At 35.1% G+C, this 72,089-nt stretch overlaps 1 protein-coding gene across 1 annotated transcript; it reads right to left on the bottom strand.

Moving 5' to 3' along the window:
* Nucleotides 1–13,493: 13,493 nt before the first annotated feature.
* GNAT3 (G protein subunit alpha transducin 3) lies at nucleotides 13,494–62,631 on the bottom strand. Its single transcript, XM_024557535.3, has 8 exons — nucleotides 62,377–62,631; nucleotides 47,694–47,736; nucleotides 41,549–41,690; nucleotides 32,561–32,718; nucleotides 28,269–28,397; nucleotides 18,900–19,029; nucleotides 18,567–18,720; nucleotides 13,494–15,651 (listed from the first exon to the last, which is right to left on the bottom strand). The coding sequence occupies exons 1-8, from the start codon at nucleotides 62,492–62,494 to the stop codon at nucleotides 15,461–15,463; spliced, it is 1,065 nt and encodes a 354-aa protein (XP_024413303.2). The 5' UTR covers nucleotides 62,495–62,631; the 3' UTR covers nucleotides 13,494–15,460.
* Between the last annotated feature and the right edge of the window lie 9,458 nt (nucleotides 62,632–72,089).

Raw genomic sequence — 72,089 nt, 5'->3', positions numbered from 1 at the left:
TTAGCATTAAGTTATTTTTAAATTGTTGTTGAGCTAATAGTTGATAACAATTCTTGACATAATTTTTGTCTTTACATTTTACTCTTTGAATACGACCAGAAAATTTTATTTTGATTTTTCTTTGTGTATTAGTTGCTACGGTGGTCAGTGATGTGGGCTGTAAAAGAATTCACAAAGAGAAGAAAGTGTAGAGAGTAAAGTTTTTATTCATTCTCCTAGAGAGGAGAGGGGCATAGTGTGGAGAGATACACCAGCATTGAAGGGTAGGGGCTTTGAGCTCTTATTTAATTATAGTTGGATTAAAAAAGAGTGGGGAGTGGTGTTGTGAAGCCCCTGGGCTGCTGAGGGTGTTGTTAACAGGAGGCTGCAATTTTTTCCAATATTATCTTCTGCCTGTGGCTGTAGGGAGTGCTCAGTCACTTTTTATTCTTGTGCTCCAATAATTTCCAGTCCGGGGGACAAGCTCAGAAGAGTAAAATGACAGTCACGTTTAACAAGGTCACAGGCCTGCTCCGCAAATGACACCACAAAGCGAATGGCTCTGGTTTTGTCCTTTCATTCCCTCTGGTTTAAAATGGCTTTAATTTTAATGACCAGGCCCAGTTTGGGTTTTGGTGAGTAGGGACAAAAGTCCCTTCTTTCGTAGCTACTTCAGGTGGGCTAGGGGTGTAGAGCTGACCCTGTCTGTGGGTCAGGGTATGGGTCATTAAGGAAAAGAAGGTGGAATTGGACAGACTGAAAAGCGAGAGCTGTGGCCAGAGGCCATTTGTGGAGGGAATCTTCCAGAGCCTGGATGCTCTGGTGAATGAAGGATATGAGATATCTGAGGAGACTTGAGGCCTAAAAACAAGAATAAAAAAAAAAAAATACTGCTATAGGTCCTAGGAAGTGAGTTAGCCAGAACAAGCAGGACCAAATATTGGCCTTAAAATCTCAAAAAGGAAGCGGTGGAGTAGTAGGAAAATTCTGCATGGCGGCCACTGAATCAGTAATTCTCAATAATTCCAAGTCAAAGAATGAAAGAAATAAATGAAATATTAGCTTGGAAGAAAACTAGAGAAATTAGGATTCAGTTTGTGGGTGACAATTGGACATTGTGATTTCCATTGAAACACAATTTCTCTCCCTAAAATCATCCTGATTTTATCAAAGAGACTGCATTAAGTCCAGTTTCAATTTGGCCTGATTATTTGCATGAACTCAACAAGAATAGCAATGAATTACATAGGCTCTTTCAAGTCTGCTTTGCTGGAATTTTCACAAGGAACCTTCAGTCAGTTTGAGCTTAGTCAGCCCTTCAGGGTGCAGAAGCCAAACCACACAGTTACCATTTGGCTTTGCCTATAATACCTATAGGCTTGTGTGGATTTCTCAAGTTACTGAGGTCCCCAAAGTGTCTTGAGGTTCCTTTCTTGCCATCTTTCAGGAAAGCAACCTTTGCCCCTTATCTGGGAAGACCACCATGGACCATGTGACAAAGCAAGGTACCAGGCCATTTCTCCAAGGGGCTTTTATTGACTTCAAAAGTCAATCTTCAATGTCTCTGGTTATATTTTGTTTGCTTTTTTCTTTTGTTGATTAGGTTCCAGTTAAAGGTGAGATCATATGGTATTTGTCCCTTGCTGCCTGGCTTTGAAGTTAAGAACAATCTAACAATAGCCAGAAAGGTGTGGGGAGGGGACAGTGGGGAGAGGGGTTTACAGGAGCTACTATAAAGGACAAATGGACAAAATCAAGGGGGAGGGTGGAAGCAGGGGAGGGAGGTGGATTCAGCTGGGGTGGGGTGGAGGGATGGGGAGAAAATGCAGACAACTGTAATTGAATAACAATAAAATTTAAAAAAAATAATTAATTAATTTTAAAAAAGTCAATCTTAATTCCTTAAGGCTTTCTGGTGACATCCGGCGTACAGACATGACTTTTGATTATAACATTGCAGACAAAAACTTGGTTAATAAAACCACATTTGGAAACTGGTGCTATTATAAAGAGAATAGATTCTTACTGGGTTTATGCAAACAAATGTATTGCCATGAAAACTCATTAAGAGCTGCGGAATTCTCACTGCCTAAGAGGGATTAGGTAGTGAGAAAACTATAAATGTTTCAATATTGCTTATGAGGGTATAATTTACAAATTGTTCTAGAGAAAAAAGTTTCCTTGTATCTGAAAAACAAAAACATTTAAAATTAACAATATTTTGAAGAAAGTCATAAGAATAACAATTAGTTATCTCTTTTAGTCCCATATAACTAATTTTGTCTGTCTTGATTATTTCCCAGTATTTCCAGGAATCCAGTTATTCTTTAAGGTTCTATAAATCTTCATTTACTTTAAAGATATGACCTACTTAGATCCCTGTAATTGAGAGTAAGTCAGAGTCTTTTTTATGAATCTATTCAAAGATACATTTGCAAATGCATTAGAATAAAACAGTGACTGTTTTAAATGACAACATTTCAAATGACATGGTTGTAGATTTGATTAAAATGCAATTGATAAAGGACTTTGCTTCTTTGTAAGACTTATTTCAAGATAACAATGTCTTGATAAGTAATAATTACTATGAAATGACATAAAAGAATAATATAAAACCCATTTTTTTAGATTTAACACACAATCTTAATATGTAAAAACCAAACAGCATGCAAGGTTTTAAAATTCTGTGCAGGGCTTATTGTGAGTGAGCATTGGACACAATTCATAAGTTCCCAATGTGTACGTTACAAACACCCAGAATACCCTGGCTTGATGGCCCCACAGGGAAGCATAGCTCTTGGCTTGTCTGGTGTCATTGACAGGGCACCTGTTTCCCCTGAGAGCTTCCTGTTTGAACTTGATTATGAATCTTGGCAAGTTCTTCCCTGGGGCAGGTTGAATTTCCAGGAAATCTATTTTGATAAAAATATGTGCATACAGATAAAATAGTTATTATTTGTATGCATATACTTTTATTATTTTTTTGACAAAGCTTCCCATGTAATTTCAAGCATATTAAAGAAGCCTAATTAGTTCAAAAACTCTTATAAGGCGAGAGAATAAATTCTTGGGGTATTCCTGTGGCCCACTGGAATAACTCAAAGTCATTTCTCAGTTTTTAGAATTTAAACTTTGGGAGAGTTGTCAAATATACTCAACCAAAATATTACAATATAAGCATTTTGTAAAACACTTTTTTTTGGTAATAACCATAAAAGGCATTAATTAAACTCAAAATTGGGTTTAATATAAAATATTTTGTTTAGAACATAGGATTCTGCTTAATTTATATAAGTATTTAATATTTTTAGGCCAGGGATGTCAAACTCATTTTCACCAGGGGCCATATCAGCCTTGCAGTTGCCTTCAAAGGGCCGAATGTAACTTTAGGACTGTATAAGTGTAACTACTCCTTAACTAGGGGCAAGGAGCTCGGCACTGCCACCGGGTAGAAACAAGGTGGAAGGCCAGATTCGGCCTGTGGGCCTTGTGTTTGCCGCCTGTGCTTTAGACCAATAAAATATTACACTCTAGTTATGCCATCTGGAGACAGAAAAGGCACCTCAAGTAACATACAGACAAATACATATCGTGTAAAGACCACACACATGAAGCCTGAACACATAAAGACCATACACAGAATTTGAATTAGTAATTCTTGTAGAGAAAGTATAAGATTTCTTTTATTTGCTTTTGACAACTTTTAGGAAGACGAGAAAGAGGATGGAAGGTCTTAAATACCAAGCATGAAGGCCTGTCGAGACTCTCACTAAAAGCTTTAAGGACTGTTAATGAGCAGTGGAAATAAAGTCCAATAAATAGACTCCAAGGATTCTAGCAGCAGAGAAGAGCTTGGGGGGCAGGGGGAGGAAGTTCTTAAATACCAAGCAAGAAAGCCCACTCGAGAGAGCCGCACTGGCAAAGAGGGAAAGCGTGTTTGAGACAGAAGGCCCATTGGATCCATGGATGTGTTTACCCTGTCCCCTGAGGGTGGCCTTACCAGTGACCAGAGCACCAAACAAAAGAGAAGGAATGGGCCCCTTCGAACATCAGAGGTGATCGGTTCGGTTCCTGACTCACTGGACCCCGTGTCCCAGGTGTCACCTAGGGACGGTCATATAGGGTGACTCCATGTCCAGATGGCAGCTTTACCCTCTATCTTAGCATTGACGAAACACATCTTGATGAAGGATTTATTCCATAGCTGACAGATAGGTTTTCCCACATTGAGGAGAGCAAGAGAAATAGTAATGAAAACAATTCCAGGTACCACTAAAGTCGTCAAAGAATGTCACCAGAGAGAGATTAGGTGGAGGAAGGGGTACTGGAGCCTGAAGTTTCTTTCTTTGCAAATTTAAAACTTTCACAACCTTCACAAAACTTTCACAAACGTTCTTAGCCCTTTAGAAATAACCATTTTCAGGATAAATCACTTTCAAACCTTGTCCTTCAAAATTGCATCTCCATGCTTTATTATTAAAACCACTTCTATTATTAAAACCACACAAGGTCTTCCCAACTTAATTTGAACTTAACGTTTGGAAACCTCAGTTTCAAATAATGACCAAAATGTAGGCATTCCCTAGATTGACTTATGAACACATGTCATGGCCTTTAGAAACCTAGGTTCCTCTATTGGCAAACACACTCTCACCTTCAAGAACCACACCTCCAATAAAGCACAAGACGTTTATCTATAACTCCAAATCCACTCCACAGCCTCTTTGAACTAAAGAGCCAAAAGCAGGTCTAGAAATCTATGTTTCAGTATTTCATGTTATTTTTAAAATACGTAGACATTCAATAGCTTTTATTAGAATTTACCAGTTTAGAAAGGAATAGCTGAAATAAATTAAATTGATTTGCTCAGATGTAGTGAAGATTTTCCCCCTTTGGATAAGAATTATCTCCTCAAAATTTGTATTTTAAAAGATGGCCTAGAAAGAGTTCTTGAAGAACAGGTATTTGCATTTCAACAATGTAGGGAAAGAAAAGCAAGCCTCTCCTAGAAGCATATTGGTTTCATCAGGTGAAGGAGGTGGCAAAGTGGCTTGAGTTTAAAATGCCCCTTTTTCTCTGCATTGAGAGCCAGGCCCAATTCTGCCATGATGTAGCCCCTCCCAGGTCTCCAGGAGGAGAATATAGAGTGTTTTACAGTCTGGGAGGGGGGTGAGATTTTTCTTCCTCTCTGTACAGTGGAGCCAAGCCTAACTCCAAACTGGAGTTGATTGCAAAACTTGAGTTCCGCCGACAAGGAAGAGTGTCACCCCCCTGCTGGGTATACTGATTACAAGAGCGTGGCTTTAAGGGATGAGAGTGCACCTCAGCTGGAAAACAAGTACAGCCCTTACTCTGCAGCAAGACAAACAAGAGTGGGGGGAGGGGTGCTAGAGTGAGGCAGATTTGAATGAAGAGGCCTAGTTAGGAGAAAGAGGCTGGAATCCCTGCTGCAAGTTAAAATGTCTCCTCCTCCAGGAACTGAACCTAAGGAGAGGATCCAGACAGTGACAGTAAAGGTCAAGTTGGCGGAGATAGTATTGTAGTTAAGAGATCTGTCCATGGGCCAGACCTCCTGGTCACCCAGTTTGTTTTGAGACCAGGCTGTGTTGCAATAGAAAATCAAGTGCCTGGGCTTGAGGTCGGCAAGCCCCAGAGCTTTCAGGTGGCATCCCAATGGGGAGTCCTTGGGTGGGGTTGATTGAGAATTGCCCGTGGTAGTAGGGAAGGGTATCTCAGCGATGAGAACAAAAGTTCTCGCCCCATGTTGTGTGGTCCTGCACACTCCCTGATCTGAATCCACTTCTTTTCCTTTTCAGTCTCCTTTGCAGTCTTTCCCCTTTGTTAACTAACTGTTCTAGTTCTTCAAAGCTGTATCCCAAGATCTCTCTCTTTTTTTTACTACTCTATATCCTTAGACAATCTCATATGCACTACAGTTTCTATTACTATCTATTTATTGATGATTTCTCTGACCTCTGGCCCAGAATTTCCACTTACCTACTCAACTGTACTGGGATATTGCCAAGGCACCTCAAATTCATAATATTCAAAACTATTCTCTTGTACTTCCTCTTTATTCCTCAAACCTGGCCTGGACCTTTTTTACCACTCCTTGCCTCGGTAAATCACCACCATCCCTGAAATTTTCTCCTCCTGCCCACTAACTCCTACCACATCTGGTAGTGATGAATTAATCACCAAGGTCTGTTGCTTGGCCCCCAGATACATTCTGTCTGTCTGCTGTTTTTCTCTCTGTTGTCCCAGTTCAGGTTATTCTGATCTCCTTTTGGAATATTTTGAAGCTGCCCACTCATCTGTACAAATTTAGTCTTCTTCCTTCAGTCATTTTTCCACACTACAGCCAAAGTAACCTTTTCAAATTGCAGATCTTATCAAGCCATCCCTTTTCTGAATACTTGTTTTTAAAATAAAGACAGAAATGAATGATCTTAAGAGGCCCTTAAGAGAGAAATCAGCTCTTTTTGACCTTAACTCACTCTATTCTTCTTCCTCCTAGAGCACCACAGTCTTTTATGTGCACCGAGGTTTCTCTTACCCCAGGACTTTTGCACATGCACTTTCTGTGACCTGGAATAGTTCTCTTTCCCTTCATCTCATTACCGCATCCTCATCCTCAGCTCAAGTTTATTTACTCAGAAAAAAACTTCTCTGCCTCTCTGACTAAATCACAGTATCCACGGCATGTGCTAATGGAATCATATTCATTGCTTTCATAACACATACCAGATTTAAACTTATAAATTTGTGTAATGACTTTCTCCTTTCTAGACTATAAATTCCAAGAAGGTAGAACTGGGTTTATTTTTGCTTACTATTGTGGACACCTAATTTGACGCAATGCCTATTTTGTAATTGGCGAATATATATTCACTAAGTGAATGAATAAGTGAATGATTAAAAACATTACCTTTCTTATATATTCCCCTTGAGATACATAGCTTATCTCCCTAACTAGAACAGTGTGTTTTGAAAGTAAGATATGAGCTTATAGATTCACATTCCCCTCAAATGTGTAAGTTGGCATTTAGTAAGTGCATTATTAAAACTTAAAATAAAAAAATGAAAATTGAACAATTCAAATTTGTGTTTTGTATTTGGTATTTTAATAAATGTTTCCCCTATTGTCTACCATAAGAATCACAAATTCTTGGGTGTTCTTCAAAGCAACAGAATCAGAGTAGGAATGCATTTACCTGCACTTTTAAATAATTGTCCTTGGTGTTAGCAAGGCAATTTTGAGAAACATCAATGTAATATAGTTAATATATTTATATTTATAATAGACATAATGATAAGGAAAAACCAACTGTATCATTATGCATATCTTCAGGAAATATGTTTATCTTTCTATTCTTCTACCTTCCTTTCTTCCATCTATGTTTATATTGATAAGATTCAAAATCAAGTTTATTTACAATAGACTTACAAACTTTGCTTTCTTTTTCCTGATTCACAAAGTAGGTTTTAAATTTCATCTGAAAATTTTTTGCTAAGGGCAAAAATATGTTGTCCTCCTGCATAATAAAGAAGTTATTACTTATATCTTCAGGTTGGAGGTACATTGGTTAAGATCTGATGCTGATAGTAAGGTGTACCTAATAATATGTTGTATAAACTAATCCACAATGGTGCAATTATGTCCCCTACATTTTATTGAGTATTCTTTTGGGAAATCTCAACCTAAATGCTAACATTTTTCTAGGTTCAATTGTGTGGGTTAAATTGTCTAGAAAATAGCGAGGCTGAGAAAACCTTGTTGAGATTATTACAAGAGCACTTTAGTGAAAAATTAGAGTGTCAAAGAAGAGTTGTACTCAGATAAATGACCTCATAAGGATTTTATACTAAGGAGCAAATGGTTTCTTAGGGAAAGAGAGAGAGGACCTTGTCTTTGATTCCCCATTTTAAAGTGATAATAAATCAGATTACTGACAATCTAATGGCTCCTATTTTGGAACAATTAAGATTTCAGCTAGGGTAGAATTTGGGTTTGAGCATTACAATTTAATAACTAAATATGGCTGTTCAGTTCACTTTAGAGAGTCAGAATATAAATTAAGACCCTGGAAAAATCCAAGGGGCTCTCCTCAACCAGGGATTTTTTTTTTTTTTTTTAAGAAAATTGCAGCACAAAACAGTATCTAAGCTTTACTCAGAAAAAAGCAGAGCTAACTGCTGGTACAAAATCATTATCCGCAAGCTAGCTTCATCAGGCCCAGGACATTGCTTCCTCTCCCAAGACTTGGACTTGTCAATCATCAAAGCAGCCCTTTACTCTGCTAAATTGTGTTGCCCATGTCTATGGTCTAAAGGAATACAAATAGTCCCTTATTTCATTGAAACTTTTGTTTTGGCTCACATAACTTTATACTGAACTGAACACCAGGAAGTAAGTAGAAAAGGCATTTGCCTTAGAACAAACAGTTACAAAGCCCGTGCAATAATGATATTGTTGTTAACTTGTTATCTAACATTTCCCAGGCCATATTTCCCAACTCACTAGCTACAGAGATAAAGATTCCAAAAGAAGTTCTTATAACATCTCTCCTTCTCAAAGACAGATAGCATTAAAGAAACATTTAACTTTACTTAACCTTCTATATCAAAAATTGAACAAAATTAATCTCTCAACTCTTACTTTTGCTGAATTAGTCTAAGGTAGGAAATTGTTCCATTAATCTGTAATTATCTTAGTGAAAGAATCCTAATATTAAACTTTAATGATTCCACAGTAAGTTTCAAAGTACCTATTAATTGTACTAGCTGTTTGTTGAAAAATTGAGTGAATAAATGAATGGTGGATGGATGAACAGATAGATGGAAGGATTAACAATGGAATAAATGAATAAAAATATTCCTTAGGCTAACACAATGAATATAATGACTAAACATAGTTATGGCAAAGAAGAGATAAGGGTTGTTAAAGTTTGAGGCTATCAATATTTGTAACATATATATAGAAAATCCTCTGATACCATCTTTTAAATCAATTTATTAACCTTTTAGAGGATGTTTCTTCTAAATCTCTTCCTCTTTTACCTCCATCTCCCTCAGATCCCTTCCTCCTACCCAGTCATGTCTTCTTTTATATTATGAACCTTCTTTGTATTTCTATATACAACATTACAACCAAATATTACTTTTCTGCCTCCTCCATTAATAACCAATAATCTCTATTATGAATCAGGTACTTTTCTAAGCACTCCATACACATTATCTAATTTACTCCTGGGCTCTGACCTGCAGCTGTTATTATTTTCCTCATTTCACATATATGGATATGGAGGAGTTAAGGTGTCCAAGTCTATGCAAATAATCAGTGAAAGAGCTAACATATCAGCTCATATCTCTAACACAGAAAACTCTAAAGGCTCCACCAAAAAACTATCTGAAATAGTAAGTGAATTCAGTAAAGTAGCAGGATACAAAGTTAATATTCAGAAGTCGATGTCATGTTTTTACACCAATGAACTATCAGAAAGCGAAGCTAAAAAGAAGAAAAAACACTATAGTAACAAGAAAAATAAAGTACCTAGGAACAAATTTAACTAAGGAAGTAAAAGACCTGTACTCAGAAAACTATAGAACACTGAAGAAAGAAATTGAGGAACATGCAAATAAATGGAAGCATATACCCTGTTCATGGAATGGAAGAATTAACATCATTAAAATGTCCATACTACCCAAAGCAACCTATTGATTCAACACAATTCCTATTAAAATACCAATGGCATGAACAACTCTTACTTGATACTGTTCTCTCCTACTTATATGTATTTTCTCCACACTAGAGAGGAGGTTTATCTTGCTTGTTTGTGTTCAGAGGCAAGAGGTTTTTCTCCCAATAACTTACATTAGCTCTTCACACATATGAGTCCCTATGACAATGAATAAAATAAAACTCACAGGCCTAAATGAAATGATACTCATGCTCAGAGTATCATTGTATTACAATATAATAATTATTCATCATTGTGATTATGATCATTACTGAAAGGATAAAATATGTTGAATATATTCTACCGCTGATAGATAGGGCGGTCTGTAATACCATTGAAGTACTCTTTGTGGTTTAATACTAGGGTTTAAAAGGAGCAAATCCTCCGCTAGTTTGAAAACACTCTATTTAGTAAGAGATCCCTCATATAGACAGATGATCAAAAATAACTTATGCCTTTTGGGTTCTAGATGGTAGTTTTATTGTATTCAGCTAACATAACCTCGGTATCAGCTATACCATTCTTGCTTCTTGTCACTCCGTGTTGAAATAGTAAAAAAATATGGCACCACCTGAGTTACTTGATAAAGTGATTTAAAACTGCAACCCGTTTCCAATACAGTTCTAACAGCCTTAGTCAGTTGATGGTTGGAGATTAATGTCACAATTAGTATGTGGGCGTTTGATATGCCAACCTCCTGGGTTTGGCACACTGGTAAACTGCTATGTGCTCAGATGGGCTTTTTGTTGTCATAGCTCATAGAGATAAAATAAACAGATATCTGCCAAGCTGGAATGGGGTTTGATGATAGGCCTTTCATAGAGTGAGACTTGACTGAGCTTAAAAAGCAAGTAGACTTTTAAAGTGAAAATATTGTTTTCAGCAGGTAAATATCACAACACATTTTGTAGACTATTATATGACTACCAGAAAGTCAAATTGTACACATTCACTGTTCTCACTGTGTGAGTTTAATAGGTTGCAAGCTGGTTGTAATTTTGTCTGGTCATTTTTATGCATCAGGAAAAATTTGTCTCTTAAAAGCTCTTTAAAAATTGAAACTGATGCTAGTTATATTTTTACAATTGAAATACATCTGAGAGATGGCACAGACTGACTCCATGAACAGTAGACATTTATTGAAACTTTCTTAAAAGTTTTTATTCAATTTTTCATTTAAGAGGTCCCATGAATTATATTTAAAAAATTAAAACTCACAAGTGATTGGACTTAAATTCTTGAGTTTAAGAATTAAGCCTAAGGACTTAAGGACTAAGTAACTGCCAGGTTTCATTCGTTCAAAAACACTTTTTAAACTGTATTTAGTGAAGGTGTTTTAGTTCTTCGTGAAGAATGAGATGATCCAGCAGATTGTATTTAGCACCTTCACTCTATAAGTCACAGCAAGAAGGCAAAACTTAGCATGTAGATCAACAGAACTTGTTGAGTAATTTGAGGTAGGAAACAGATGATAAGAGAAGGGTAAGACCTCAGTCTGGATTGAAGAACTGAGAGAGATCTTGGGAGATGGCATAGATTTGATAAGTTTAAATTTAAATAAACTCATTAAATTATGAGTTTAATTTTAAAAATGTTGAGTTCACTTGTCTGTATATGTCTCAAGAGGCAATTGGTATGTGTATATACATATATATACAGAGAGAGAGAGAGAGAGAGACTGTACTAATGAATAATGTGTTGGCAGCTGCTGTAATAGTAAAATGTCACAGCACTCATTTTTCTCTTGATTTTGTGGGGTGGTGATTGTGGAAAAAGTTGTAATAAACAGAATAATGGAATGATTAATGTTATAGCAGAGTAAAATTTTACTTTGGTTTACTGAAAAAGATACACATTAATAAGCAGCCAATTGATTACTCACCACAAAACTGTAATCAGGCATCAAATTATTTTTCTTCTACCTGTCACTGCAAGCTAATCAAGATTTCAGGCACAATACACATTAATGAAAAACATACTTTACAAAATTAATGGTGGCTTAGATTTAAACAGCAGTTTCAAAATAGCAAAAAACAAACAAACAAACAAATTAGAGGATGAGAAGAGACTAGATGACTTCATAACACTAAACAAATTTGGAGATGTTTCAATAGCTTTGTTATTCACAAATTTGACTAAAATAGTGCTTATTATGATTATCAGGTCATTTACTACTGAACTAGAAGCACAAAATGAACTATGGTTCTTAATAGGATTTTGATTATATGTTTAATTAAAGTTATTGGTAATCCAAGTTTATTACTTTTGCAACATTTGAGTAGAAAAACACATGATGTAAGTGTGCCCCCATGTGGCTATAGACTAGTTTGTAAGAATGTGAGAAAAGACCTAAATGGAGAGAGACTTACCTGCTTCTGTCGAGTGAGAGCTTACTCCATTGCAGGCAGAGGGCTGTCTTTCCTGTTTTTAAAGTTAGGAGATTCATGATATCTCTTATAGTTCTTACAAATATTTTATTTTTAGTAGCTATGTATGTTAATCAACACATCTGCCTTTGAGTAGTAGTGTAACAGTAAAAACATAAATCAACACAAAACACTTACTCTCCTCATATACATCTTGTTAGATTAAAGGTCAAGCCCGAGTGATTCTCTGCAAGTATTTTGTAATTTTAAAATGCATTTTGTAATTAAATAGGATAATAGATCAAGAAAAAAAATGTTTAGTAGGGCAGTTCCATGGTCTGAGAAGGTAGTTTACATGTTTGTGTGACGTATATGAAAACTACTGATATTTTTAATAAATTTTGTCAATCAGCAAGATATTGGATATCTATAATGTATATTGTAGATTTCAGAGAATTTGAAAGCTGTTTTCACAGAGTGTTTTGTAGAGTTACCAATACTTTTATTTTGACACAACAGTATCACCTAGTTAATACTCTTCATTTAACTCTCTAGTCGCTAGTTCCGTGATGTAAAGACTTATCTATTGACCAGTTCATGCTTCTGGAGAAACTCTGCAAGGAATAGCTGTTAATGAGCCCGTTGGATATAAGCCTGCACCAGCTCCCTGAGGGAGGGTAGTGTATGGTGTCTACAATTGGACAAATCTTAGAAATGAATGAGTTGGGAGTGTTCAAAATCTAAGGTAAGTAAGATTCGGGAACATTCTGGGTCAGGAAGAGAAATCCCAAATAACAGGGATGGAAAATACCAGTATAATAACATTTGAACTTTAAATGACAACGGCTAAGACTGCTTTTTTGAGATACCATAAAAGCAAAAACCCTAACTGTACAGTTAAAACATTGAATTTTTAATTGAAACAGGTGTTTCAGTTCTAAGCAACTTTAACATTGCAAGTTTCAGTGTTTCTTCCAGTTAAAGCATAGCTTCCATATTTTCCATTTTGTTACTCTTTACAAATAAATTAGCCCCAAATGCTGTGCATTTACATCAAGCAATTTATTAAAACTTTTAAAAGTATACTCAGAAATAGACTCGAATTTGAATTTAAAGAATGTAATAATTACAGAAATAATACAAACATCTATTTTATCTTTTCTCTATTAAACATCTCTCTATTTATTTAAAATTTATTATTTAGCATAGCAACTATTTTTGATTGTGAAGAAAAGTTTTTTATTTTCAAACACAAGATTGGTATAAATGTATGTCTTTTTTTTGTTTGTTTGTTTTAATAATCCAAACTTACCTCTAATTTTAGTTTGGTCATTTAACATATTTTTAAAAGTTCTTAGGTAACAACATTTCATAAATAAAGATTGGTACTTGTCAATTTTTTGCACAGTTTGAGATGAATTGTGCATTTTTAAAAGATAAGTTGAACAATTTTGTACCCCACCCTTTATACCTATATTACCTAAAAGAGGATGATTCCTAATGGTAAGTCAGAGTCAAAACCTAAATAACAATAATAGTAGTATTTCAGAAAATATCTTACTCCTTCCCGGAAAATTACCCTTACACTGAGGAGAAAAAAAATAAGTTAGAGTAGAAGGGGAAAAAACGACAAAGCACAATGGATGAAGAGATAGCATTTGTAATCTTAAAGCCTCATAGCATTGAATATCTCCTAGCAAAATGCTGAGTTATTTTTATGTAGATACTGTTTCTTAGCCAGAAAATTTTATTGAGTGCCTGAACTAAATATTTTTTCATGCTTTCTTTGTCCTTGGTATCTTATACTCCTTAATAATTTATATTCAGCCAATGAATTTCAAAATAGATTTTATTATAACATTTTTTATTTGACAAATTTATTTATAACTCCTGTGTTTTTGAAGACAAAGCCAGAGTCACTGTACTCAGGTAACTGAGCAGTGACCAGCCTTATGTTTTTAGGAAGGATATGTATCACAGAACAATGGGGTAGAAACTGGGCAACTAAGTCAACCTGAGCTACAGATTGCAAATTGTTTGATTTATGTTTCCTTCACCTCATCAAGAATGTAAAAACCTAATTCGCTCTCTCTTCAGAGTAGTTCTAAATCTCATGCATTGGCCTACTGTTCTGACGTATATCACCTTCTTCTATCGATACAAGTGTTGAGAGTAAAGAATATTGAGACATGCTTGAAAATTATACATAGTAAATGGTACACACTTAGAAAAGTCATCTTTTCTGTTCATAAATAATGTGATTTGGATAGTAAGGCACTGAATTAGCTTTTTAAAAGCAGGCTTTGACTATTAGAATATCATGTAACATTTAGAAGGGACCATACGGTCCTCATAGAGAAACTCGATATTTCTCTTCTAAAAACAATCTCCTAATGACTTCCTTGTTCTTTCTTCCTACTTATTCACAAAACCAAAACATAATAATGCTAAGACATTGAATTATTCTTCTCTCTGGCAGTCTAGAATTGACTCCAAATTGTCAGTTGTAATAATGTTCATTGTTGTCCTGGAATAAAATGTGGGAGATTTGTGTCCCTTTCAGAGTTCTTGTTCAGCCTAAGCAGCTTTACACTGTCTACTTGACTCCTGTTTTCACTCAGCTTGATGCAAAGAGATAGATTATTGAAATTCTCACTTCTAGGAGTAAATTCAGCATTAATAATATTTTCTAAGGAAAAAAAGTAACATAAAATTGCATGCATTTATTTTGCATATAATTTCCCATCGACAAGTGAACATTTCATTGGTATCAGGCTGAATAGAATAATGGACCAATAAAATATCACATGTGTCATTTTTGAATGGTCTGCAGTACAGACACAGTTCCGTTATCAACTAACATAAATGCCTGTCAAAATTTGGCCAATGAAAATAATGTGCCCATGTGTCCTTGGACAAAACCAAGGGGGAGGGTGGAGGTGGGTTTGGCTGGGGTGGGGTGGAGGGGTGGGGAGAAAATGCAGACAACTGTAATTGAACAACAATAAAAAAAAAAAGAAAGTAATGTGGATTGCCTTGCATTTTTTATTGTTCAATGATTAAAAATAAGCCACAACGAAGAAATTAATTTCCAAGCAAATTCAATGTCAGTGGTATGGACTGATATAGAACTACAAAAATGTGTGAGTTTTCAGAGCTGAGGATATCAAAGACACCCCCTCCTCAATGTCCTAGAGAAATTGAAACTGATCCAGATACAGGTGACAATACATTAAAACTTTGTGTGAAAACCTTTTGCTTTATAACGCTACTTATATTTCTAGATCATCTATTAAAACTAAACACATCACACAGCACCTTTCCTTTTATATCTTGAGAAACATACATGAGCAAGAATGGAAGAAAAAAGATTGATTAGAAAAGTCCACAGTCTTTCAGGTTCTCTTTGATTATTATATCTGTAACTGCATCAAACACAAACTTGACATTTTGAGTGTCTGTAGCACACGTCATGTGGGAATAAATTTCCTTATCTTCTTTTTTTAAATTCAGGTCTAGAAACTGGTTCTTGATGTAGTTCCCTGCATCTTCAAATGTATTTGGCCCTTGTTAAAAAGAAAATAAGTAAACATTAATTGCATTAAAATAAAATTACAAATATCAGTAAGTTTTAGGATTTTACTTTGTGTGCTTCTATTTGATTAACTCTGTATTTAAACAATCAATATTAGCAATGGCAATTATCTGGGATTTCTTCAACACCTACTTTGTGCTTGGAACTCTACTTACTCACTGAGGGCTTCCAGTGGCTAAAGTTTAACTGCTACATCAAAAAGTCCACAATATAATAGAAGTACTAATATAAATTTACACAACCAAGTGAGTGAGTAATAAAGTCTAAATATATGTCAAAGGCAATGTGTGTATATGTATGTGTGTTTTAATGTGAACTAAATGAAGGAAAATAGAAATTGTAGAGTAAACTACATAATAAGGTAGTGTTTGAGCTGGACCTTGAAGAATAGCTAGAAGAGCAAAGAAAAATTTTATGAGTGAAAAACAAAAGTGAGAGTGAGAATGGACTGTACCAGTAGACTTGAAGGTAAGATTGAGAAGTAAATGTGCATTTTGGAGAATCTGGTTGGATAAAAATGAAAGATTTTTATAGAGGGGTTGCAGTAAATCAAGAAGAATAGGTGGTATGGGCCAAAGTATGGACTATGTTGTTAACTAAACAAAGTAGCTAAAATGAAAAATGTAAAATTATAGAGAACTATTCTTGACTGATGTTTTAGCGCAGTTAAATAAAGAGCCAATGAAAGCTGTGCTTGAGGAAGTTTAGACTAGTAGCAGGACACACAATGAATCAATCGAGAAAAGGCAGAAATAAAGGGAAAGGCCAACAAATACAGAACACCCAAAAAGGGACTGCTGATGGGGTAATAACAGAGTTTGCTCCGTACGGACCCAGCACAGGATAGAGCAGTAGCATAAAGAGTTTCCAAGGAGGTGAGATTTGCTCCCCACTTTATTGTTACCAGGAAAAAACTCCTTGAGGGACATTCTTTAAAACAATGTAACATAGCTAATGTCCAAAACACTGACAACACCAAAAGCTGGCAAGGGCGTGAAGCCACAGGAACTCTCATTTATTCCTGGTGGGAATGCAAAATGGTATGGCCATTTTGAAAGTGGTTTGGCAATTTCTTACACATTAAACGTAGTCTTATCATACAATCCAGAAACTGTACTCCTCGGCATTGACACAAAAACTTTTGTGCATACAAAAACCTGCATGTGGATGTTTATAATGTCTTTATCCAAAATTGCCCGAAACTGGAAGTACCCAAGTTGTCCTTTAGTAGGTGAAAGGATCAAGATACTGGTTTGTTCATTAAATAAAATATTACTCTGCAATAAAAACAAACAGGCTATCAACCCATGAAAAGATGTGGAGGAAATGTAAATGCATATTGTTTTTAAAATTGAAAAGTGAAAGAAGTTAGAACATGCCACGTACTGTTTAATTACAGCTACATAACATTCTGAAAAGGGCAAAACTATAGAAACAGTGAAAAGATCAGTAGTTCCCAGGGGTGGGAGAGGGGGGAGCAGCGTGAATGGGTGAAGCACATGGATTTGTACGGCAATGAACGTACTCTGTGTAACGCTGTAGTGGGGGATACATGACATGCGTTTGGGAAAACCCATAGATCTGTACAACACAAAGACTTAACGCTAATGCAAACTATTGGCTTTAATGTGTCATCTGTGCATCTGTACCACATTGCTGAGGTACATTTGTTATAACTGATAACAAATGTACCTCAGCAATGCAAGATATTAATAGGGGAAACTGTGGGAGCTGACCAGAAAAAAGGAGCATGTTGGAACTCTATTTTCTGTTCTAAACTAAAAACTGCTCTGGGAAGTAAATTCTAGTAGTGAAAAGGAAGTACTGAGTCTTATTTAATTTGTATATTCAATGTGGAATTATATTTAGTAACATGATAAATGTGTGAGCATAGAATTGCTATTTATAAATACAGAAGAAAGATATTAGCACTGATTATAGGCTAGTGATATAGCTATGATAACAGAATGCCATACTCCTAATATGGCTCCACCTAGTACCTGGGCTACCCATGCATCAGGTGGTGAAATCAGGCTTATATTTGTGTTTAAATTGTAAATATTTTCATTTTACCTAATTTCATTGACAACAGAGCATATAGTTGCAAAAAGAGTCTCAAAGGGAAAATAATCCTCTATCGAACCTGACATTTATAATCATTGATTAACAGGATCAGCACTAAAATTCTAGGGTCTAGGAAAATTGGAAAAAGAAAAGGTGCCTCTACTCTCAAATTCATTTATGCTATTTGTCAGGAAACTTAATTAAGACTTTGAAAAAACCCTGAGATCTAAAGCAACATTATAAGGCGTCATTGGGAAACATACTAAAAATTCCAGTTTGAACCCCGACTGGGGTGGCTCAGTTGGTTGGGTGTCTACCTGCGAAGTGAAAAGTTGCTGGTTCGATTCCCAGTGAGGGCACATGCGTGGGTTGTGGGCCAGGTCTCCAGTCAGGTGCATGAGAGAGGCAGCTGGTCAATGCTTCTCCAACTCATGGATGTTTCTTTCCTTCTCCTTCTCCCTCCCTTCCCAACTCTCTAAGAATAAAATTTTAACAAATCCTAAAAAAATCCAATTTGAAATAAAACTTACATTCCTACTATAATGTTTAAGATAATAGTTTTCTATGTTGTTTGATACATTATAGGGAGTAGCAACCCCCATCTATCTAACCATCTCCCATTTACTCATTAGGGCTTTGCTTTAATGCAGACAATGTAGAGAGGTTTCCTCTTTATAAGATTCTTTCCAGTTAGGATCATACACATGACTCGAAAATTATCACAAGTCTCGATCTCATAAACATTACATGTCAAGATCCAGACAGGAAGATACAGGTACATACAAGATTTACTACTCCATAATTAAATGGAAAGAATCTTACCAGTGTACTCTGGAAAGCAGATACTAAGATGCACTTTGGTCACTTTTTCTTGAAAGAGATCTTTTTTATTGAGAAACAGGACGATGGAGGTGGTTGCAAAGTACTTGTGATTACAGATACTGTTGAACAAGTGAAGGCTTTCATGCATTCTGTTCTGTTGGGTTTAAAAGATGAGAATGTGTAGAATTATTATTTGCAAAATATTATTGCTGGGTATTATAAACAATGATCTAGAAATAACATCTCTGAAGTTCCCGAGTTGGAAAATGTGGTAGTAATATTGGAACAAAATGCTTGCTTTTCACGCTGGCCTTGTTTTCCTTCTCGACTTACCACTTCTTCATCTTCCACTAGGACCGTGTCATAGGCACTGAGTGCTGCACAGAATATAATGCATGTAACTCCTTCAAAGCAGTGAATCCATTTCTTTCTCTCAGATCTCTGCCCGCCTACGTCGAACATTCTTTAAAAAAATAAAAATGATAGAATAACAAATCTTACAAATATTCCTCAAAATCCACATTAAAATTAACATTGGGAGTTACAAATGGATATTTTTGTATGATTAAAAAGTATTCTTCTGATTTTTATTCATCATAAAATGTCTTATTTGGCCAATTTGTAGCTCAGAAACCAAGAAAGAAATTTCATTGTATACTTTTTAATTCATTCAAATGATAGTAAAATAATTCACATACTGACTTTGAACATGTGGAAAATTTAAAGTAGTTTAGGGTTTTAGTAAGAAATTAATTAGCCTTAGGAGATTTTGATTAAAGTCTATATGTAGTCTTATATTAACATAGTCCACAAGAAGATTGAAAGCTATCATAGTTCAGATACTAGGATTCTTGGCTATTTCCTTAGCTCTTCCTACATTCATTTATTCATTCATTCAAGTGATTATTGATCTTGATCATAGGAAGGATGAGTATTATTAAAATGGCCATGCTATTGATTCAATGCAATTCCTATCAAAACTGCAATAGTATTTTTCAAAGAAATAGAACAAACAATCCTAAAATTTGTATGGAACAACAAAAGACCCAAATAGCCAAAGTAATCTGGAGGAAGAAGAATAAAGCTGGAGGCATCATGCTGTCTGATTTCAAACTATACTACAAATCTATATTGATTATAAGAGTATGGTATTGGCGTAAAAACAGATGCGTAGACACAATGGAACAGAACAGAGAGCCCAGAAACAGATCCATGCACTACCAGGGTGTCCAACCTTTTGTTGTCTCTGAGCCACACAGAAGAGTTGTCTTGAGCCACACATTAAATACACAAACACTAACGAAAACAAAAAATCTCATAATGTTTTCAGTAAATATACAATTTTGTGTTGGGGCATGTTCATAGCCATCCTGGACTGCATGCGGCCCACAGGCCACAGTTTGGACACCCCTCCCAGACCTCCTGACACAAAGATGAAAGATATTGTCACTACCTTCAGAGAACCCTCTGTTTTATAGGTAGGAAATCAAATACATTATTATAGTATAGTTAATAAATATCCTAATATACAAAATAGAATGTAAGCCTAGGGGAAGATTTAAGTCACCTTGGGAGATCATGAAATTTACTCATAGGAAGTGTTTGAAAATTTGTATTTTGATAAGGCACCATTGTGGACTTAGCAATTCAATACAGAAACCAGGAACTAGATTTTTAATGCCTCTCTTTCCCTTAACATCCATGTGGAACACAACCAAAATGCAGTTTCTAATTCAAGCACTTCTTTCCAACTCCTTTCCTCTTGTATATGCTACCAACACTCTGACCCGGGCCACTGCAAGAGTTCTGCTTCTCAATGGCTTCTTTCCTCCCTTAGAATCAGATACAAACTGGTTTAAGGACCACAACGGCTCTAACTCTTTTAGTTCTTGTTTACCTATCCAAGCTTAGTTCATACCACTTTCCTCTTCTTAATACAGTTCAATCATAAGGCTATTCTTTCAGTTGCTTTAATATAAACCTAACTTTTTGATATTTCAGGATTTTTGCAGTCTACATACTTTCTGCATGACATGATTGCCCTTTTCCTTATATAACACTTCTTTCTCAGCAGGTGTCAGTGTTAATATTTCCTCCACAAAGAAAGCTCTCTTTGTCCCTCATTTACTTTCTGTGACAATAGTCTCTTTATTTCACTTATAGTAATTGTTACAATCAGTCATTACTTTTTACATGTTTAATATCTATTACATCCCTACTAGATAGTGGCCTCGAGAGGGCGGGGACCTTATTTGTATTAATGACAGCTATATCCTCAGTGCCAGGCACTCTGATTGTCACATAATAGATGTGCAATAAATATCTGCTAAATAAATGAGTATATGCCATGTTAATGGGACGGAGGGGGTATTTTTATGTAAAGTGCACATGCAAGTTAAGGAGTGAGAGAATATGGTGTGTTTGGGATAAACAAATAATTTATATTTTGGGAATATAAGGATTAATGTAAAGCCATTGAGATACACGACCTCATAATTATTCATTTATTCAACACATATTTATTGGCCATACCAGGCATTAGAGGTTCAAACTCAAGAAGCTTCTTTTTTGGTGATGGTGGTGGTGGTGGTAGTGGAGAAGGGGTGTGTGTGTGTGTGAGTAGACTTAGGATACCCATATGCAATAGGGCATATAGGAGGTGGGTTGTAATTTGAAATGGAGTGATTAGAAATGCAGAAGATGATACATATGTAAAAACCTAAGAAAAATCAGTTTGAGGGATTGAGCCAAACGAATGCATGGGGAAGGATGTTCTAGGTAGAGGAAACAGCAAGAGCAAAGGATTTAAGCAGGCAAAAATAAGCCTGAGGTGTTAGGCTAGAAATACACTTACTGGGTCTTTTATATTACAGGAGAAGATGATACTTTATATTGCAGCCAATGGGGGACTCAGAGAGTTTTGCATAGGGAATTAACATTTTCTTGCTTTCATTTCTGTTGTTATTATGTTTCAATCACTTTGATCTGAGGCTGGAAGATAGACTTGAAGCAAAAAAATAAATTATGGAGGTTTGTAATAGTTTAACAACATATTACCAAGAAGCATCCAAGCCCTACAGAGATTTCAAGGGTAATAACTATACTTGGAATAATAAGTGTCAATCAGCTGACTTACTGATGATAATTGAAAATATTGTACATTGTATGTCTCTACTACTTCAGCCTCCATGTGTGAACCAAGTAGAGAACAGATATATGGAACTAAAAGTCCTCAAGTATATACACTGTGTACACACAGGGTGGGGAAACAGCAGGTTTACAAAACACAGAGTTCATTCTTGTATTATTATTTAATACTTATTGTGTTATTTTTTCATATGAACAACTGTAAACCTACTTTTACCCCACCCTGTATGTGGACAGATAGGTTTATAGGCAGATAGATGTGCACCAATGTGAAAATCACCCCATTCCACAGTAGATGGAAAGAGAAGATTCTCATTAATATTTAAGAGTTTAATAGTCATGTGGTTTGGAAATTTAAATTGTGTTATAAAGACTATTATATGTGCTGCCAATTACCAAAACCTCCGCAGTTTCAGACTTGCAGTATAAATGGAGGAAGAGAACAGGGTTTTGACTTTGAGGTTCTATTATGTGAAAATTAACCAACGAATTTATTTTTCAAAATATCAGTCAATATTCTTATTAAAGCAAGGATAATAAATATGCATTCAGACCTTTAAAATTGTAGTCAAATGATTTGTTAGCCCTTAAAAGTAATCTTAGTCTCTTTTCAAACTTTGAAAAATAAAGTTTTATCTGTTTTATTAAAATTACATATATTGAAATGAACCATAAAATGTGGGCTAAATAAAAATAGCTCAGATCATAACTTTTACTTCCTCTGTAAATCCCCACATTACCAATTGTAATGTTTTAATCCCAATATAACACAGCCAATAAGAGTTTACTCTTTGCCAGGCATAAGCATTCTTACAACAATTAACTCATTTAAACTTTACCATAAACTTACAAGGCAGGTACAATTATTATTTCTATTTTTCAGATGAGCCCTTTAAACAATTAGCCCAAGGTTTATTAATTCAACTAATATTTGTCGAAGCTGCTATGTAACCGGCAGCATGATAGGTGCTGTGGGAATGGTAGTTATGTTGGGAAGGTTGTTAAGCTTTGTGGTGAATCTCATTAAGTTTAAACCCATTTACTCAGACCAGAAGTCCCTGAACAGGACACACTGTCTGCAATTTACTCGATGAGGGTCCAATTCTCAAAACCTCATCAAGTAAATTGCAATTATCTTTTCTGGGGAGCCTATCCTTCTTCCCCAGGTCAGACGGCAGTTCCATGTGTTGTCAACAGGTTACTGGGCAAATTCTCCCCTTTCCAGGTGTTTTTTTCCTACTTTTCTAATGGAGATAGTAGAGCCAGTCTGGATTCTAGGTGCTGCACATATTGTCTATTTAATCATATATAAGTATATTATGGATCATTTGTTGGCAGAGAGATGTGATACTGTGATTGGACGAATGTGCGTTAACTTGTAGATTAACTTGGTGAGTTGAGGATGGAGTATACATCACTAGGATCACTGGGTTTGAACTTACGGTGGGCTTTTTCAAACTAAAACTGCTCCTTGCATTCCCACCCACTAGATTTTAACATGTGAGAACTTCCATCATTCTTGTTTTCTTTTTGGCTCTAATCCTCTCCTCAGGGTTTGCTTCCGTGGTGGGTACCCTGTAATGGAGAACTAACTATTCATGACCCAGGACAAACTTCACTGGGTGAAAGGAATATTTGTATTGAGAGCCCAACGTTCAAATTCCACAGTAAGAATGATGATGTCATAGGAGCCAATTCACAAGACATCTTGATAAATTTTCCCCACAAAACAGGGCTTGGGTTAGTCCAGTTAGCATTTGTTTTAAGCCTCTTTTTCTCTGCTTTAATGGACAACTAACCTATTTCCATCCATTCTGGTGAAAACTTTCTTTATTTAATCACATTTATATTTTTAATCAGATATATTCAAATCTTGCAAGTCTGAGAATATTCTTAAAGTGACTTTGGATAACTGTGCAGATTGCTCGCATGATAACCAAATATGTTACAGCAGAGAGAATAATCTTACTTCTTTCATGCTGACATTTTTTAAATTTTGAAAAAAAATTTATAGAGTCTCTAGTAATGAAAACATTGTTGACTTGAAATGCTCATTACCAAATCAGACCGATAGCTGGAGTTTTGCCTTTATATTGATTCCTCTGGATATTATGTTACCTTTAAGAAAAGTTATATTATGCTTTTCATTTGGTTTAGGGCAATCTATATGGAAAATAAATGGGGTGAATGGCCATGTAATACAGTTTTAATACCCTTAATGCCCTAAACAAGTTAAGGTAACCAGAGTGACATAATAATATTGAAGGGAACTTGCAGTTCTCATTTTGGGTAAAGGTTTTTGTTTTTATTTTGCTAATACATATTTTCTTATTAAGTAAGATACTTAAGGTAGGATTCCTCTTTTATTTTGTATTTTATTTAATCTTTATTGCATTTTTTAAATTTTTAAATGCCTGAAATGTATGATGTATCTAAAAATTGACCGGCCAGGCTTTTGATTGACAGCTGAACATCAATAATTTGTTAAATTGCCCATAGCATTAATATCGGGAAAGGCATCAGAGTTTTATGGCTTTATATTAAACAGTTGAATAATCAGTTTAATTTATAGTCTATTTTAAATAATCGGGAAGCTTTTGATTTTTATGGGTTTACGTAACAAGTGGCTAAATATTTACCTCACAAGATTATTCATACTTCATATCAGAATACATTGTTATTAACCTGCTCTTTCCAGTGCTTGCCAAATCATTGTCTAAAATAGGATAGCTAAAAATCAGCAGTGCTACTGCAGCTAATTCACTTGTTAGATGTTTTTACTGTCTTATAAGCATATGATTCTCTTGGAGAAATTATAATTATTGATATCTATATATTTGACCACAGAAAAATAAGATCTAATCTGAGCTGAAACTTACTTTAAACTTTTCTGTTGAGTGAGATTATTCAAGATGTTTGGTTACATCACAATTGATATGACTTCTTAACGTGGCTACATATGTATGACAGTGACCACAGAGGGATCTGTGTCATTGCCGCACAGCCAGAGCCAAATGGCCTAACCAAGTGCTCTGGTGCCCAGTTCTAAAAATTAGGGTGGGTACTCGCAGACATAAAGTATGTGCACAGAAGTCATTCTAAATTCTTCAATTGTTTGTGGTTAAAAAACAGAGTCAGAAGGACTTACAACCATAAGGGCGCCAGGGTCTCTACACTCCCATAATTGTTAATTCCATATTTAAGTGATTTTAAATAATTCCATAAGAAAACAAGTAATTGCATTTTAAAATATTTTATAATAGAATTTAAATACTTTTAAAAATTTTATTGTTGAAAATATTTTGTAGAGAAATTCCCTGCATTCTCTTCTTACAGAAGATGCCTTTAATAACTTACCCTCTTGAGTTGGAAAGCAAAACCTATCAAAGAAAGAAAAGAGCTGAAAATTGGTTTTAGTGGGTCGCAAAGAGGTAGTGATTGCATAGTGTAGAAAATGTTATGTCAAAATAAGCACTAACTGCTTCACCATCCAATCCACAAACATTTTACATTTTGGCATTTACACAGTAATGAAGAACTGGCAAAACCTTTCTCATTCCTCCATAAGAACTAGAAGTGTATGAAAGTAGACTAGGAGACATGTAACACAATGTGTACAAAATTAACCACAGAACTACAAAGGGACAAAAATATTTAAAAAAAGATCATGTACCAATGGAGCTCTAGAGATTTAATCTGAAGAGGCTTATTATGAGGAAAATATATCTTTAAAATACTGGTTTAAAAAAAATTATGCTGATGTAGTCTACTAAGAATATCTGTTTTATAAATTTCTGAATATTTTTATATGTAGTACTGATGAAATAAATATTCCAGAAAACAAACATGATTTCTGAGGCTTTGTGTGTTCATGGGCAATCATCCTGTACCCTAGTTTAGAATCGCAGACTTGGGAATTACCATAGATGCCTGTCAACTCCAAGATATCTCCTGAACAGGCTGACATTTCATTGCATTCCTCCTTTTCTCTCTGAAGGGAATCATGAATAACCAATGACATTAGAAGAAGTACCTACTTTATAAAAAGATGATTGTTTCCACCCCAGCTAACTCATAGCCCACCAGTGATATGCAGCGTAAGAAGTGTGCTTTTTGAAGTTAGAAATTTGTGCATTCTAATCACATTTCTAGCACTGCTATGTTTGATCTTGGGGAAGTCTTTCACTTACTTTTAGTCTCCATTTCTTAATTTGTTAAGCTTTATAAGGATAGCAATGCCTAGTTCATTATATACAGTTTCAGGGTGTACCTGAGTACAGTGAAGATAGTGTACACAGAGTGAAATAGTAATTTATTCACCCAGCAAGAATCAACTATATGTATTGACTCTGTGCTAGCCACGCTGATAATCACAGAAGACAGAGCTATAAACAGACATGGCCCTTGGCCTCCTGGAGTTCAGAGCATATGAGGCCAAAACAGAACAAAAAACAGTAAACTGAAAAAAAAGGCAATTTCATATATTGATAACTTTTTAAAAAGAGAAGAAAATAGCATCCTATATCAATGGTGTACTGACACTGGGCTCACTTGGCACCACTAGTAAGAGCTGTTTCTTTGTATTTCTCCGCAACTCTACATTAGTGACATCATGTTGGGAGGTTGAAATTGACCGCTGTGTCAGGGTATTTACTCCAAGGGAATCATCACGGGCCATAAATCAGCCTTTCCCCTCTCTTTGTCCCGGGGAGCTTGTTCTTATACGTTTACTGGTACACTGCTGTGCGTAGTAGTGACAGGGATGTGCAAGGATGATTAACAGGATGCTCAAAGCTCCCTGAGGAGAGAGCATTGATTTGAGGACTTAGATAAAAAGAAGCCAGCCCTTGCAGAGATCCAAGGTCAGAACGTTTTAGACAAAGAGAACAGCAAAAACAACAGCTCTATGGCTTGAATGTTCAAGGAATAGCTGTATAAAAAAAGACAATTTATGATGGTGCTTGTATCTGAGAAGATACTAAGTTGGTTGGTGATGTACAGAACGACCAGGGTTGTGAGCTTCTAAGTGTTCAACATATGACATTAATTTCCAAAACTGACATGCTCAAGACAATCTAGAATCTAGGAAATTCTATTAGCTTATGTAAGATACGTTAATATCAAGTTATAACTTTCTGCCAGGAGTTTACGACAAACTCATTAGATAAGTAAAGAAAAGGTATCTTTGTTCCTTGACGACTACTGCTAATTAATGGAGAACATGGTTTAGAATCTGGGAAGGACTAGACTTAAGACCTACACCTAGTTGCTGATTTGTGTTTCAGTGAGAAATTTGGAGAGGCAAAAGGAGAGTAAGAAAGAAAAGGCAAGCGTGCCAAAAATGCTTAAATAGGCTTGGGGGAGGCAGAGGAGAGAGAAGCAATTGGACTTGAGCTTACAGGGGAAAACCACAGAAACTGGATCAAAGATCAGGAGACGGGAGAAAGTGGTTGCCAAAGAGGAACGGCTCCACAGCGATGACAGGACTGAAGACGAACTTCGCTTACATTGCCAACAGGGGGTGTTGATCCCGGTCTTTGCGGACCTTTTGTACTAGTTTGGGCTTTTAAAAATGATCTGTGGGCCTGAAAGTTACGTATAAATTTTGAAGAGTTTTCTTCCATATCGTCTTGTAAAATATCCTGGCCACCAATGCCGTAACCATTCTAATTAGATATTGTATCTCACCAATTTTAATACTTAAAAAAACCCTAAAAACATTTACCCCACTAAAATAAATTTTTCTTCACAAATTGATACAAATAATTTGCCACCTTTTTTCTAGTTTTTCTACTTTATAAAAATTATTTTTCTTATTGTATGTGTGAATGACTTTATTAATTATTCTTTAGTGACTTTTTCATTACTGAAGGATACATATAGAACCTGGTTTTAATGTTCAATATTCCATCTTATCCACAATTGATAGGAAGAAGTGCTTAAGTTTGAAGGGACACTTTAGAAAATGTCTATAAGAATACAATTTCTATAGGTATTTCTCGGTATAGTAAAGGGGTAATTGTGCAATAGAACTTCTGTGAAGGTCTTGAGAATGCAAAGGCAACAGAAATAATGGACTCATTTTTATAACCCAATCATACTTCTAAATTAGGTTTTGCTATTGCAGTAAGTAGCATCATATTGAAATAATTCTCTTCTCAATTATTTATATTTTTAAACTAAGGAAACAAATTAATAGGAATATTTCAAGCAAATGGGAGGGTTGGAGAGCAAAAGAAATAGGACCTCTGGCACCTGTTGCTTAAATGTTATTTAAATATATTTCCTTTTTAAAGTAAGATATCAGTTTCAGGTGTGAGAAAAATAAAATCTAGCTCCCACCTGGCCTTGGAGGAAAGGATGGGGCTCAGGATGAGGGTCCACGTACGAGGATAAAAAAGGACAGTAAGGGTCAGTTGTACTGAAAGTAAACTAGGCCTAGGAGCACTACCAGCGACTCACTGCGCTTGAAAATGCGTTAGAACTTTTCTCTGCACAGAATTATTGAGCATGACAGACTTTTCTGTTGATAGTTAGGGAGACATTTGCTTATACCTGAAATGAAGGTCTTTAAAGGAGAACTGAGTTTCAATGATTCCAGTTGTTTTCACTCGCGAATGGAGAACATCCTGCTCATTTGGGACATATCCAGGAGCTGTTATTCTGTCCAAATCATTAAGGTAGCTAATAAAAAAATAAAATAAAATAACATACATATTTTTACCTTTGCATTTGAAGATACCAGGATATAGCACAAATGATTTTTTTTTTTGATTAGGGTCTATTAAAAGTATTAAACTCCAGCCTGGTAATTTTCAAATTCTGCTCATCACAATTACCAGAGCTTATTGGGAGGGATGTTGCAGAGCAGTGAGCGTGGTACACAGCTGGCCCATGGGGGTGGGGGCCCCTTTTAAAAGTAGACAGAGAAATGCTGCCTTAGCTTGCATTTTCTGAGGTGTATAGATAGACATTTGAGAGAAAAGTTCTCTTTATTAGACTTACATCATCCAAATGGTATAATGGTGATCGTTAATCTAATGATCACTAGACTAATCTCAAAATGTTATAGTTTGTATGTAGGCACTCTGAATTTTAAGAAACAAACTTTTGACTTCCTTGCTGGTTCACACTGGAACTAGTTCATGAAATTGTTCATCCACCCCTGAGCCAACATTCTTGGGGATAGAAAACTGAGCCTACATTGTGTACCCACTCCTGCCTGTTCTACTCTTCCATCAGTGCATCAGTGTGTCCCACTCTTCCCTGGGGCCATATTTAAGAACCCTACTGTTACCAGGCTGAATACTACCCTCTTTCTGCTTACAGCATCTAGGAGTGATGAGAGACAGGAAGAGGTCTGATTAAGCTGTGTGCTCTACGAGAAGAGTCTATTAGATTAGAGGAAAGAAACAGCTCTTAACTTCATCCTCAAAACCAGATAATGTTTATAGACTAAAATTAATGTTTTATTGCTTTAAAAACAGTTGAAAACCACTGTTCTAGACTTTTGATACAAAGGCTTTAGTAGATTAGCAATATGGCTATTTCTGGGGAAATGTTATATAGATATAGTAATAGACTGATAAGGTTTTTAATGACCAAATTTGCCATTATATTGAACCAAGTTTACATATGTAACTTAAATAGGAAGATGATTATGGGCTTACATGCCTACAGACAGAATTTGAGAGGTAGAATCCAACTGAATATTATTACTTAAAAGCTGAATTTTTCAGAGACTAAGTTGAATAGTTGTTTATGCCTTAGCACCTAACATAATGCCTCAAAAAAGCAAAGCTGTTTTATCATTTGTTAAAAAATAAGTTCAGCAGCAACATAGATAATTTATTCTTAAAGGATCTTTCTCCTTTTAAGCTGAAATAAACTTATAATAGGTAAGTACCCCGAAGGGATTTTGGCCAAGGACAAAGAGACAGTCACACTTCAGAAACACATATATGTATAATATGGAAATATATCACCATGTTTTAGTCTAATAAAGTTCAATTTTCTTAAAAAAAGGAAAAGAGACATATAAATATATCATAAGAAAATAGTCAAAGGTTTTCCTAGCTTATCTATTTTCTATTTTGTTAATCAGATTCCTTTGTGAATACCCTATGGACAAAGCCTATCTAGGTGGTAGGTATACTGTTGGTTAAGTGGTTCATGCAGGGGCAAAAACAAAAGAAAAACATACTGGCCATGATAGATATTAAATTTTAATAATAACCAAATGAATGCTTTGGTATAGAAAGACACATTTTAATGTATTTTATTTGCATATATAAGTCATTTCAAGCAAAGCAGAAATGTTAGCAGAGTGACATATTTGCATTTAAAACATTTGCTTTTATAAACAAATACAGGATTTGGGTGCTCAAGCCTGTGGGCTCAAACTTAAACCAAATCAGAGGCCCTAAGTGTGTGTGTGTGTGTGTAATCTCAAATCACTTAAGAATATCTGATTCCTTTTCTATGCGTGTGAAAACACTATTTTTCCTAGTCCAGTTGTGTTAAATCTGAAAGCATGTGGAATTCCAGCAGCACCCTGGACAGCCCCCGTGAGTAAACCATCAAGCAGTAACTAAATTCCTTCCGTTTGCCACTGTCATGACTCGCTCCATTCAGTTTGCTAGCGCTGTGGTGCGGGAGGCCTTATGCTGCCAGCAGTATTATTTTTTGTCACACTGCTTAGTACTTCATCTCTGTTGGCTTCACCTTGAAGGGTCTCTATGTTTGAGAGACGAACAAATTATCTCACTTTCACCAAAAAGACGACAGAAAGCTGAAGAAAGGAAGAAAAGAGAAAAGAGAGGAAAAGAAAGGAAAGACAAGAGAAGGAGAAGGAAGAGAGAGAGGAAGAGAGGAGGGAAAGAAAAGAGGCCATTGCTTTATATAATCCATAGACCTGGATTGGTATAGATCTGATATTATGTTTTCTAGTTTTAAAATGTAAATATTACTCAATACTTGAGAAAAACCTGCTGTTCATTTCTGGAAGAAAAATTAGCCATTCAACTGTTTTTTTCTGAACAAGTTTTTACTTAATATTTCCTTTTAAGGACCTGTAAAAACAAAAAAGTTAACATGTAATGTTTTTGATTTTATGTGAAATCTTTTTGAGACATGGCTGGGGGGTAGCGATAGGGGGAATCAACTTTACTGTTGTTATTCTACTGCCCTAAAAATAAATCTGGAGAGTTAAAAACCATTACATTATCAGGAACATTCACAAGTTGGGTGCGAATAGATATTGCATACATGTGTTTAACTTGAAGAACAGATAAATTGCTCTTAATATGAATCTATATGATAGTCCCAGTGTAAAAAATATTTTATGTCAGAACAAATAAAAAAATTAAAACTGAATATTAAAGTCTAGAAAATACAATAAAATGTCATTTTACCTGCCCTTTTGACTACAATATATACATTTTTTCCTATCAAAGAGCAAAGAGCAAAGGTAAACATATGATAATATAACTGTAAATATGTTTCTTATGGTATTTTAAGGGAAAATCAGGTTTAATCAATAATGTGTACCTGAAGCTAATTACGACTGTCTATCATCTATCTAATTTATCTAATATTTTTCCTCTTTCCAGAACTTTGCTAAGCAACTTTTTATGAAAATATTACATATTTCAATTTCTTATTGCGACTGCTTTTATCAATGATTCATATAGAAAAGCAGTATTTTCTGTACTTCAAATAATCTTTTTAGTATTACAATGTGACTAGGTACTGAGACACTTATAAAAAGTTTTTTAAGTTTATATAATCACAGGATGATATGCGTTCTCTACTTGTCTCGTCACTGAGACAAGAGCTGGTCAAGGATGATGTGCCCATTGGGTTTGGAATTTAAAATGAATGTGAAAGAGTAATCACAGGAGACTGTTATCTTTTCCTAGAATTTATATGGTTGGTTTTCTCTCCATAATCCTTCTGCTCATCATGATTAAAAATCTGAAGTATCATGCAAGTTTTATTGTTTTGTCCTCAAATAATCTTTCAGTTTTTTTCACTTTCACATTGTTGTTTTTATTTTCTTTTAAGGGCTGATGGAGTGTTCTGTTGTGTTGGAGGTTCATCGAAAGGACTCTATACCTTTTTACATATTCATATGCATGGGCAGAAATATAGAATTAATATTTATACTATATTTACACATACATACATATATACACATATTGTAGGAATATGACAATGGGATAAGAACCACTTACTAAAATAAAAACAAAATTATTTTGATAGTGAAATTATAAATAATGTCACTTCCTAATTTCTTTTTGGCTAATAATTGCTAACTGGATGATAGCTATGAAAAATATATAATCATTCTTGAGACTCAAAAAGAATTCCAAAATGTACAAATGTTGTGGATATCAATACCTTACTTCTAGAACTCTGTGTCATCCTCTTGGAATCAAAGGAAACCCAACGCATGTGCCAGGGATAAGATTACTTTAGAACATGACTTTAGTAACATGGGTAGAGATGAAATGAATAGCCCCGAACGTACTGTGCGTGACATCAATCTGCTTCTGTGTTGAGCATGAGGAAAATGATTGATACTTTTTAATTCAGAGAACATATTTAAAGCATATAGATCTCCAGAAAATTGTTTCAAAATTAGTTATTTAAAATGCTGCCCTGGGTATATTTTTTTACATCTCATTTTGATTTTCTTTGTTTCTCTTGAATTAAGTTTATTTTAGTATAATACAATGTAAAGCCATTTACTTACCTCATTTGTGATTGCAAATGTACAGTATACAGTTATAATTCTTTATTTGAAATATGTTAACTACAGTTCCCATCACAATGTGTTCACTTACTAAGCTGCGGAGTCGTTGAGCTGATACTTGGATGACCTCTCAACGCAGGCCTGGATTCCCGGATCTCTCCACAGTCGTTTTATTACCTCAGCCAGCTCAGGTGTCATTTCCCCGTCTTCCAGGGTGTGTGCTGCCGCATAGAGTTGCTGTTGGTCCTCCTATGGCAATGTTTTTATGAAAAGAACAAAAGTGTTTTGTTATTTTAAATAACATTCTTCATTTTTTTTAAAAAAAGCATTTCGATAGGGTGATTTTATATTATTTGTTTAGGTAATAATTCCATTGAACATCTATTCAGTATATCTTAAGGTTAATAAAACTAAAGTTCCTAGTAATCACTGGCTGATACCCAAAAGAGTTCTCCATTGCAAAAACTAATATATTAAATGTTATAATTTAAAAAATAGGATATTTTTGCCTAGATAACTAGCTTTTGAATATGATGTGAAAAGGGATAATAATATTTTAGTGTAAGTCCATTGAGATCTCAGGTGCTCAAAATGCTCTAAAAGATTAATGGATATGATCTAAATTGGATTTTTTTTATCATAGCCCATTTTTTCCCTTAGGAAATAAAAATACCATGCAAAATTTAGAATAAAAATAGAAAATAAAACTCAATACTCTAAAATTGTACTTAAAATACAATTTTAAAATACAATTGTACTTAAAATACAATAATATTACTTGCCATCATGTACCTTATTTAGATTAACCATATAAATGAGTAATGGTAAACAGTTTGATCCACTCAAAGTTTTCAACATCTGTGTGGTGTTAATTGCATGTCTTCGGGCAAGTTAATAGGGCAGGGGTCAGACTTCATGAAAAAAAAAGAGAGAAGAGAAGGGCATTTGGGAAAACACGGATAGACCTTGAGAATATTATGCTAAGTAAAAGAAGTCAGTCAGAAAAAGCTAAGAACCATATAATTTCACTTATATATGGAATATAAAACTGAAACTCACAAATACAGACAGACAACAGTATGGTGGTTACCACAGAGAAGGGGCTGGCAGTGTGGTAGAAGGTAAAGAAGACCAAATATATGGTGACAGAAGATGATTTGACTTAGGGCAGTGGGCACACAATGCAACATACAGATCATGTGTCACAGAATTGTACATTTGAAGCCTATGTGACCCTATTAACCAATATTACCTCAATAAATTTAATAAAATTAAAGAAAAGAAAAGAAAAGCAAGCAAGCACCATGTTAACCTTGATGAGATTTGGAGCTGACAAGAGCAGAAAGAAATAAAAGTACACTGAGTAAATAATATGGCCCACAGTTTATCTAAACTAATTATCGAATTTATTTTGTGAGAAATTTTTTTTTAAGAATAAGAATTTGAGTTTCAAAATAATTACTGACCATTATAGACCAGGCAAAAGAAGAAGAAGGGGGGTTAGATTCTGGTTGTCAGACTCCAAATCTTACACTCTTTCCTTCATATGTTATTATATTCTCAAGACAGTTAGCACATGTAATACCTTACACAATTCTCACAACAGTTACATAGACACTCTTTTTTTTTCCCATTTTACAAATGAGAACTCGAAAGCTAGGTGGTTAATTTGACAAATCAGCAAGGACAATGAGCATCAGAAGAAGAGTCAAACCCAGATATATTTTGTGCAATGTCAGGAGTACGTCCAATAAGAACTTGTAGGTTTTCCGATGCATTTTAATTTATTATTATTTAAATTGATTCAAAGTTTATTTTACTGCTTTATTAAAATTCTACTCTTTGCATGAAAAACTAAAGGTGTGTTTCTTAATATTAGAGAGAGGCTCTGTTAAGACTAAAAATCTTATTTTTGTCTTTCTTCACATTGAGATTTTATTGCCAAGCCAAACTGATTAAGTGAGAATTAAGCCAATGATTTCAAATGGCCCAAATAAAAGGCTTGACCCCATTTTCTTGCATCAGCACAGGGTAAGATTTAAATCCTTCTTCCCGATTAGTTGGACCAGAGAGAGACCTGCAAAGCCAGCGAAATATGATCCAGGCACTTTTACTGGCATCATCTTATTTACCTCTTTCCACTATGAAAATGTTATTTAGGACAAATGATGCAATGAAAGTTGCTCAAACAACTTCGTCCCTACAGGGAAAAAATTAGTACCCAGTTAGCATACATTTACAGACCAAGTGAATAAACTCATTTGTTTCTCTTTTGAAATTTCCATTTTTAATTTAAATATAATTTGTTTGTATAGATATCATGAACATAGTGTCATCTTGAACATTTAAATGTCACAAAATCCTCTTTGATGACCACATCAATCCTAGAACCTTCCCTGAGAGCAAGCAATCCTATCAATTTGTCTTTCTAAATTTTTAATTTTTACTTTATTGAATTCATTGCTGAAGTTAATGGCACTGATTTAAGCCTGTGGGGCACTTCTTAAAAATACCGATGCCAGGACCTTTAACCAAACAAAATAAGTCAGAATTTCTGGGTGTCAGTTCCTGCAAAGATTTTTTTTTTTAAATCTTTCAAGTGACACAATGTGCAGCCTGAATTGGGAATCCCTGGACATATACAGTTAAAAAAAAAACAAACATAAGAAATTTCTTACTAGACACACTGCATTTCTATTGTTGAAGTTTTTCTCCAATTATTTGAAGTGCTGGCACAGTAATTTAAAGCAGGGGTCCCCAAGCCTCCAGGTCCATGGGCCATAGACCAGTACCAGTCTGTGGCCTGTTAGGAACCGGGCTGCACAGCAGGAGGTCAACAGCAGGTGAGCAAGCAAAGCTTCATTTGTATATACAGCCACTCCCCATCTCTGACATTACCACCCGAGCTCTGCCTACTGCCAGATCCATGGCGCATTAGATTCTCACAGGAGCAGGAACCCTACTGTGAACTGAGCATGTGGGGGATCTAGGTTGCACTCTCCTTACGAGAATCTAATGCCTGATGATCTGAGGTGGAGCTGAGGCGGTGATGCTACTAGCATTGAAGAGCGGCTGCAAATACAGATTATCATTAGCAGACAGGTTTGACTACATGGAGACAATAATGAATCAATTGCTTGCGGACCCATGTCAAAACCCTACCAGCAAGTGGCATCTGACAATTAAGCTACATCTGGTGGTAGGCTATAAAGCCATTTCCTCCTCTTCACAGTCTGTGGAAATATTGTCTTCCATCAAACCAGTCCCCGGTGCCAAAAAGGTTGGGAACCTCTGATTTAAAGATTCATGTGTTTAAGGGATAGGGCCCACCAAACATATTTGAATTTTTTAAATATATAACACCAATATTAACAGATATTATGAGAGGTTGTCTTGTACATAACAGCCAAATTGATTAAAAACTGAACTCCTACTGCTTATCTTACTGCCGTATTTTAATAACACCAGTACTTTCCCATCAAACTCATAATAAAAACCAAATCCATTAGTATTGCTCGCAAGGCTCTACATGTTTTGACCCATGTCTTTCCTTTCGTCATTATTTCTTTATCTCTCCCTCCCTCTCTGTCTCTCCATCTCTGTCTCTCTCTCCCCTCTCTTCCTTTCCCCATTCCTCAAGAACCACTGGGTTCCTCACTGTTCCTTGAACTCACCAGCCCCGATTTCAGAGCTCCTTTCATGTCCTTGTTGCTCATTTCCTCTGTCATTCAGGTGTCTTCCCAAACACCAGTCCCTTAAGGATGCCATCCAGGGCCACCCTTTCTTCCATTCTTTCATTACTTTCTAGCCCCTTAAACCCCTTGATTTTTTCATAGTACTTATTAATACTTAGGTAGTACATATTTCTTTATCTTTTTCATTTTAACAGTTTTTATTTTTTTTTTTTTGGCTCAGCTCATTTTTTTTAAATTCTTATTTATTCTATTACTGTTGTACCAATTTTTACTCCCATGTGCCCCTGTCCTCCCACCCCACCCCTACAGTCCATCCCCATCCTGTTGTGCATGTCCAGGGGTCATTCATACATGTTCTTTGACTAATTCCTTCTCCTTTCCACCATTCCCCTCCTTCCCCCTCCCCTCTGGCAGCTGTCAGTCTGTTCCATGTTTTAATTATAAAATTGCTATAGAAGAAATGCTTTAAAAAACAAACAAACAAACATTTGTATCTTTTACATTAGGCTGTAAGCACTTGAAGGGATTTTATTATTTTGTTCATTACTGCATCCTCAAGACTAAGAACAGAACCTAATGCATAGTATATGTCCCTAAAATATTGTTGAATGAATGAATCAATAAAATAAATATGCTAATTAACTCAGGCCATGTATTATGTACTGTAAATGTACAATGGAATATTACTCAGCCACAAAAAGAATGAAATCTTACCATTTGAAACAATACTGCTTGACCTAGAGGTTACTACACTACATAAAATAAGTCAGACAGAGAAAGACAAATAGCTTATGAGTTCATTTTTATGTGGGGAGGAGGGAAAAAAGTGAAGTAGAATAAAAGGTACAAACTTCCAGTTATAAAATAAATAAGTTCATGGGGGTGTAATGTACAGCAGTAATAAAAACACTCCCAATAAACAAAAGCCCTGGACTGGATGGCTGCACAGGTGAATTTTACCAACGTTCCGAGAAAAACTAACACTTCTTCTCAAATTGTTTCATAAAATTCAAGAGGAGGGAAGGCTCTCAAATTTTATGAGGACAGCATTATCCTAATTTCAAAACTAGAGAAAGACTCTACAAAGAAAGAAAATTATAGGCCAATATCTCTGATCAACATAGATGTGAAAATCTTCAACAAAATATTAGCAAACAGAATACAGCAATATATCAAAAAGATCATACATTATGATCAAGTGGGATTTATTCTAGGTATGCAAGGTTAGTACAACATTCACAAATCAATAAATGTGATGTACCACATAAACAGAATGAAGGGCAAAAACTATATGATTATATCAATATATTTAGAAAAAGCATTTGATAAAGTCCAGCACCCATTTATGATAAAAAGTCTCAGCAAAGTGGGTTAAAGGGAACATAACTAAACATAATAAAGGCTGTATATGACAAACCCACTGCCAGCATCATATGCAATGGGGAAAAACTACAAGCAGTCCCCTCAAGATCAGGAAAAAGACAGGGATGTCCACTTTCACTTCTCTTATTCAACATAGTACTGGAAGTCCTAGCCACAGCAATCAGACAAGACGAAGAAATAAAAGGCGTCCACATGGGAAAAAGAGAAGTAAAATTGTCATTACTTGCAGATGACATGACACAGTATATAGAGAACTCCAAAGATTTAACCAAGGAACTACTAGTACTGATAAATGAATTCAGCAAAGTAGCAGGATAAAAAATTAATAACCAGAAGTCAGCTGCATTTTTATATGCCAACAATGAATATAAAGGGAAATTACAAAAATGATCTCACTTACAAATGCTACAAAAAGAATAAAATACCTAGGAATAAACCTAGGTATTAAGGATGTAAAAGACCTGTACCTAGAAAATTATAAGTCACTGAAGAAAGAAATAGAAGAAGATACAAAAAAGTGGAAGCACATACCATGTTTGTGGATATGAAGAATGACATCATTAAACATGTCCATACTACCCAAAGCAATCTATAGATTCAATACAATTCCTATCAATATTCCAATGATGTGTTTCACAGAGCTAGAACAAATATTTCAAAAATTTATATGGAACCACAAAAGGCCCCACATACCAACAGTGATCCTGAGAAAGAAGAACAAGTTTGGAGGAATCATGCTACCTAATATCAAACTGTACTACAAGGCCATAGTAATCAAAGCAACATGGTACTGGCATAAAAACAGACACATAGAGCAATGGAATAGACTAGAGAGTCCAGAAAAGAGCCCACACCTTTATAGTCAACTAGTATTCGACAGAGGGAGCAAGCACATACAAAGGGCTCAAGATCGTTTATTCAGTAAATGGTGTTGGGAAAGTTAGATATATGCAGAAAAATTAAACTAGACTACCTTCTTATACAAGAATAAATTCAAAGTGGATTAAAGACTTAAATGTAGACCCCAAACCATAATAATCATAGAAGAAAACATAGCCAGCAAAAACTCAGACATTACTTATAACAATATTTTATTGGATATATCTCCCCAGGCAAGGGAAAGAAAAGAAAAATTAAACAAATGGGACTGTATCAAACTATAAAATTTTTTCATGGCCGAGGAAACCATCAACAGAATAAAAAGACAAACCACAGTATGGGAGAACATATTCGCTGATCTATCTGATAAGGGGTTAGTATCCAAAATTTATAAAGAACTTATAAAACTCAACACCAAAAAACCCCCATACAATCCAATTAAAAAATCAACAAGGATCTGAATACACATTTCTCCAAACAAAACATACACATGGCCAATAGACATATGAAAAGATGCTCAACATCACTAATCATCAGAGAAATGCAAATCAAAACAACAATGGAATATCACCTCACATCTGTCAGCATGGCCATCATAAATAAACAGCAAATGTTGGTGACAATGTGGAGAAAGGGGAATCATTTTGTACCATTGGTGAGAAGGCAGATTGGTGCAGCCACCATGGAAAGCAGTATGGAGATACCTCGAAAATTAAAAATGGAACAGCCTTATGACTCAAAGATTCCACTTCTTGGAATTTATTTGAAGAAACCAAAAACATTAATTTGAAAGAACATAAGCATCCATGCTGTTGCAAAGGATATAAGCTCCTTCTTTCCCTCTGCTGAATAGAATTCCATTATGTAAATGTACCATAGTTTTTTGATCCACTCATTTGCTGATGGGAACTTAGGTTGCTTGCAGTACTTGGCTATTGTAAATTGTGCTGCTATGAACATTGGGGTGCATAGGTTCTTTTGGATTGGTATTTCAGGGTTCTTAGGGTATAATCCCAGCATCGAAATTGCAGGGTCAAAGGGCAGTTCCATTTTTAGTTTTATGAGGAAATTCCATACTGTTTTCCACAGTGGCCCCACCAGTCTGCATTCCCAATCTGGAGAGCATTATGCTAAGTGAAATAAGCCAGGCAGTGAGGGAAAAATACCATATGATCTCACCTTTAACTGGAACATAATCAACAACAAAAAAAAGCAAACAAAATATAACCAGAGACATTGTAGTTAAGAGCAATCTAACAATAGCCAGAGGGGAGTAGGGAGGGGATAGTGGGGAGAGGGGTTTACCGGAGCTACTATAAAGGACACATGGACAAAATCAAGGGGGAGGGTGGAGGCAGGGGAGGGAGGTGGGTTTGGCTGGAGTGGGGTGGAGTGTTGGGGAGAAAATGCAGACAACTGTAATTGAATAACAATAAAAATTTAAAAAAAAAGAGAAAGAACATAAGCACACCTGTGTCCATTGAAATGTTATTTACAGTTACCAAGATATGGAAGTCGTCCAAGTGTCCATTAGTAGATGAGTGGATAATACGTCTATGGGGCATTAACACCATGGAATACTACTTGGCTATATAAAAAGAAGATTTTACCTTTTGCGATGTTACGGATGGACCTGGAGAACATTATGCTAAGTGAATAATAAGCCAGTCAGAGAAAGACAAATGCCATATGATTCACTCATATGTGAAATCTAATGAACAGACTGAACTAACAAGGGAAATGGGGACAGACTCATAAATAGAGAGCAGGTTGACTGCTAGTGGTGGGGGAGGTGAGTTGGTAGAGGGGTTGAAAAGGGGGTTGAAAAATGAAAAAGGATTCATGGACATGGACAATAGTGTGATTGCTGGGCAGTGGGGGACAGTATAAGCAGACTAAATGTTAATAGAAAAAATACAATAAAGATGAAATCAAAACATTAAAAATAATAAAATAAATAAAGAAATATAATCCATAATATCAAATTAACTTTGTATAGTGATGGATGGTTATTAGATGAATTGTGCTAATCATTTCACAAGTGATACATAAATGTTGGATGACTACATTGTATGCTTAAAACTCATATAATTTATATATCAACTGTGCTTTAGGAAAAAAAAACAACTTTAGCATCATGAAATATTTCTTTTTCTTCCTAATGGCTTCCAATGGTAATTTACATGGTCTAAACGACAAGTGTGAGAAAGAAAAGAACAAATGTCACTTTTTTCTCCATACTTACTATACTGTGCCTCTCTAGTTTTTATTTTTATATAACAAAGTATTTAATAATTAATCTAGGGACAGTTCAATTAATGTCTAGATGCAGCCAGTTGCTCCTGGAGGGAAATAGGGAAATGGGTGGGTTCTTACTATGAATTGTACACAATTCCTGGTTTTTTGGATGTGGCTAATTATTATTGTTCTTTGGATAGTACTATGTTTCATTTGTCACCTAAGATGGTTTTATATTCTTGCACATAAACTTTTTTAAAGCAGTGCATTTTAAATGTATTTTAACATAAAATAATTTTATTACAAAACATAAAATAGAAGAAAAATGAAACTACTTAGATGCTATTTTATTAACAAAACTATGATGACGAGTATATTTATTATAGAAACATTTTAGTTAATCACATAATTTTGAATTCTTAAAAAAAAACTTTATAAAATAATTGTTTCCCTGTGCCACATAGTCTTGTTATCATCACTAAATGATAATTGTAGTGTTTTTATTTTTAAAAAATCTCCATGCAATGACTCACAATTAAACTAAGAAAATAAATTAGAGATACTGCAGTTTGATTTTTATGGAATAAACTCTTTCATATTTAGCAAATATAACCATTATTTTTCTCTAATGTAGTATACTGTTTTACATTAAGTTTGACTCCTAGGAACAGTCAATGTTAAATAAGATTATAGCACACAATCAAAAAAAAGGTTTCCTTTAAAGGAAAACAGGAAATTTTACACTAAATAAAATTAATGTTTCCAAAATTCATGTTTCATATTCTTAAATTTTGGTATAGATTAGTACTGCAAGTTCATTAAGTCCTGTTCTATTGCTCGAACTCCATTGTAGGACCTAACACTATAATTATTTGCATACTTACTGCACTTCTAGGATTGACATAATCAATCCCCAGGGTAGCCATGGCTTTCACAATAGACAGGATGGATTGCAAAGTGTTACTGTAAATTACTGCTTTGAACTCCATGCATTCTTGCTCACTGTAACCGTTCTTATGGATGATCCTATAACATAAACATGAAATGCTTTTGTGAGTTGAACAATTGATTATTTTGTAATATTAAAACACATCAATAATAACTTGCTTGAGTAAAATTACAGTATGTCTTTGTTTAAAGAAGAAAAATTTTGTCCATATATGTGTGCTAAATCTGAACAATTTTATGGTTTTTAGGTTTTTAATTTATTTATTTTTATGAAGGGATTAACCAAAGAACATTTGTCACTTTTAGAATTTTATTATCATTGGGGTTTAATACACTATTTTAACTTTGTTTGAATTTTAGAATTTTAATATTGCTTAGGAGAAAATAAACAAATAAAGATATATTTTCCTTGTGTCCTTGTTCGCTTAAAATAAACAGTCAGACAGCTGAGAAGGGTGTGTGGCTGAAATGGAATGGTCAACCTTAGCGTTTGGATTTTCGGTCTGATGCATTTGTTTCCTTTTTCTTTTTTTTTATTGTTGACACTATTTACAGATGGCCCACATTCCCCACCCCCCACACCCTACTGCCACTTATTCCTCACACTAAATACAAAGAGCACTTAGGATTTACTCTAGATGAAAAACACTATTAAAAACAGGTAAATTATGAGCATTTTACTTAGAAAGTTTATTTCTTTTCAAGAGAAATATTTCCAGATTCCCAGGACAAAGTTTCATATGTAGTTCTAAAACTCTGTGTAGTTTTTACACGTCTAGAGAAAGAGAAGTAATTTACTCTAAAATTCATGTCTTTTCCTCTCACTTAAGACACGATAGAAAATAGGAGTGCCTGCTTTCTATTTATAGCAGAAACAAAGGCATTTTTTTAACATAGGTAATTAAGGGCTACCGGCTATTAAATTCCTCATAATATTCCATTTGTGTGCGTGACACTGAGTACTCCAAGTTGAAATCCCCAGGCATTTAATTTGGCTGAACTTTGGTGTTCCTTCCACTCATTCAATCAGAACTCAGATGTTTAATAGTTTTAGAATAATAAATTAAAAGATGTACCCATTAAAAACTAAAATCTTTGCATATGCTAATTATTCCATCTTTATTGCATAATTTGCTCATTTCTTTTTACTGCTTTTGAAATCCTGTGTGTTCAGTAGGCATTATTTTGGATGTCATATTACTAAGGACCTGTGTTGTATCCACACACATAGAGATCTCAGCATGGGGGGAAAAGAACACAATATTTCCCAAGATGTTAAAACCTTCAAATAAAAGCATTCTGCAGTGAAAGGAGTAAAGGCAGTACCTATACCTATTCTTTAATTTTAATATTTTATTGCCAATAATGGTTGCATTTATACTATAAAGCCATGTTTATCTTTCTATATTAAACAATTAAATAACAGAGTAAATTAGTCAATTAAAGGCTATGGACAAATGCAGTAAAATGTCTTTATAGATAGATCAGGAATAAGCTTATTAAGTAAATTCCAGTTCTTTTCCAAAAATTAAAATGGGAAAAATAATTTTAATTAACATATTTTGCCATGTATAACACACACTATTTTGCCCAAATATTTGAGGGAAAAATAAGGATGCTCATTATATATGGGTATAGTGATTACAGAATTGCATCGAAATTCCAGTTACAAATAGACTTGGGGCATTTAGAGTTTCTTCCCTCCCGGCACAAGTTCTGATCCTTCTCTTGTCACCATTGGGGAAGGAAACATCTATCATAAAGCAAAGTAACGAAGGCAGAATTTAAAAAGTCCAGTTGTAGAGGGACTTTAAGCAACTTGTTTCTCTATAAGCTGCATAAATCATTTCTGTGAGATAGAGCTCTTTATCTGCAAGTTGATTCCCAGCTCTGTTCAAATTAATAAGCTGCTACCGGGCATTTTCTGTTGCACACTGCATTATGCACCGAAGAGAATGAGAACCTCTCCCCCCAAAACATGGACCAGGGCTCCACCTTCTACTACAGTAGCCTCTAGAGACATCAGTTAACATGCAAAGAAGTTAAAAATGTAATTCCTTACACACACTAACCCCAGTTAAGTGCTTAATATTAGATGTGGCGATTGGATGGTACTGGATTATAGGAAAGTAAAGCATATCTGACTTTGTACAGCGTGATGACGTATAGCAACAACATCTGTATGCAGTACAGTGAACTGAAAAGAAAATGATAAATTTTACTTGGAGTGGGTGTCGCTTATTCTGATTTGGACCTATACATAGAATATAGGGGTAGATATATCTACTTTCCTAGTTTCAACAAAGTGTCTGAGTGTGAAAAAAAAATTCTAGACAGTCTGCTTGAAGATGATAGTAAAAACCACTGGACTCCAGCAGTTTTAATTGGATGAAGATACAGAGTAAGCAGAGAAGAGGACCTAGTACATTAGTGACAGCAACCTGTAAGATTTAATCAAAGAATCGGGGACTAAAGCAGACAGAATTAGGAGGTGAACTGGGGAAGAGAGTTATCTGAGAAGCCAAGCTAAAGTGTTAGGATGGAAAAGCCCAATGAAGTCAAATGGAATTAAAATAAAGATATATGAACATTTCATAAAAAATGGCAATTAGGAGATTATAATTGACATTTATAAGGGCAATCTCTGTGACATGCCAGGGGCAAGAATAGTGGAAATGGTTGAAGAGTAGATAGAATTGGAAGGGTTGAGAGAGCTAGCATTGTATTCCTTAATGACTCTGAGAAAAGGAAGGAGAGATGGGGCAGAACCAGAAAACTAATTTTTTTTTACTAATAGAAGTAATATTTGCTCATTGAAGATAGTGTAAAAAACTCAGCAATATTCAAAACGTAGATGCAATGTAACTTTAAATCCCACTATTCGTATATGTTCTTTGATTTTAGAAACACTATGTATTTTGTCATAGTAGAGATAAAGATATTTATACAATTTTGTATTTTGTTTTTTCAGTTAACATTAGTATTGTCTTCCATTAAAATTTTCTTATATACTTATAACTTGCAATGGAGGCAAAATATTGCAATTTAAAGGTGAATAATCCCATAATTTCACAATCTATTTGCTTATGTTTTATTTTAATTTAGGGTATTTTATTCTATGTTGTATTTCAATATTTTAAATAAGATGAAAGTGAGTCTCTTTGTACATACATTTCATATTTGTATTATTTTATTTTCATACCCTTTCATATTTATTTTATTATTAAAATTCTAAAAATATATTTAAAATATTAATAGTTATTTTGCCAGATTACTGTGTATAATTACCAAAATTTTTTTTATAAACTTGCTATGACATAATTTTACAAGTAGTAATGAGAAATATTCATTTCTCAAAACATCACCATTATTGGGTAATATTATTTTGAAATTATTATTTGATAATCTCTTAAAATAAGAAACAGCTCATTATTGTTTGAATTTTTATATTAGTGAGATAAACTAAAATAGATGCATTTAATAGATGTTTGAATTTTGTGTTTTGTGAACTGTCTGTTTGTAGTCTCTTCACATTTGCATATATTGGGCAGCTTATTGTTTTTCTTAATAATCTATAGATCTTTACATATTATGATATTCAATAATTTATCATATTTATTATAGACTTTTTCAAGTTTCTATTTTTGTTTAGTTTTATTTATGACAATATATTAAAAAGTTTTCATTTTTAATAGCCAAATAATTGGTCATTTCTTTTCTTATGGCATTTAACCTCATAGAGAATGGAGAAATAAGAAGGATAAGAGGCATTTATGCATGATTATAACCTGCAAGAAAAATACAGGTAAACACAGGGGTAATGTCATTAGGAAAATATGAGATGACTTGGGTGCAAAGATGGGCTGAGAACCTGAGAGCAATATGACCAGTGATCTGGATAAAGGAGTTCTGTTCTTCGAAGACAGGAGGAAGTTTAAAACTGTAGTTACAGCCCTGGCTAGTGTCTTTCAGTGGACTGAGTGCTGGCCTGCAAACTGAAGTGCTGCCAGTTTGATTCCCAGTCAGGGCACAAGCCTGGGTTTCTGGCCAGGTTCCCAGTTAGGGGTGTGCAAGAGGCAACCGATTGATGTATCTCTTGCACATCGATGTTTCTCTCTCTCTCTTTCTCCCTCCCTTCCCTTCTCTCTAAAAGTAAATAAATAAATTAATTAATTTAAAAAATGGATTATTAAAAATGAGGATAGTTACAGATATAGGTGACAATTCAAAAGTGGGGTTTAAATATTGGTTGATATGAAACACACAGGACATTGCCTAGAAAGAAGAAAAAAGCTATGATTTAGATTATAGACAATTTCACCATTAACTGGGTATGATATATGCCAAAGAACAAGCTCCTTGAACATATAATTAAAAATAAGCTCAAAAATGATTATCATCTTCTCCTGTAGCAACAATTATCCTTCAAAATTCTCTAGTGGTGATAGAGCCATATTTATTTCCACTTATCAATTGCCATTTTATTCCTTTAGGCATTATATTCTGGAATTCTAGCACTTTTGTGTTATCTCATTAGAAAATGCATGTCTACTTATTCTCTAAAAAGAAACAAAGAGAGAAAGTAAATTTAAATTCATGATAGTCATAACTTTAAATATGCATTTTATTCCCAGGCAGCCAAAATACCAGTTAGGTTAGAAATATTTTGTCCTAAATTCAAAATGGATCATTTATTGATATATTTAAAAATGTTATGGTTTATGACCATAATATTAAAGCTCTGTTTATACTCAGATTAATATATTTATAATATAACTATTTTTAGTATCCATCTTGTAAAGAGACAAAATTTAAAAGTGAAAATTATAGTAATTCTCATCTCTTATGCTTTCTGCTAAAAGAGAGGAGAAATGTTTGCATAGGAATTGTGGCAGCTCTGATGCTGTGTGATTTACATCAGTAATTTTCAACCCTTTTATCTCCTGGCGCACATAAATTAATTGCTAAAATTCTGGGTCACACCAAAACATATATATATTTTGCTGGTCTGACAAAAAATAGGTATAGTGTTTATTAGTTTACCAAAATAATAGTAATTGGCTACACTTTTTGCTCCAAAGTGACTTAAAATAATGTGCCCTTACTTGTGTGCAAGAATTTCTGGTACTGAGAAGTAACCAATCAGATGTAATCTGATTATTCAATGTTACCAATAAGATGCAACTTTATTAGGTATAGGACCTATGTACAGGGTGGGACAAAAGTAGGTTCACAGTTATTCATATGGCAATAACACAATAACTAACAAATAGAAATACAAGAATAAACTGTGTTTCATGTACTAACAACTGCAAACATACTTTTGCCCTACCCTGTACTTATAGTTCAAGACAGGGCATTCACATTGAACAGCTATTGTTGTGTTGGCTATTGTCAATTTTTAAGCGTGACAATCTAAGGGAAAAGAGGTCAATACTCCCGACTGAATAGTCAGGTGTTGCATGTTTTAAAAATTCTTGTGTGCCCTGGCCTGGTTTCTCAGTTGGTTGGAGCATCATCCTGTACCAGGGGTGTCCAACCTGTGGCCCACGGGCTGCATGCATCCCAGGATGGCTATGGATGCAGGCTGATGAAAAATCGTAAATTTACTTAAAATATTATGGGGATTTTTGTAGTTATGTGTTGCAATGTATTTAACATGTGACCCAAGACAACTCTTCTTTCTCCAGTGTGGCCCAGGGACACCAAAAGGTCGGACGCCACTGCTTACACTAAAAGGTTGAGGGTTTAATTCCAGGTCAGGGCACATACCTAATTCGTGGTGCATAGGGAAGGCAACCAATTGACGGTTCTCTTTCACATTGATGTTTGCCTCTCTCTCCCTCTCTCTCTCTCTCCTTTCTCTCTCTCTCTCTCTTTCTCCCCACTTCCTCTTTTTCTCTCTATAAGCAATAAAAAAAGTCCTTAGCTAAGGATTAAAAAAACAATTCTTATGGCACACCAGCTGAAAATTGCAGGTTTAGACTATCAGTCACATTTCCCAGAGGTATGTGTTTTAAGAATGATCAAATTAGATGTATAGATATTAAATATTAAAGATTTAAAATCATATATACTTACTTCATTTGTTTAACGATAGTACTTTTTCCAGATTCTCCTGCTCCTGCAAAAGGAAAATGGTAGTGTTATCAACTGATACGCACCAAATTCACATAGGTATTAAAGCTGTGGCATTGCTATCTCATGGGTAAATCTTTAACAGACAGCTCTCCTATAAAAGAAGGAGAATAGTTTTTCTGTCAAGTCTTGAAAGGTATTAGGTGTTTACTTTCCAGGGTAGCAGAAGAAATTAAAAGTCCAACCTCATCAGGCATGGGTTGGACTTAAAGTAGAGTATATATTCTGAAGCAAGAATTACATGCCAACAGAAAAAAATCCTGTTATTGTATTTGAACATATTTTGCAAAGGTTGTATCTCCTGGATTTGTATCCCTAAGGGAATGGTCCAAACTTTATAGTTTCTAGATAACTCTCATTCTCCCAGGATGCTTCTGCATATATCCTATAGTATTAAACAGCAACAATAAACCACATACAAAATCTAAGCAATAACTTTTTATTTCCAGAATTATTCAAAACCTATTCCGATTGAAGTCGGGACTCTTGTTTCCATCATCATATTTGTGTTGCTACACAGGCATTTTCTATTCTGTTTAAACAAAGGAAAGTTGCTAATTACAGTAAGGAAACCTAAAGAGCCTATAAAGCAGTTATATTTTAAACAGTAAGATAAACGCAATGGGACTCAAGAGGTTTTGCATAAGGATGTTTAAAATTATTAACTGTGTGAGGATGGCTGGCATATGAAAAGATACTAATACTGAATATTACTCCTGAGAGTGAAAATAATGAGAGAATTTGATTAAAAATGATTACAATATGTAGGGTATAGAGTATAAAAACAAACTTGTTAGTTTTTATTTATTTGTGAGTCCTAGACATGTGAGAGATGGGGTGTGGAGGCGCCAATTCAGACAACTTCTTTAAGTTTGAAAGTTCTGGTTTTATAGAAAGGAGAAAAGCAGGGAGTCAACGAGAGTTGGTGAAGTCTTAAAACACAAATTTGTTTATAGTATTTTTAGATAGAATTTCCAATGGACCTCTAAAATATTGAGAATAACTCAGTATTTTGCAACTGATACAAAATCATGTGTCTTAGAATGTGTCCTCAGGCTACAATTATCAATAAAAATATGATATTAAAATGTATTGACCAAGGGCCTAATCTAAAATGCTAATGAGTAAATTTTTAGTCATCTCATACTAATGTCTGTATTTTTTAGAGAAGCGAAAGCTTGATATGTTACTGGAAGTTTCAAAAATTGAGTCACAGGACATTTTTAAAGTCCCAGTTGGCCAGTTGATATTGGACAGATTTCAAAAAAGCACAATTAACACAATTTAAAAATATCCTAGGAAAAATTCAAATTCAGAAAAGCTGATAGACATAGAAATATATCACATGCCAGCACAGTGGTCAACAGCCTTGTTTTACCAAACTGGGTATGACTTTACGTTTGCAAAACTGACATGAATTACATCCAAATTTTATCAGCATATATATTGAATCAGAGGACTCTGACTGCCCTATTTAAGTTTTTGAAATTTAAAAAAAAATTTTAATTAAATTATTGGGGTGACATTGGTTAATAAGATTATATAGGTTTCAAAAGTACAATTGTATGGTACTCATCTGTATTTTGCATTATACCCACCACCCAAAGTCAAATCTTCCCCACCTGTTTCTCAGTGTGTCTTCCTTTTCCTACTCCATGTTTTTCCTGAACTTCTTTTATTCTACAAACTTACAAAGTATTCACATATCATTTTTAATTTTTTTCTGTGTGTCTTCCATCACTACATGGAAAATTCCACCAAGTCTTTGTTGTTTATTTTCACCGATGCATCTAAGGGGCCTAGAAGAGCATCTAATGGTAGAATCTCAATGAAAGAAATGAAATTTTTAAATTCATACTTAAAAAGTAACATTTTGCCCTCTGTATTACATACCATTTTTCACATTGAAAGGTTTCTTCCTTATTTGCAGTTTTTTTTAAGCTGTGATGAATGCTATAACTACACTTCAACGGTACTTCATAGCAAATTTGTTTTGTCTCCAGCATATCTAAATGTGTCTAGCTTCTGCAGTTATCTAAAATAGATGTTTGCTATATATAACATTAAAGAAATCAGATTGGCAAAGGTATGGGAAATAATGTTTCATTACCTGGTGCTGATATACAGATCCTTCCTCTTGAGCAAACCTCTAGCATTCTTGTCTTTATGATTTTTTGCTAGTGTGGTCTGTACCACACATTATGCAATTTGACAACAAAATTGATTAATACAAAATCAACCACATTCTGTTAAATTAATTACATTTTAAATTACAATTAAATTAATTACATTACATATCACATTTTGTTAACCTGATCAAACAGGAACTGACAGATCGGGCATAACCATCTCACTTCATAGAGGTCCCTATGTCCAAGACAGAAACATTTCAGAATAAAATAAAAACCACATTATACTATCACCTTGCCAGTTCTCATAAGAGAAGTGGCTGCATTCTTTTACATGGCTGAGCATTACTTGTTTGTGAGAGTGGCAAGAACAAATCAACGAGCTTTGTACAATATCTTGGTTTGTTGGCTTTAGATAATTCGCTATTTTGCTCCAAGCTGTGCATCCCTTTGAAAGAAGAATTATTACATAAGATTATAAAACTGTCCTTTAAACTCTTTAACAATAGATGTTGATATTAGAAATTGTAGCATCACCCTATGCAGGTGACATATTTAAAGAATATCTTCTCCTCATATAATCTTCAATTTTGCCATATAAAAAATTGCAGAGTTGTAGGCACATGGGAGGAAAACCCATGAGCCCAATAAAAACTCCAGTACTTGTCCATGCTGGTGCATTTGATATTGTATTTTCTTCTATCAGAGTGCAAATATTAAGAAAAAAACTTTAGAGTAACTCTGAGACTGAGAAAGAATATCTTATTTCTGACTATCAAATACATTTTCTTAAATGTTATAATACCTATGATTTCTAAGTGAAGGGAAAGTAATTTAGATCATTTGTATTTAAATAAATTATCTACCTTGAGAATAAGAAAGAACCATTTGTAAAATGACTTTCCAGAGTTGTACTAGCATGTGTGTCATGGACAAACACAGGATCGATTAAGAAACACTATGAATACATTAAAAAATTCTAAATAGTTTCCCTGGCTGGTGTTGCTCAGTGCATTGAGTGCTGGTCTGTGAATCAAAGGGTCACCGGTTCAATTCCCAGTCAGGGCCCATGCCTGGGTTGCAGGCCAGGTCCCCAGTAGGGGGCATGTGAGAGGCAACTGCACATTGATGTTTCTCTCCTTCCCTTCCTTTCTCTCTAAAAATAAATAAATAAAATCTTTAAAAAATTTCTAAATGATCACAACCAAAATTTATTATATTCATTCTGTATGACTGACTAATCAGATTTTATCATAATTTGTTGTGGAGCGAAATGACTTTTTGACTGTGTCAGAGAATTAAGGTACATTTAGAATGATTTTCTATACTTCATAAATATGATCTGTTGGTAATCGTACCGATGACACCTGACAAGATTCCAAAAGTATTTCTGAGGCTAGGTGGCATATTATTATAGAAGGATTCTTTATAATTTAGCTGGTCATTCATGGTGCATCTCAGGTCAGCAGAATAAATAAGCATTTTTTTAATTGTTGTGCAATTACAGTTGTCCTCCTTTTCCCCCATGACTCTCGCCTGCTTACCTGCCCCCTTACCCACCTTCCACTTTCAATCCTCCCATCCCCTGCCCTGTTGTCTTTGTCCATGGGTCCTTTATACATATTCTTTGACTTGACCCTTTTAAATAGCTTATAGATTTCTTGTGAAACTATATATAGAACATTAATATTTCCATTGGAAGTATTTACAAAAGGTATCTGAATTATTCCTTGTTTTTTTGGCAGCGACTTCTTTGTCTAACATAACAAAATTCCTGAAGAAAAGCCAGTTTCTCCAAGATCTCATTTATTATTTGGAACTCTATTGCAAAACTTTTCAGAAACAAATTATTGAGTCCCATTCTCACAATGATTCTAGGTCTTAGTTCACAGTAACCCTCCCATTTTTGTAATATTAGATCATGTTACAGTGCCAAACATAGCTACGAAAACAGCACATTCACATAGGCTGAGGACATCCTGAAAAAAACTCTTCCTTCCAAACCATAGTCATCACTAAAATTATACTCTGGGTCAAGGGGTACAATAGGCTTTTAACAAAATATGCATATATTTCTTTAATTAGATTTTTAATTAATTAAATATTTAAATTTATACTTAATTCATACTTTAATACTCATAAATTATTTTATTCTTAGTTAGAATAAATTAGGAACTTTGTGCCGCATTCTATTTGCAAATGTCAAAACAATTTTAAAGCCTCATGATATCTACACCTGTAACTGAACTTCAACGGAACACACTCAAGGCTTGAATGCTCATTTGATACAACTTGGTAAAAGAGGAAAAATGAGAATAAACACATTGACTTCTTATTGTCATGCATAAAACATGTTGTAGGCAGTTTTAAAATCACTAATGGCACAGTAGAAAGAAACCTTAGAAATCAGCTAGCTGTGTGCATGCCTTCATTCTAGCGTGAGAAAAGCGAGTCCAGCAGAGATCGATCGATACTCATCCAAAATCCCAGATCTAATTTAAGGAGAAGAGATTAAGTCTCCTAACTTCTATACTACTGCGTCAATATTGCTTTATTTTAACTATGCACTACTAATGTCAAATCAAAATGACTGAGACACGTAAGGTATTTTAAAGTCCCTTACTTTAAATCAACATGAAAGCAGTGCCCCTTCACAGATACTGCCGTGCAGCGTCTGTCGCCTGCTTGTGGACTGTCGCACTTGAGATCCATAAGGTAGCCTTTTTTGAATCAATTTACTTTTTTTCTACTCCCTCTCATGGAGCAATGACAAAAGTATCTGTCTCTGCAATATGACAAATATTCTAAGCTGAAGGTAGAAAACCACTCATATTTTTGAATTAAATAAATATGAACTTGCACTCATTTCTGACATAGGCTGGGTGCTTTGATCATATTTAATCTGAGTCAGTATCTTTTTTAATAAAAGGATTATTAATATCTGCCTCTTAGAATTTGGGAAGATTAAATTACAGATATATGATACCTAGAACATACTCAAACATATAGTGAGCTTTCAACATTTTCCTGTATTTGAAGCAAGCTCCCTTTACTAAGATACATTTGAGTATAAAATGTTCCATTCTTTTAACCCTTCCTTCTAGCACATGAATTTTATGCCCTTACCCTCTGTAACGCACTCCGTGCAAAAGCCAATGTTCCTTTGAAACACTAGCACTGAAATTTTGCTGTCGGTACCAGGAGACTCACCAACAGCACTGATATTCTGATGTAGTACAACAGGGATAGAGCCTAGTTCTGCCTTGCTCATGGTACTTGTATTTAAATGTTGGGTTGGCCAAAAAGTCCATTCAGTTTTTTCCATAAACTAAAAGACACATTTTTCATTTTTCACCAATAACTTTATTGATTGAGATATTTTGAGTATGTTGGCTATCTCTTGCTATTGGCTTTAGTGGGTCAAGGCCAAGGGTGCTGCTAAACATCTTCTAATACATAAGACAGCCCCCCAGCAAAGAATTTTTTGGCTAAAATGTTAATAGTACCGAGAAAATTCACAAAACACTTTTGACACGTTTGATCAGTCACAGTACCTTCTCCACAAACTGCAAAATCTTTTTTTCTTTTTTGCATTTCAGTTGTGTTTCTACCTTTCTTGAAATAATAAAGCATACTAAGTTAATGACAAGTATGCACTGCTAGAGCCATCCCATGGAAAAAACTAGGGAACTTTTTGGCCAATCCAAGAGAACACTTTTACCCTGACTGCGGTGACTCGGTTCGTTGGGCATCATCCCACAAAGCACAATGTTGCCAGTTTGATTCCTCGTCAAGGCACAGGCCTGGCTTCTAGGTTTGGTCCCTGGTGGGGATGTGTTGAGGGCATGTACAAGAGGTAACTGATCTACATCTCCCTCTCTCTCTTTCTCTCTCCCTCCCCCTCTCTCAAAAAAATAAATAAGTAAAATCTTCAAAAATAAATAAATCAATAAATAAATCACTTTTTTTAATCGGGATCATGAGTAGTTTGCCTTCTTTATCCGTTTATTTGTAATTTAATCACATTGTTTATGAAACTCTCATATTGAGTTTGTAGCAGTTAAATTTTTCTAATTTGTTTTTCACATTACCTCTTAGCAAACAGATTCTTCCACATAATGTATGTGCATAATTGATTTTGAATCCCGATTAAAGATATCAATTAAACTCTACTTTGATCATTTGAGACAAATATTTCTGCTTGTTAAGATCACTTGGAATTTTGCCCTTGTCTGTCACTACATCCTTTCTTCCAAACTCCGAATCTTACTCAAGTGTGAAATGCTGTCTTATCCACTTTCACTCAACTCTTTGAAAAAGCGTTGAAAAGGAAAAGGTCAAGGGCAGGAAACTATGTAATTCCCATTAATCATCATAAGTCCTCGTTCACTATCGGTAGTCAACTATGTTAAATGTTTCCCATTAAGTATGATGGCTGCTGAAGGTTTTTGTACATGCTGTTTATCTGGTTAAGGAAATTGCCTTCTCTTTCTAGTTTGATGAGAGTTTTTAACGGAAATGAATAAAAGAAGTTTACCCATTGTGTGTGTGCTTGTGTGTTTGCATACCCTTTTATAATAATATCTTTAATTTGATAATGTGGTGAATGATATTAAGTAGTGTTATAATAATACTTCAACCAGGCACTCTTAGCATAACTTCCCATACCACCACTTTTTAAAAAATATTTTATTATGGAAGAAAAGGGTGTTCTATGCAAAGTAACCTCACAGGGTGATCTAATAATTAATTCCTACCTGGGCATGTCATGGTGGGTAGTTGTGCCCTAGTCATATACCTTCTTTAGTAAAAGGTTCACCTTTGTCTTATGCAAGATCTGTCCATTGTTTCAGTACATTGTTTTACATTAACACACCTTTGAAATGTGGAACCACCCTCAAGAGAGCACGTAAGCTGCTTAACTGTCCTGTGATCCAATGCACACCTTGCTTTTTCCCACCTTCATGTACCCTTCCTTACATTTCCTCCTTTATCTCAAACGCATAAAATAAACTACAAAAGTTATTCTCAGGAGCATTTGAAATCTTGCTTTCTGGCAACTGCCATCAGTTTTGCCTCAAATAAACTTCAATATACTCTCCAACAGTCTGTATCTGATGATTAAAGTCAATAAAAATATTTTAGCAAAAATACGCTATACCATTGTTTTGTTCAGTGTATCCCATGAGGAAGATTATGATGTCAGATATATTTGTGGGAAAGAATGTTGTGGCTAAATACTACCTTTTTTTTTTTTTGTAATGAAGTTTTATTTGAATACTTCCAATTTTATACTTGTTTTAAAAATATCTGACAATACAGAGGTGGGCAAAGTAGATTTATGGTTTTGCATACTCGTAACTGTAAACCTACATTTGCCTTACCCTGTATTTAAATCAGTATTTAAGCATTCTTGGGATTTAAAGCATCTTTGTAAAATGTTATCTTTCTTATCTTATTAGTGTATCTTTTAGGCTAAAACAGAAACTAAAATATAGAAGTACGTCATTTTTCCTACATAGACCTATTTTAGATAGGAACAGATCACAGATAGATGACGGACAGACACATAGATGATAGCTATTTGTAAAAGTGTTCATTAATTGTTGGAGGAGTCACACACACAGGTTTTTGTATAAGTTAATGCCTCCAAAAAAAAAGGCCTTGGTTAATTACATGGTTATCCTATGCACACTGGATATCCGGGAGAGGGACAACACGTAACTGAGTATATCGAATCTGTAGCTCTCATTCCAGTTACCCCTTCTAACTTCCAGATCCATATATATTCATCTACTGAATAGATATCTTTTTAAAATTTTTGTTATTCAATTACAGTTGTCTGCATTTTCTCCCCATCCCTCTACCCTATCCCAGCCAAACCCACCTCCCTTCCCCACCTCTATCCTCCCCCTTGATTTTGTCCATGTGTCCCCCATAGTAGCTCCTGTAAACCCCTCTCCCCACTATCCCCTCCCTACTCCCCTCTGTCTATTGTTACATTGTTCTTAATTTCAATGTCTCTGGTTATATTTTGTTTGCTTTTTTATTTTGCTGATTATGTTCCAGTTAAAGGTGAGATCATATGGTATTTGTCCCTCACCGCCTGGCTTATTTCACTTAGCATAATGCTCTCCATTTCCTATCTTTACTTGATTGTTCTACACACCTCACAAATTTTAATATCCCGAATTATTATTACTTCTTTTATTTTTTCCACAACCTAAACTTTGTCCTGTATTTCACATAGTGATGAATAAAATAATAACCACACCCAATTCTTCCCTTAATTATTTCTCTCACTTTCGGTCAGCCAAGAAATTCTGCTCATTTTGTTTCTTAATATCCTTCAAATCTTACTTCCAAACTTGCAATTTTGGTCAAAATTCACAATCTCATCAAGTATTTTGTTAGTAATAACAATTTCCTAATTAGCTTACCTACCTCAGTCATCCCCATAATATAGCCAGGATGAACTTTGACCAAAAAAGATCCAAGTGTTATCCTCACATTCTTAAAAATTATCAACATCTTCCTATTGCCTTAAAAATCAAACTCCTGATGGGATGACATATATGGCTCTTTTCTAGCTCTAGTTCTACATGCCAAATATATGTATATTCTTTAATCACTATGAACAACTAATAGAAATATTTTGTATTCTGAGTCTATCATTCTTTCACACCTTATGCGTTCATGCTTTCCTGGTGCTAAGCAGGCTGTTATAAGTAGGAATTCAGTGAAGTGCAAAAGCAGACATGTTTTCTGTTTTCACAGGACTTAGAATCCAGGTACTAATTGAAAACTCACACAGATAAAAATTAAAGTATTTCTTCTCCTGTAAGCTAATTTGTGATCTTAGAACGTAAACTACTTTCCTGAGTTCTCATTTTCTTCTCTAAATAATCACAATAACAATATCTATTTTATAGGATTTTCTCTTAGAGTGAAAACAATAAGAACCAGTGGGGAAAAAAAAACAGAAATATGAGATTCATTTTATCAGAGAGAGAGCTTTGACTAAACTTTGTGGCAAAGGACCAAGAAGAAAGGAGCTGAAGAAGACAAATATTGATTTGATATAATGAGAAAAAAATATTACTGGGGAACTCATAAAAACATAAAGTTTGGGGATATATGGGCACCAAGATAAACTTAGAAAATTATTTTTATATCTCTCAAACTTCAATCAGGTCATTGATAAATAACAGAAATTTGCAAATTAGATCAAGAAACTGGGCAAAAGAAAGGATGTCAGAATCACTTTTCCAGAAGTGATAGTTCAGCACTGATTTGAGGTCCCCAAGGGAGAGTATAAAATGAAAAACTAAAAGGTCCAAAAACAAACCTTGACGAGTGAAACCGCTTACAGACGGAGACAAGCAGCATCAGTGAAGTGGAGAGTGAAGGGATATGAAAAATGAGAAGGTGTTGCAGTGTAACAGGAGTTAAGAAAAAAGAGAAGTTCAAAATTATTGAGGTCTGAGTTTTTCGAATTGAGAGAAAAGTATAAAAATTAGATCATAATGAGATGAAGAGACTGCAGAGGATAGTAAAACAGAGGCAGTGAAGTGTGAACTACTTTGGAAGTATTTCAATTTTAACTTTTAAAAAGATGCCCATGTAAGGTGAATTCAAGGGGTTTATGGAGTCAAAGATATTTAGGCTACTGGAGAGGTAGGTGCCAAGAAAAAGACAAAGTAGAGAAGAATTTTGAAATGGCGAAGAGATAAAATAATTCATAAAGCAAAATTTATTAAGTATGGAAGGAGATAAAATTCATAGCACAAAGGCTGAAATTAGCCTTAAATGACAATGGAATAGCACCCCTTTGTTAAAACTGGTTGAAGTAGGTGATAAATCACTACCTTGTACGGGAGAAGTCACCTAGCTTGAGGTTGGAGGGGAGGAGATTCTGGATAAAAGTGAAGCTGGGAATGCAGATACTTCTGCATTTTGCAGTGTCTTAGAAAAGTAGGAATAAACAAAATAATGATCAGCCCAGCTAAAATTAAAAATCAAGAATTTTCAGCCAGAAAACTGAAAGTGGCCTATCATTTTATTCTATATTATGTAGAAATGAAGAGAATTAGGAGTTTACATGGGACGAAAAGGTATTAAATAGCATCACTTGGTGGAGATCACTGGGAATAGTGTCTTAGAACAATAGTAAATGGAAAACCTTGAGGGATTATGCAGGATTGAGGTTATGATGTCAATTAAGGTAGAGATTTAAGGGGATAGAGTATTTCAAAATTTTAGAACGAACATAGCTAATATGGCTGACCCTGACTGAAGGAAATGCAATGAGTCAAAGAACTAAGTCATTAGGTGTGGAAAAGTATGAGAGATAGTAGAATATAAGGGTCAGAGAGTGACATTTCCAGATATCTTAAAAGAGGAACAATTCTAAATAACAAATTTATTCCATTTGAATATAAAATATTGAGGCTGGAATTAAACCCATGTCTTCTACTTTATTTGCATCAGGATCTAATAAATAGAATGAATACCTTTGTACCTTGATGGGTCTCACCCTCAATTTCACCTTGAATCCTAAATACTGCTTTGGTTTCAAATCCTGTTTGATGTATTTATGCATTAACATTTGGAGGAACCCTAAATAAGAGGATGGATTCTGAGTTTGCATCCAAAATCTTAACTGCAGGGATATTTTTTTATTTTCTGTAAAACTTGGGGTCTCTCCACCTACAAAGGTTTCACTACAGTCCTCTCCTAACTGCTCATGTTGCTTATATAAACATTTTAAAATGTCAGTATTGTTCTTCCATCAATAGTTCAGTGTTTGAATGAGAAAGTATGTATAAAAGTGTTCTGTGATATAATGAGATAGAGAGGTTCTGTTAAATTAACAAGACTCATTCTCAGCAGAACAGGATATTTAATCTCATTAACAAGTACTGTCATTTGGCTAAATACAGAATACCTTAATAAATGGTTTGACTCTTTTATGTGACAGACTTGTGAGTCTATGTTAAAGATGTTCTGAATAATAGAGATAAATTAGTCTAAAACAAGCAACCAGATATATGCAAAACATTAGTCTAAGTGCTTTTTGCCTTTTGGGAAAATTATAGCAAGCTAATAGGTACTGCCATCTGCCATTCTTTATAAATAAATGCAAATAGCCAGATAATTGAAATATTATTTTAAAGCAATAAAACTCAAATGGCACCATTTAAAAATATATAGTGTGATGTTTACAATATAGTACATAGAAAAAGAAAGAATTAAAGATTTTTAGAACTGAAGAAAAGACACCAATATGAACAGTCCATGATAAAGCTGGAAATCACTGGCTAACAGCTAATTACAGTATCATAATGGAGAATTATAGAGTGAACATGGTAGAACTTCAAATATGAAGGAAAGAGAGCTCATTTTTTCCTACTCGTCCCATGGGGCTCTGAATCTAATGAGCTCTTGTGATGGAAATTTACGAAAGTGAAAAAAGAAAGTGACATGGCAAAATAAATCAATTTTAACTGAAACTTAAAATAAAAAATAAAAAGAGAGGAGACAGGAAAAATGGAAACATGATTCATACTGATCTTACTGTTAAATGACAGGTATCTCTTTTGAATAGAATTAAAGTTTAATCAAACACTTAAAGGAAAGACAAAAAACCTAACAGAAGTCTACAAAAGAGAACATTTCATTCATTAGAATTTGTTTTACTTATTAAAGTGTATTCTTTTGGGGGCATCTTTCCAGGCTAACTTTTTAAAGCACGCAACATTATTGTCTTAATAGCAGTTATAAAATAAGGAATATATGAATCACCTCCAGTGCTTCCTAGAAACCTACATTTTGCTAAAGAAACAGATCTGGAGTCTCTTCTCTAATTTTAATAAATGTCTGAAAGGTGTAATAAAAAATAAATGTGTCCGCAAGGGGATCCTTTATGTGCGAGGTAGTGCTTTGATAACTCTTTAGAGCCAGTGGCATATTGCATCCAGAATACCAAATGTACATCTACTCTACAGCATGTGTTCACTTTGAAAAGCTGTGCTATGTGTTTAAGCACCTAGAAATTAATTGCATAATAAGAGGATCACTATAAAGAATAAATGCTGTCAAAATGTAGATTTCTACTTTTTATAAAAATAGAGTTAGTCTCAGGATCTGATTACTAGGAACATGAGCTGGTTAGTACTACATTACATACTCACTGATAAACTTAAAAAAACTGTTGTTAGGGCCATACTGATGAATGAGAATCAATGTTTCAATGACAGGAAAAAATACACACCTTTCACTGATGAGGAGATTTGAGGGTGGGAGGATGAGAAGGTTTAGTTTAGTTCCACTGAACATGTTTAAGATGTATTAATGAGGCCAAATTGAATATTTGAGTTCAATTAAATTAGTTTAATTAGAAATATGAAAATTGAAGCAGTGTTGTTACAACAATTTGTTATTTTGAAATTTAACAATTTAATCACCATAAAGAATTCAAATATAGTCCAGAAAGAAACACTTAGTCAAGTGTTTGGAATATTATTGAAATGGGACAAGCTTAAGAGATTTGATTCATTTTGTACAAATGAGACGTGACTGAGGCGTTCAGTGTACATATTGCTGAAACCCAATAAATCCAAGCATATTGTACGGTAACACTGGAAGTGAACTCATAAACTTGTTATTGTCTTGGGAAAGTAAAAGATATGATAGTACCACTAATGATTCTTTTTTATCTGTGGCACCAAAAGTTACCCTTTCTTCTGCTCTAACCCATCACTTTAATACAAATAATAATAATTGGTGTATAAAATGTGTTTATTCTTTCAACATTGTATTGAAACATGGATTTTTAATGTATTTTATCACTACTACATAAAATACATTTTATCTAATGTATTTTATAGCACCGTTCTTAGTATAAGAGGCACACAGAATGCATTTGTACGAATGCTTGGCTTTCCCTTTTCACATTTTACTTGCTTTTCCTTGTCCACATTACTTTCATTCTTGACCAAAGCCTCCTAGAATACTTTGGAGTCTTATGGGAAGTATATTGGCTGGTTTTGTAAGACCTGACCCCAGAATTTTTTAAGTTACCAGCCTCTAGGCGGTGACCTGCAAGTGCCGTGGACAAGTGTGCACCCCTAGGACCTGTGTATGAAGGGAGAGAACAGACCTTTTCCTCTGAGAAGCAGGTGCTGGAAATCCCACACTTGGCTTCTGAGACACTTGCCACTGGGAATGAAAGGACACTTTTAAAAATGAGGATGTTTTGGGAAATTTCACAATCCTGAAATGAAGCCCTTTTGTGTATAACTAGGAGGAGAAGGAACATGCAACTATGATTAAATTAAGGCTCTTGTTTTATATTTTTTGTCTTTATTTTTATTTCAAAAACATTTCTCTTCCAGTGACCACTACATGTGAAATATTTTTATGTTTAGATAAATATGTGGTATATAGATTATTCTCTATCTTTCATTTCATTAAAAATATATTGAATTTACAGTTGTGATAAAATACTGTGCTGAGTTTTGAGGGAATGAGAAGGCAAAAAAGACATAATTCCTTACTTAAATGAATTATAAATATTCTAAAAGGAATTAAATGGAGTATTTTTCAAGTATACAGACAATATCATGGGTAGTATTCAGAAACCTGAATAATATTATTAACATAATTTAAAGTTCCTTATAGCTACTTGTTAAATAACTTTGAACTAATTGGTTATATTTTATTTATTTTTTTAAAAATTATTTTATTGTTGTTCAATTACAGTTGTCTGCATTTTCTCCCCACTCCTCCCACCCAACCCCAGCCAAACCCCCTCTCTCCATTGCTCCCACCCTCCCCCTTGGTTTTGTCCTTGTGTCTTTTATAGTAGTTCCTGAAAACCCTTCTCCCCACTGTCCCCTCCCCACTCCCCTCTGGCTATTGTTAGATTGTTCTTAACTTCAATGACTCTGGTTATATTTTGTGTGCTTTTTTTCTTTTGTTGATTATGTTCCAGTTAAAGGTGAGATCATATGGTATTTGTCCCTCACCACCCTAAGTGGACTAATTGGTTTTAACAGCACAAGTAATTCAATAACATTAACTTGGATATCAAATAACATATTTCTGATCAAATAAAACACTGTAAACCTTTATAACTTGTAATTAAAGGATTGTTTTCAGTATTAAAAAACTGACATTAAGATATTATTAAGGTACAATAAAATACCAAACATTTATGAGTTTTTGCTTAATAACAATAAATTGTATTATTGACAGAGAAATTGAGTCATCTAATAAAGATTTGTCTCTCTACTTAACATAAGATCATGTAATAAAATACTAAAAAATAGTTTGTAAATATTTATAAAGTACACATAAAGTCCATTTGTTTTCAAACACATTTTCATAATAAATTTTCCATATGATAATACACTTAAAATAAAATTTGAAAAAGTAAATACAACACAATTAAAGACAACATTAGGAGTTGAAAGCAAAAAGAAATAAAATACTACCTAATAACAGCAACTTTATAGTTCTTGCATCTCGTTCAGCATCCTCCTGAAGCTTTTTCTCCAGTTCTTTTGATCTTTTGGCTGACTCCTTACTCTCTGAACTAATTCCGCTTCCCATCTTGTGGTGTTAGATGCACGTCAGTTTATTTGCTCAAACTTTTTCAGAGATAGAGCACAGCTCTGGCTTGAGTGCAGGGTGTGAAAGCAATCCCCTGCTAAAGTACCCAGCAGCCCATTCCCTCAGGCTCTGACTCTGCTTTGACTAAGTAGATGATTTCTGAGCTCTCACCTGATCAAAGGGTGTCAGCTGATCAAATTAAATGGCTGTTTCTGGTACATCTTTACAAACCTGCTCATCTTCCTTAAACAATGGCATATGATAATATGGAATGTTGTCATAATTTATATTCTCAAAATAATATGCAATGAGCAGTTCAAATGAATATTTCACACTAACAGGCAATTTTAATACTGTGATTTTAACTTCTAATAGCTAAACAACAAGCTTGCATCTTATTTTCAGGTGTTTGAGTCTTCACCTTCTTTATAATTACTCTAATATTGCTATCAGAATATTTGTATTGAGTCATCCAAATTTATAGTTTCACTACGATTAAATTATGATTCAGCATTATTGAGAATCTCAGTATTTGTCAGTTAACTAGAAAACAACTTTAAAAAATGGAAACAGATGTAGTTTTTATGTTTATTCATATTATTGTATTGCCACAAAGATTTCAATGCACAGTGCTCTTAAATTATTGATTTTTAGTCTCACAGGATGCATCTCCATAAGCTGAATTTTTACTGCTCATTGGAAAGCCAATCCATCAACTTTAATTGAGGACCCACTTGGTGTAGACACTGAACTGTGTTCAATTTAGGTAGCACATTAACTCTTTGGGGCCATTAAGGAACAGCTGCTCTTCTGGAAGGACTTTTATTGATTTGGTACCCAGGGAATAAAAAGCAATATTCTTTGAAACAGAAAAGTAAGAACAGTAAATATATTCAAATATGTCCTATGCCTTTCAGCTACCACAATAGATACCATGTACTTCTTGCAGATCTGCAAGCTTGGGGACAGAGATTATGCTGTACAGTTTTTTTGTTGTTGTACATAAAGCTCTTCTTAGCTAGTCAATCAATTTTTTTCTTCGAAACAGATTTGACTACCTGTGGCAGCAGGCAAATCTTTCAATGGCCACTTTGGGATCTAAATGGGCCTAACGTGAAAGTGCTAGAATATAGTCAGTCCATCAACATGTCAGTCTGTTTTTCTTGTGGGTCACTGCAAAGTTTGAACAGGTGGGTTTTTGCATATTCATACAGGAAGAAAATAGGCTGCCAAACTAAATACATATACCTGCTTTGTTTACTTTTTCAGGAAAAGATATTAAGCTGCAGATACATAAGCATAGTCAAAACTTTCTGGATTTTATCCCTCCAAAGACACGTTATGATAGTGTAAAGCTGTGGAAGAGTAGGTATGCAGGAGTTGGTGCAAAATATGTGGTGTTTCATTTACGATATAAAAGGCCTGCCCCAAAGGAGCAAGATTTGCACAGACTAGTTTATTTATGCTCATCCATGAACAGAGTCCATTCTGATGGAGACACAAAAGAACACAAACATTAAAATCAATCTCTTTTTGCCTGTTGTTCTTATATCAAAATTGAATATACATAGTACCCACAATATACAAGATTCTTGAGTGTTCCATAGCAATTATGAAACTAGATGATTTTTATATCTGTATTCAAGCAAATATACCCCACAGCTCTTTGGTGCGGATATACCCTGCCTTTGAAAGGATATGCATTTTACTAAGACTTTCCTAAGAGGGTTACTGACTAAAACTGACCAACCATTTCAGGGGTAGAAGTGTACATATTCTTCATTGTATAAAATTATGAAATACCACTTTTCAGTGTAACCCAGAGTGTTTAATCATCAACTTTATGAGATTATGGAGTGATTGTTTTCATCAGTGACTAAAAACTATTGACATAAAATTCAGATGTGCCTATGTTTAGGGAAGAGAGTTTGGAGTGAACCAGGAAAAGAAAGGCCCTTTCTCAGCCCTCTCCCATGGGTGCTTGGGACGCAGCTTCACTAAGAAACTGAAGTTGTTAGTCCATGTTGCTTCACTTAGCATTATAGCTTTTTGGACTTAAGACCATGATGAAAGTAAAATAATAAATCCTACTAGAGTGGCGACAATATCTTCTTAGCTTCTATGTCCTCCATATTATTTGGCATAGGGCTAGCCATAGAAAATGCTAATAAAACTATTTCTTGCTAATGAATTGATAGAGACCTAGATTCCTTTATTCTTATTGTGCTATGCTGAGGTGACAGTGTGGTTAGGGCTTCTTTCCAAAGTTTAATGTCATAGGTGGTCTCTCTTAATACTCTCAAAACTTTACAGTGATTAAAAATTCAGTGAAAAAGCCCCAGCTGGTGTATCTCAGTGGATTGAGCATGGGCCTGCAAACCGAAGGGTTGCTGGTTCAATTTCCAGTTGGGGCACAGGCCTGGGTTGCAGGCCAGGTCCCTGGTAGGGGGCACATGAGAGGCAACCACACATTGATGTTTCTTTCCCTCTCTTTCTCCCTCCCTTCTCCCTCTCTAACAATAAATAAATAAAATGTTTTTAAAAATTCAATGAAAAAAGTACAATGTTAGTCTGAAATAATGTCAATATATGCAATTACAACTGTTAACCCAACATTTTTACTTTCTATCAGCCTTAAAAATAACACCAGCACACTCCTTTTCAATCCTTAAACCTTGTTCTATAGTGATAAAAATTCATAGAAGATGACAACAGGAAAACTAGATGCTTTTTATTCAGGGAAATATGTGGCCATAACCTTTGTTTTTCTTGAATGCAAGAAACTACCTCAGACACTATCATGAGAGGGTTCCAAGTATTAGCCAGCTGAAAGAGACAGACTGGCCTGCTCACACGTGCGTGTGCACACATACTTGCATGCACAACCCTGCACATGCATAGAGAGCAGGAGGCATTGTTAGGAATATCATGAATTTGTAGAATAATTGTTTTTTTTAAATGTTTATTTATTTTTAGAGAGAGGAAAAGGGAGGAAGAAAGAGAGGAAGAGAAACATCAGTTGCCTCTTGCATGCCCCCCACGGTGGACCTGGCCTGGCCATGTGCCCTGGCTGGGAATCATACCAGAGAACTTTTGGTTTGTTAGGTGGTGCCCAACCCACTGAGCCACACCAGCCAGGGCTAGAATAATTATTGAGAATAACTTCTAGGAAACTTGTTGGCTTTTTGTTTGTTTGTTTGTTTTTTGGAATCACAGCATCACATGATTTGGAATATTGTTTTTTGGCACCAGGAGGTGCAAGAAGGAAACACTGACTTAAAGTAAAACACAGAGAACAAACCCTCAGCTCTAAAGGTCACTGAAAAAAACACAAACCTGCCAGGAATGAGTTATTTTTCCTCACGCTACTTTGGGTCAGGCTGTCTGTGAAATCTTCAGGAGACATATGCTTTTGAAAACTTTAAATAATCACTATTTTAAATTTATAATTCAATGCCTAGCTTGAGATGACATGCAATTATTTCCCACCTGGTTTTAATATTGATATTTCTGCCTATGCTTTTGCAAATGTCTCTTTGGCCAGTATCACCTGGGCTTCTGCAGCCATCAGGCTTGATTTCCCCTGAGCATATGACGTGTGGCTGACTACAATGAGTGGCTCCACAGGCTCAATTTCCTCTGGAAATGATCAATACAGGCTGCTATCTGTATCATTTTTATTTTGTTTTCATATCTTACAGAAGTTGTTGACTTTAAGCATTGGGTCCCTGGGTGGTTTGAGTCCTAGCTGCCTTAGCAATGACCTTTATCCGTGCATATTCCCATGAAATTTGAGGCAAACCCTCCCCCCTTTGCTAATGGTACTCAAATGTGCACTTCTGGGAGCTCTGCGTATGGTATTTCCTCCAGATAGTTCACGCCTTTGGAGACTTCTGAGAGAAGTCGTTTTGATCTTGAGGGAATAGGCCACACAACACACCAGCCAGGGCTACAACCTTTTGTTTCAAATTAGCACATTCAGATAGTGCAATAAGTTTACAATGCCAACATTAAGCAGCTCTTATGTCTTGAGGTAATATAAATATGTATTTTTATTTATTGGATTTGATTTCTATCTTATGCTACAGACTCTTCTTTATGGATTAAGATATGATTATATGTAATGATTTTGGGGAATAAATAATGTTGTAAGCCTAATTGACAAGGCAGATGAAAGTCATAATTACTTCCCAAGGGACCTCTTTTTGCCCCAAATTCCCAAATTGTCTCTTTCAAGACTTTTTATGTCTCTTTAATACAACATTTTCACTATATATTCACTTAATCTTATTTCTCAGTAATGTCAGTCCTGATTATTGCAACCACCTCCCACTTAGGTTTCTGATTCTAGGCTGTGCTCCACCTCAGTCTAACCTGAATGTGCCAGCTTATATTCTCTAAAACCCAAGTTTTATTATAATGCTTTTCTTGTTGAAAAAATAAAGAGGTCCTTATTTCTTACTGCCTCCTATCTCAGTCCTGCCACCACACACTCAATAATCTAGTTAGCAGAACCCAACCATGTAAATATATTTCCCATTACTTTTCCTAAATATATTCCCTTTAGCTGGGCTATTGTCTCTTTCCTAATTAGGTGTCCCAGCTTAGCTTTCACTCATGCTGTTTTTTTCTCACTAGGAACACCTTGCTCTTCCATAGCTGACGTTTTCCATAGTACCCATTCTTTAAGGAAGGACCTAATATGTATATTCTCCAATATGCTTCATTCTCATCACTTTCCAAATTCTTAACAGGAAACTTCTGCAAGTGAATTCGTCCTTCCCTGTTAAGTAGTTAGGGTACTTTTCACTGATTGTGCTCTCTGGTTACTCTCTACCGTATGCTGGCTCTAAACTGAGAGTACATAGAGGAAAATATTGTATATTGAAATAAGTAGTGAATAGTGAGCTCTCAATAAACATATGGCATTTGACAGCTCTTTGCTCCATTTTGGAAAGACATGATTCTGCTTAGCAAGTTATTGCAAGTGTGAAATACTACCTCTAGAATTGCAGGAATTCAGTTTATATTCAGCAATTGTCAGGTACCAGGCATGGAAGATTCAGCAGTGAAGAGAATAGTCAGATACCTTCTCTCATAGGACTTAAATTCTACTGTAGGGGGTTCATACAGACAACAAACATGATAAATATTTAAAACACATAGAATTTAGATGGTGATGTTAAGGAAAAAAAATAATGGGCATAAGGAGTATGGGGGTGGTAGAGATGATGAGAGATTACAATTTTATATAACATGCCCAGGAAAGACCTAACTAAAAAGGTCACTGTTTTAAATCAAGTTATGTGAAACTGAGTTTAAGATAAAAAAATGCATGCAGAAAGTTTATTGGTGAGTATCCTTTGAAACAATCCATATAAATGAGTGAATGAAGTAATATTGGCAGGAGAAATTGGACTGCAATGCAGTTGCAACAGAGAACTCAGCCAATCCTATGAGAGATTCAAAGCTGAGATATTCCCTCATATATGTATCCTGAAATATCCCCTTTAAGGATCACAGCAGTTGGGGACCGGGGACAATATTAGAAGCTTCCATTTAGTATGATGCACTGTGCCAACTCTTACTGTACAAGTCAAAAAAGTGATTATGGGGAATTCTGCTCACTACCATGTCACTGCCGTGTATATTCATTCCACCTACATGCTCCAGAACTTGAGAAATAACTACTGGCTGAGTCTGTGAATCCACTGGGCGGGTTCACTGTAACCATTCTATGGTTGAGGGTACCATTCATTACCTGACAACCATACGTCTCTACCTGAACACGAGGGCCATGATACTACTGTTGGTCCCCAAGAATCAAGGTCCACTCAGATCCCATACAATATCTTTAGAGACTCTTCATTCTACACATGTGTCTTACTGTTGAAAACTTTTCCTCCATGGGGAACTTTCAGTACTTGGGTTAAGAATTGAGAAGTATCTCAGGTTTGGAAATAGGACAAGTGACGTGGCATTTTTTGACACTATCCTAATGATTACCCTTGACTTTTCCGGTTGTTTAAGTTGAGCAATACTCATGTTGCTTGCCCATCTATTTTGACTTTTGGAACACTCTGTTTATGAACTACTTGCACAGGGCTCTGTATATCAGGTTCTCCTGGCTACCACTCTTGCCCTGACTGTCATTACAATATTACACCTTCTTTGGTTCTCATAATTAAGTGCTAGCTCCTGGTCTCTATTATTTTGGAATCTTATTTACATTGTTCTGAAGAAGCCTAGGTCTGTAACTGCATTTTCTGTCATCAATCCCTGCCTATAAAACTGTCCCAATAATGCTGAAATCCCCTCTCACTAGCGCATTTCTTATTATTTTAATACATGGGAAGCTATGTGGTCATTTTCTAAAGTCTGATTGGTTTCTCAGTCTAGGATGCCAACTTCCCTTAGCCTTTTGCTGCCTTTGCCTACCATTTGCCATGGACCAACTGTATAGCCAGGCTTATTAGAGCCATCCTAGAAAACATGTTAATACAATCTCCAAGGGTATTGGCACCCTGTGTCATAGGTAAGGGCTTCATATAATGCCTCTACCTTTTCAACTTTATGTTCCATCTTTCTTTGATCTAGCAGCGTTAGAATCCAATCATATAAACATACACACTCTTCTGGCTCCTGCAAGTATGTATTGGTTAGTTTCTGTTGCTTGGTCGAGCTGCAGGTTCTTTCTTCTGGTAACAGGTCCAGAACGAGTGTCTCAGTCATGGAAGGAGTTCTAAGCTGTGCAGCAGAATGTTCACTTCAGTCACATTTGGGCAAAGCTATCAAAGAGATGAGGAACAAAAAACACAGACACCTGGAGAAAGACAAATCTGAGCAAAGGGAACGGTATGTACAAAGGCTCTGAGGCAGGCACTTACCTAATGTGATTGAAAAGAACTGTAAGGGACCAGGGTGGCTAGAACAGAGTGAGTGCAGGAACAGCAGTAGAAGAAGAAGAAAGCAGAGAGTCAGTGGCCACACAGATGGGTTGTTCAGATCACTGAGTGCCTCCTAGGTTAGCTCAAGACTTTGGCTTTTACTCTGTACAAATTGTAAAATATTGCAGGGTTTTGAGCAATGGGGGTGGACTGCTATAACCAACATGATAACAGGAGAATTCTGTATAACATATTGAAAACTAACTAGAAAAATCTTGCAGTAATCCAGGTGAAAGGCAACATGATTTAGGTAACAAATGATTGGATACATGTTATAGGTAGAACTGGCAGGGTGCGAGAGATGCAGGATTTGAGAGAAAGAGAGAAGCCTGAGCAATTGTAATAATGAAGTTGTTATATAGAGGTTGAGGCAAAAGTTTTACAGTTGTTCATGTGGAAAATAATATAATAATTAATAATAATACAATAATAAACTCCATGTTTTACGTACTCACAACTGTAAACTTACTTTTGGCCCACCTGGTATTGAGATGGGGAACAAGCAGATTTGGAGGAGAAAGATCAGAAACTCAATTTTGACTATCTTACTCTGAAATAATTATTAGAGAGCCAAGTTGAGTATTCAAGCAGGCCACCCACATATGAGTCTAGAGATCAGAATTCTGGCTACAATATAATTTAGGAGTCATCAGCTGGTGATGGCATTTAAAGCTACAAACATAGATGATCTAATCAAGGTAATATATACAGATGGAAAAGATTTTCAGGTAATGTGTCCAAGGTTATTGAAAGAAGCCTGAGAAGTTGATGCTAATGTGGAAGGCCAAGGGAAGAAAGAGTCTTATGAAGAGGGGGTGATTCGTTCTCTCAAATGCTGCTGCTTAGCCAAGTAAAAAATATTTTAGGATTTAAACATTAAATCCAGTCATGCCTACTTCTAACACCTTTTTTCTCCCTCACCTGAGGACATTTTTTCATTGCTTTGAGAGAGAGAGAGAGAGGAAGGGGGGAAGAGATGGGGGAGAGAGAGAAACATCAGTGTGAGAGAAAAACATCAAGTGGTTGCCTCTATATGCTCCCAACTGGGAACCAAACCTGCAACCTAGGTATGTGCTGTGACCAGGAATCAAACACACAGCCTTTCAGTATTTAGGATGCCACCCAACCAACTGATCCACACTGGCCAATGCTATTTAACATTTTTCGTATGTGTAGCTCATACTACACATCTAGATATTTGTGTTGTAAATCAAGCTGTATAAAAAAGGTTTTCCTGTTTTTTCAATGCTGTGAAAAGACACATTAAAATTTAGCACACTCTGATTCCTTTTCAATAGTGAAATATGAAAGCATAAGGATCCCGCCCTGTTTTCTTCCCGCTATAAACTCTGCGGTCTGCCATGACAGAGCTATTGCACAGGCAAGCTCTGGTCAAGCTGTTAACGCCCTGCAAACAGCTGCTTTTGGGCAGTCCTTCTGGACTAGGGATAATTACACCAGTGGTGTAATCTACTCTTGAGCGTCAGATCCAAGAAAGAGGCTGGTGTAGATTCTGAAGTGGTCTTAACTGATTTTAGTAGAAAATTTGGGGTTCTGGTTTCCTGCAAGAGAAAACAACTTGCTTTGTGGGGGAGGAGCTCAGCCAGTGAAAGCTAGAGCAGAGATTTCTAAGTTGTGGGGCCTAGGAAAGGGTCCTCTCTTGACTGAGTCTAGATGTGGCACATAATTTAGAAATATTGACCTTGATAATAGTGATCTTAAGGCAGTGTTGAGTAAAAAAATATGGAGTAGGCGGCAGAGAAAATAGATATTGAATTGGACCTCACTTTCAAGGACCTTCCCTATAAAGAAAGAAAGAGAACTGGTATGGCAACTGGCAGGAAAAGTTCATCAAAAAATAAAGTTTTCATATGTACTGATGAGAAAGATGCCGTGGAGAGGAAAAATGGTAAAACTTGATAATGCATAATAGAGAAGGAACTTTATTGTTGAAGTGATACCAAGGTAAGTGGGTGGGAAGGAACAGGATGCAGAGCAAATTGGATGGTTGTTTTCTATTAGAAGACCAGATAGTCCATCTACAGTAACGAAAGAGAAGGGAAAGGAAATAGATACAGAGGCAGATAGAGGTTAAATGTGATTGCAGAAGCATTAAAAAAAAGTCTCTTCTGAGTGCTTCAATTTTCACATTGAAAAAGGAAGCAACAGGAAAAGTAAGTGATGGAGATATGCAAATAAAAGGGACAAAATGGAATAGTTACTAACTTCCTTACCAGCTCTTACCTAAATAATCCTTTATAATCAGGCATATAACCCCATCTGTCCAGGTCTACTGAAAATGTCTCGACAGTCTTTTCTGTTCTCCAAATCCCCCCCATGCTTTTTCCCTTAGGGGCTGTCCTTGAATTCTTTTTGAATTTGGAGATTGCTCACCACTCTCCCCTTGGAAGCCTCTCTCTCACAGGGTCTTTCATGCCATGGTTATTATCCTTTTCTGACTTCACCTTGTCTTCCTTCTTCACTAAATTCTTGCCCATTACTCTTTTCTGAAGACAGAATCTTTCATGGTTCCATCATCTCATTTCCTTTTTAGGGCCCAACTATTAGAGGATGAAGTGCAAGTGTTTCCCTCCACTGAGACCCCCTCAGTTGCTGGCTGTTTGAAGTTAACATGTTTGAAACTGAAC

Source organism: Desmodus rotundus, chromosome 6 (genome assembly GCF_022682495.2).
Source record: "Desmodus rotundus isolate HL8 chromosome 6, HLdesRot8A.1, whole genome shotgun sequence".
Classification (NCBI taxonomy): Eukaryota; Metazoa; Chordata; class Mammalia; order Chiroptera; family Phyllostomidae; genus Desmodus; species Desmodus rotundus.
This window is presented reverse-complemented; position numbering and strand designations above follow the sequence as displayed.

What these genes read in the sequence shown, in the direction of transcription:
- GNAT3 (XM_024557535.3), bottom strand. Translation starts at nt 62,494, where the DNA reads ATGGGAAGCGGAATTAGTTCAGAGAGTAAGGAGTCAGCCAAAAGATCA. An exon ending in ATGTCAATCCTAGAAGTGCA is followed by an intron (nt 32,719 to 41,548) that starts GTAAGTATGCAA and finishes ACATTGCCATAG; the next exon opens with GAGGACCAACAGCAACTCTA. An exon ending in TTTAAAGACCTTCATTTCAG is followed by an intron (nt 19,030 to 28,268) that starts GTATAAGCAAAT and finishes ATTTTTTTAAAG; the next exon opens with AATGTTCGACGTAGGCGGGC.